This window comes from Lacerta agilis, chromosome 3 (assembly GCF_009819535.1).
Source record: "Lacerta agilis isolate rLacAgi1 chromosome 3, rLacAgi1.pri, whole genome shotgun sequence".
In the NCBI taxonomy this organism is placed as follows: Eukaryota; Metazoa; Chordata; class Lepidosauria; order Squamata; family Lacertidae; genus Lacerta; species Lacerta agilis.
The window spans coordinates 24880891-24952979 of record NC_046314.1 but is presented as its reverse complement, the minus strand read 5'-3'; positions in this window follow the sequence as shown (position 1 = coordinate 24952979).

Below are 72089 nucleotides of genomic sequence, written 5' to 3'. Positions count from 1 at the left end.
GCTCAGTCACAGAGCAAGGAATTTTCACTCAGCCAACTGAAACAGCAGTGAACACAGCTACTGTCACCCATTCGCCAGCTTTGTTTAGGTTTCTCTCTGAAGTGGCACACACTCTTTGTAATAGTGAACCTCTGCCTGTGGAAGACAGAAGTAATAGATTTAGCAGATTATCAAACAGGCCTAATCCCCTCCTCCCAAGACTTGCCATGTGCGCAGATAATTTTCTAGGCATGGGGAGGGACTACTGATCAAAGGACTAGTATAAAGTTTCACCAAGTGGATTCACGTTACAAGAAAGAAGAATCTGACTAAACATCGGGAAGAACTTTCTGAAAGCAAGAGCTGTTCGGTAGAACAGACTCCCTTGGCTGCTGGTGGACTCTCCTTCCTTGGAGGTTTCTAAGCAGAGGTTGGATGACCATCTGTGATGGATGCTTTAGTTTAGTTTCCTGCATTGCAGGCAGTTGGACTAGATGACCCTCAGGGTGGCTTCCAACACTACAATTCTGTTATTTATTCAGTGCAAACTTCCAAGTCCTTCTGTATGGAATGATCTCCCATCTAATGTGAGTAGCAGAGACAAAATGTTGCCACGTTTGTGTATGCATTTACCTAGACAAGGTTATGCACATTTAAATCTCTTTGGTTTCAGTGGGAGAGGTTTATGCCTGTGTTTCAATTTCTCATTCAAACCGAGGGATTTTAAAGTCTGGATGAATCAAACCCTACTTTCTGTGACATCTTGGTCTACCTCTCTTGCAGTTTCAATGAGATTGTGGGCTTGATTCTCCATGGTTTCTGCAACGTAAGGTAATACAGAGATCAATTCCCTGCAGTGATCTACCACTGATCCATTCCCTGATCCTCTGAATGGACCACTACACATGGCCATGGGGCTATTTTTGTTAGGGGCTCGCTGCAGCTGCCCCTAATGAACAGGTCTTCTGACTCAGAAGTTGCAGCTTGGTGTATCATGACTCAGCACATGCCTGGTCACCCAATGAGTCAGATGACCTGGTTTCTACGGTTCCAGAGAAGCTGCTACAAGAATGAAAGGGAAAACAGTATGGCAATCATACATATACACTCTGAAGCAACAAACTCATATTAAGGCAGATGGGCTGTCTCCAAAAGCAGGCCTCCCTCATCTCCTCGTCTCTTTCCTGCAATAACTAGTGATGCAAAATTTAGTTGTGGTTGATAAAGGCAGAAAGCACTCATTGTTACAATGTCACATCATGGAAGACAGGGGTGGCCCATCCCATTTCTCCTGAGCATTTAAACACCATACATTCACCAGAATACAGAGGGTCCCGAAAGGACACATCTCAGGTGCCTACAGTCAGTTTTTCTAATTTGCTGATGACACCCTCTGCTAGTTCTCTCTTTCTAAAACTCACCTTACTACCGGCAGAAAATTTGACTTCACATTACTTAAATGAGTCTGCAGGTTGTAAATGAGCAATGGCTTGATTTTCTCATCTCTGGAATAATGAGTAACCTGATGTATGTATGACTCTGTAATGCCAGGAAAACTGCTGACCCCAACCCTTCCCCAAGTTGCTCCAAATGGTATCATCATTTTTCTGCATAGCTCATCCAACTGCTGTCGTAAGCTATAGGTGAGATCTACAGATAGTATTATGTTATATCTGCAATATATCTCTTGACACTAAAAGTGATGGAGACTGATATTTATTTTTAATGGCAGAAAATATAATAATTCTATTGCTGTAATTTTTTATTTAAAAAAAACGGTGTACAGCAGCTCAGCAACTGATGGCAGGATCAGCATTGTATGCATGTATAATTATGCATATACGATTACGTATATGATATATAACGTATATTATGCATATACATTTTATGTTTTTATATGTGTTCCAAGCTGCCCAGAGTGGCTGAGGCAACCAACCAGATGGGCAGGGTATAAATAAACTTATTTATTATTATTATTATTATTATTATTATTATTATTATTATTATTAATGCTAATAAGGATTAAAGCATAGATGTTTAGTAGTGTTAGGTACGTAAAAAGGTATAAGTCTGTTTAGAAATGGAATCTGCTGTCTACCTACCACTGTGGCAAGTGCAGTAATATTTTCATAAATATCAGAATGTAATAAGTAGGTGCCTTTGTATCTCATTTCTAGCAAGGCACTATATGTTATCATTACAAAATGTGAACTTTCCAGATAGTGGATTGCCAGTACAAAGCCTGAGGATTACTGAGATATTGTATGTGAAGCATGTGGAATCTTCAAAAAGCACTATATAAATGCTAAGCATGATTATTAGATTTCCAGATATCTACAGGCCTACTTGGACTGTCTTGATCCAGCTGGTGATCAAAGCCTTTTAGCATCTAATAGGGTTTCAGGGTTGCCAGTTGAATATCGGTGCAAAACACACCACACATCATACCAACGGGGGGGGGGAGGGAGGGAGGGAGAGAGGGGGGAATTGTCTGTGCTCTGTATTCTTTACCAACTGGGGTTGGAACAAAATCCTACTACTGCTACAGAGGTATGGCCACAGTAAATAATATCCCCAAATGTCAGTCACTTAACAGTTTCCTCCCCCCCCCCCAAAAAAATGCATAGTACATAAAATATCCCACAAAATCTATCAGTTTTTGCTATTGGGTGCAATTTATTTATTTATTTTTTTATTTATTTTTGAAAATGCTTTATTGATTTTTTAAAAAAAACAACTACACAACACAATGTAACCAACAGAAAGAAAGAAAAATAAACAACATTTATTCCACAATTAGTGCTTGTTGTAGGTAACACTTTGTAGTAGGTTTCCACATGGCCTTTGGTCCCCCCATTGTGGTTCCCAAATTACATTCTTTGGGTGCAATTTATTACTTCTTCTTCTTCTTCTTCTTCTGCTTCTGCTTCTGCTTCTTCTTCTTCTTATTATTATTATTATCCCAGCCCATGTTAACTTTTGGGATAACAAAATGATCCATAAAACACATTGACTAAGACATATGCCAATAAATCTGTGGCATTGCTTTCTGTCTAAGGCTAGCCAATGAGAAGTACTGGGGTAGAGAGATGTCCCTATGGCAAACATAAGCACACACATGGGTTTATTATGGGCCATTTTCCTAACGTGAGGTACACTGGCACTTGACACGGGCGAGCAAAATGTTCCAAACATTGTTTTTATAGTTCCCACTTTATTCCTAGTGGTCCCTTCCTTCTCCTATACATAAAGCTCCTTTGCTTTTAATCAATCATCTTTGAGTGGGGATGTGCAAACAGGAGGCAAACAAAAATAAAGAATAAGTAAAAATGCAGGGGTGTGCAAACAGGATGCAAACGAAAAACAAACATTGCTCCTTTTCAGAGTCTCATTCTCATCTGGTTTGCCACAGGTAGCTGCAGCTGTAGCTTTCTGCTACGTGGGAGAAACCTCCTCTGAATTCAAAGCTCTGAGCTAGATGAGATTGTGGGAGATCTGTGATCAGATGTCCAAAAGGCTTTTCCCCCCAACTCTTAATAGTAGCTGCAGAATGTGTGCATGTGCAAATTGAACCTGCCCTACAGCATTGAGGGAAGAAGTTTCGATCACAGAAATCGTAGAGTTGGAAAGGATCCTTAGGATCATCTAGTCCAACCCCCTGCAAAAGGAATACACAGCTGTGTCGAACCTGCAACCTTGGCGTTATCCGCACCACGCTCTAACCAACTGAGCTATCCCTTCCCCTGAACTATTTCCCTGACTTAAATCAAAATCACAATTAACAATAAGACACAAAATAACTCAACAACATCATAAAATTAATAACAATCCCAATTAAAACCGGCAGCAGAAGCAGAAATAACATATGGCTATGTACTTCATCCCCCCTCCCCCCAATACTAAAAGAAATGAACTTCTTATGCCCGTTCCTAAGATTTGATGTGTGAGAAATTGTACTGGGGGAAGTTATGTCCCACTTATTTTAATGAGAGCTGCGGTATGTGCCTAACCTGTGCCACTAAAATTTTGGATGGGTGTGTGTGTACCAAAAAGTACAGTGCTATTGTTGGTTCTACCACTCAACACAATATCATCATAACTATAAGATGACTTGCAGAGATTTATTTTTAGAAGGAAAACAGGAAGTATACACTGCAAGTAATTGATATACCCCAGTGAGAAAGGGCAAACAATAATTTGTTTACTGGAAAAAACCAAAGTTTGTTTACGATTTATTTTCTCATGTTTATTTGTTATTTAAAATAGAGCTTATTTATTTTCTTGCAGAAAGATGCAGATGGATTGCCTTGCTTTCAAGCCACTACAGGTCCCAATGTGGTCCCCATATCTCTGCTGTATCTATGCTATGTGACTATATGATATCTCCAGATACAGCCCCACTCACATCCACAGGCACATCCAACCGAGCCGATAGTGCTTGGATGAGTTTAAAACTGGAGATATATTTGTTGTTGTTTAGTCATTTAGTCGTGTCTGACTCTTCGTGACCCCATGGACCAGAGCACGCAAGGCACTGCTGTCTTCCACTGCCTCCTGCAGTTTGGTCAGACTCATGTTGGTAGCTTCAAGAACACTGTCCAACCATCTCATCCTCTGTCATCCCCTTCTCCTCTGTCATCTCCTTTCCCAACATCAGGGTCTTTTCCAGGGAGTCTTCTCTTCTCATGAGGTGGCCAAAGTCTTGGAGCCTCAGCTTCAGGATCTGTCCTTCCAGTGAGCACTCAGGCCTGATTTCTTTCAGAATGGATAGGTTTGGTCTTCATGGGACTCTCAAGAGTATATCTCAAGGAGATATCTTAGCAGTAAACAAAATGGCTGTCCTTTAAAAGGGGGGAGGGAGTGCCGGTACTCACCATGGAGTTGTTACAGTAAGTGCCACACTTTTAACATTTTTTTTGGGGGGGGGGAGATTCCAGTACTGCGTGTGCTTGACTACCCCCAGGAAAAAGCACTGGAAGGGCTACCTATAAACACACATCAAATTTGCCAGATTGGAAAGACTGTCTTTAAGCAAACTTCTAATTATTTTTGAAACTGCCCTGCATTTATCATATTCCTGACGCTGCCAGCAAATGTCATGTTAGGATTTTCACAGTTTATTTCCCTCTTCTTCTATAATTGAATAAGATAAGCCCTCCATAGGAGAACAATATTGTTTCCCTCTTTGGTCTACACACACTTGGCAGACTGCTGGTTTTGCAAGAAATGATAATGTGGTAATATTAAAAAAAAATCAGCAATCAGTAGAGTTTTGAGGATACACCAACGGGTCTCTACATTTTACATAGATAGATAGATAGATCCACACACACACACACACACACAGAGAGAGAGAGAGAGAGAGAGAGAGAGAGAGAGGTCTGGGGTACAGCCTGTTAAAATCCCTCAGAAGTGACATTGAGTTAGCCTAGCCTTCTGCTTCACTAGGACGGCGGGTCTGAGAGGTCATTGCACACTGCAGTAGAATGCATTTAACTGCCAGCAGCAGCCAGCTTCACCGACTGGATGCTACATACATTTCCACAGATTTCATTAAGGAAGAGAGTCCTGTCTGTCCATCATCTGGATCACAGTGTTATTTTTAATTGGCACAGAGAGTTGTCCGCCTCGCCTTTTTACATTAAACCATCAATTCATTCCGACACTGTCCTTTTGTCAGTAACAAACAAGAAGCACAACGCTTGGTTTTATTGCATTAATAATTCAACGTTGCCCATGCTTTTCTTTTAAAAATTATTTTTTTAAAAAAAAATCCTCAGGTGACTATTGGGGCATTGAATCAGGCCACTAAAACGATCTCCAGTGAGTCAGCTCATCACGTTGCCTGGCAACCGTGGCCTGGATTGACAAAGGCAGGGCACCTTACCATTTTCCCCAACCCCTGCTCTCTCTGTCTCCCCCCCCCCCACCTCCCTGCAAGAAATCAATATGACAGACTTGATGTTGAGATGGGAGATTAGCTGAGGGAAGGCATCAAAATTGCCGGACGACTGCATTGCTGAAGAGAGTCTATTTAGAAGGCTCTTTCTAACTAGGTTACTTTTCTGCAGCTGTGTCATTATGCCCCCACACCCACCCAACCAGCAGCATTCATTAAAGTATTATTTACGAAGACATTATTTTGTATAGCATGTATGCCTCATTATAGAGCTGCTGCCTTTTTCTTCAATGATTTCATTTAGGGGCTGGGGCAGGGAATTTTTCCAGTCCCCATTTCACTAGCAACAGGATATCCTTCCCTCCCTCCCCTCTTTACTCAGCCACCTTCCCTTTTCACTCATTACTCGATTCCAGTTTTCAAATAAATCTCTGAGAGAATTTTAAATGAAGGTGTGCTTAGAACTGCCCATATTTCCTGCCATTGGTTTAGCATCCTCTCCAAAGTCTACCATGTTGGAATGCAAGGTAAAGCAATGACAGTCATCTAGGTCTCATGGAAAACATCAATGCATTTATTTTTCATGTGTGGTTGAGTGTCCTGAACCCCCTGGCCTACCTGGCAGCAAGTCAATATGTCAAGTTCCCAGTCCAGGGTCAATCTATGTGTCCAGTGTCCAAAGTCCTGCAGAGACCCTCATGCATCCAAGCTGAGGTCCATCAACATGGGCAGTTAAGCAGACACAGCCCTTCAGCTCTGCTTCCCTTTTATACTTTGCATGCTGACTGCAGCATCTGGGCTTGATGAAGCAGGTGACCCTCACCTGTCCTGAGCCTACACCAGCTGAGGAATCACATCCCTCCTCCCTGAGCTAGTGAGCCCCATCTGGCCAGCTAGGGAGCAGGGCTGATTCCCCACAACCCCACAGCCAAACAGCTACAAGGAAAAATGACATGGTTATTCTCCTATCTAGTGTGGCCCACAGAAAGTCTAGGCTGTATACACACTATAACTTCAAAGCACATTTGAAACACCTCAAATAATTTTGGGCGTCGTTCCAAGCAACCCAGGCCTATGCTGATTAAATAATCTATGGCCTGTGAAAGTGTGGGGAAGTGGACTTTTATTATGATGATTATTTTACTATTACGTTGCCCGTCGTTGTGTTTTTTATTATGTTTTTATCAATGGTGTTTTGTAATGTGTTTTTAATGTTGTGCACCACCCTGGGATCTTCTGATAAAGGGTGGTTTATAAATTGACATAATAATAATAATAATAATAATAATAATAATAATAATAATAATAATAGCAGCAGCAACAACAACAACAACAACAACAACAACAAAGTACAGTTGATTCTTTGATAGAAAGAATCCACTCTGAATGTGTGTTAAAGTTACGGTGTGTACATATAGCCTCAGACAGCAGAGTAGAGATGACCAGAGCCCTTCCCACTCCTGAAGAGGCAAGCTGCGGCACACTTTTTTTTTTTTTTTAAAGGTGGCTTTTCTCTTTGGCAGTAAGAACCGCTAAAGTTCTTTGCAATAAAAAATTAATTAATTAAAATAAAGTGAAAGCAAAGTTTGAAACAAACACACCTTTCCCCTCTCTGCATGAATTCCGAGACAAACCCTGGTCACACCAGCCCCTTCTCTTTCATTTCCTATAATGATAAATACACACACTCAAGAGTTTCCATGATGCTCTCGGGCAACAGTCCATTTAGACCTAGCATCTCATCATCTTCCAACGTCTGTGGATGGGGCTCTGAGCAATTCGAGTATAATCAACTCCATACCACCATTCGCTCTGGGAAGCCTTTTGCGCATGACTGTCTATTTTCAGGTGACTTAAGAGCCCATTTTCTTCTTTCCTCTCATGAGCAGTTGCCCCTTCATGTGAAGTTAGCAAGCATAAAGCAGAATGGATGAAAGCACAGCAAAGAGCCATTTAACATTCAAATACAAATCTCCGAACTCTGATATCACAGTATTTGTCCAGCTCAGCTGAAGCTGCACCTGAAAATTTCACATTTCCTTTCCAGAGATTTTTTTTTTTTTTTGCTGGGAAAGCATAATTTGTTTATGCTCAAAAAGCAGTTGCATTTACAGCCGGCTGTCATAAAACATTACATTTCATTGCACTTCAGAGGAATGTAGAGTATGGTTTTCGAAATACCTGCAGAATATTCCTTCCCATGCTGGGGAAAAAGGTTATGTTTGGTCTTCATATTTTGACAAAAGGAGCAGCAGGGAAAGTTGCTGTGATAAGGCCAAACCTGAGAACCAAGCACATGCTTATCTCTTCCAATGAAATTGGTTTATTTAAATGTCCTTAATGCTGGCTGCATCATTCGCAAACAGGTTAATGACTTACAAATTTAATGCAATTTGACACTTTAGGGGGTGATTGTGCCAACCATGCCAAATTCTGCCATGCTGCCACTGAACATGCCACCTGCTTATCCTGGAAGAACCTGCTCGTTCCAGAAGAAAGTTCACACTATGTATTTACAGTATATCAACATAAAGCAGACGACTCTGGGGTTGCGGCGCTCATCTCACTTTATTGGCTGAAGGAGCCGGCATACAGCTTCCGGGTCATGTGGCCAGCATGACTAAGCAGCTTCTGGTGAACCAGGGCAGCGCACGGAAACGCCATTTACCTTCCCGCTGGAGCAGTACCTATTTATCTACTTGCACTTTGACGTGCTTTTGAACCGCTAGGTTGGCATGAGCTGGGACCGAGCAATGGGAGCTCACCCCGTCACGGGGATTCGAACCGCCGACCTTCTGATCAGCAAGCCCTAGGCTCTGTGGTTTAACCCACAGCATAGTGCAACTCAAAAACAGGGAGAATGGTTTAACCCAGTGTTTTTCAACCTTTTTTGGGCAAAGGCACACTTGTTTCATGAAAAAAATCACGAGGCACACCACCATTAGAAAATGTTAAAAAAATTAACTCTGTGCCTATATTGACTATATATAAAGTAATTTTTCAATTTTTCCCATGGCACACCAGGCAACATCTCGCGGCACACTAGTGTGACGCGGAACAGTGGTTGAAAAACACTGGTTTAACCCACAGCGCCACCCACGTCCCTGTATATCAACATACCTAGGCCTTATCTTAGTAGGTTCAGCATTCTTCACAAGATTGCATTTCAATAGGATGAGCACTATCTGGCTTTGGCACTTTCAGTGCCTTTTCCCACCTCCAAGCTTCTTGAGCTTGTCCTTTGGAAAGTTTAGGAGCAGGATACGGAGGAACATAGGAATCTGGCTTATACCAAGATAGACCATAGGTCCATCTAGCTCAGTATTTTCTATTCTGAGTGACAGAAGATCTCTAGGGTTTCTGGCGGGAGCTCTTCCCAGCCCTACTGGGAGACACCATGGGTTGCATCCAAGATGTTGTGCATGAAAGGCAGATGCTGTGCTTTGGGCCTTCCCATACCCTGTCTCCATCAGTGCCTACCCATATACAAAAATTATGACGAGACTCTTCTCTAGATGTCCCACGGCAGGTGACTGCTGGGCAAAGAGCCTTTTCGGTGGTGGCAACCCTGTCTTTGGAAGAGGCTCACCTGGAGGGTTTTTTTGCAGGTTTTCTTTTCTTATACATCTTTCTATTATGGTAATTTGATTGAGGTGCATGATGCAAATTCTAACAACGTTAGAAGGACAGGCAGATAAACAGTAAATAAGTGTTGTGAAAAGGGGACTGAACTCATAGCATTAAGTATTATTATTGTTGTTGTTGATCATAGGATTAAGGGGCTAAACTAGGTTTCTTTTTTAAAAAAAATTCCCTCCAGAGGTTGTTAGATGCCAACTCCCAGACAATATGGTGAATGGTCAGAGATTATGGGTGTTGTAATATGGAAGACCATCAGTTCCCCACCCCTGTTGTAGGCATTGCAGATAGAGGCATTTGGGGTACATTTGCAAAATGAACTGCAATGTGAAAAGGCTGATCCCTGCTGAGAACGTAACTCACATTGCAGCAGAGGCGGGATAAAGGTAGCGTAGCTGCTCCAGTTGCACTAGGCACCGCCCTGCAGGGGGCACCCAAACACTGCTGTAGAATGGAGCACGAGAAGCGGGGGGGGGGGACGGACCTCATTTTAGCACTGCACAGGGTGCCGCTGAAATTTGAGAGCCCAAAGTCTGTCACTTATTCTAATGCACTTGCTTAGCAAAAGGTAAGTCCACTTAGCAAAAGGTAACGCAGCAGGACTTAGGGCTTATCCAGACTTCTACTTCTTCCGCTGCTATCCCCCTGGAAAACTCAATTTTTGCCGCTGAATCAGAGCAAACATCAATCGGGTTTTCCGTGGGTTGATGTTTCCTCTGATTCAGCACCAAAGAGCAGGTTTTCCCAGGGAATTTGGCAAGGCAAAAACCACTCTGCCCTAGGCTCTCTGGGCACAGGGCAATCAAAGTGTAGTCCATGAATAAACATATTTCAGAATGGGCTGCTGATCAGAAAATCTGAAATTCAAAATTAAACAAGACCTACATTAGCTCCCAGTACGTTTCCGAGTACAATTAAAAGTGTTGGTGCTGACCTTTAAAGCCCTAAACAGCCTCGGCCCAGTATACCTGAACGAGCATCTCCACCCCCATCGTTCAGCCCAGACACTGAGGTCCAGCTCCGAGGGCCTTCTGGCGGTTCCCTCAGTGCAAGAAGCGAAGTTACACGGAAACAGGAAGAGGGCCTTCTTGGCGGTGGCGCCCACCCTGTGGAACGCCCTCCCATCAGATGTCAAGGAAATAAACAACTATCTGACTTCTAGAAAACATCTGAAGGCAGCCCTGTTTAGGGAAGTTTTTCATTGTTGTTTTTGTTCAGTTGTTCAGTCTTGTCCGACTCTTCGTGACCCCATGGACCAGAGCACGCCAGGCACCCCTATCCTCCCCTTTTTAATGTTTGATTCTATTTTTAATATTCTGTTGGGAGCCACCCAGAGTGGCTGGGGAAACCCAGCCAGATGGGCGGGGTATACATTATTATTATTATTATTATTATTATTATTATTATTATTATTATTATTATTATTATTCCTAGCTAAACAAAACCTCATGCAGGTTGTGTGTGTTTTAATTTTATTTTTTACAAGTTATATTTGGTATCTAACAGCGAAGACATTTCTCCAACACTCCAGAGAAAATGAAGACTATCTGCAGTCATAGTTTTTTCCCCTTTGATCTTTAATCCAAATGAGAGTCTTGTGGTAAGTAAAAGAAGAGAAGACATTTGGTTTCCAGAAAGTGAAGAAAGACATTTGTGGGGACAGGAGAGTGCCGAAGAAACGGGGAGGAGGGGAGGAATGATGATACTTGCAAGCTATAATGGGTATGTGCATAGAGAATGGCTTGGCCTCCTTTGGGAGGTTCAATGAATTTTCCAGTAAACCTCCATTTGTGCAGAACATATTACTCTTTTAACCAGAAAATGCAAGGCTTTAGTTTAATCAGCTTTTCATTCCATCCACCACCACCCCTTCCCATGCTATTAATTCAGAAAGAAGGGATACCAGTATCACATCGTGGCAAATTAATAGGTATAGATAAAATCTTCTATAAATATTCATTACATCTCATTATTGTAAATTAATGAGTAAGATTTTTAGAATTAAGGGTAGTCTCATTTAAAGACACGCATCACTTTTTGCACATACTAAGCTTTCAGAATAAATGACTCCAGAGGAAAAGGACTAGTTCACCACAGAGCCAGCGCACGTGATCTCACACTTACTTATTCGTAAGATGAAGTAAAGGGCTCGTTCCTTTTCTGAAATGGAGAGTAATATATGGTATGTGCAGGAATATGATAGGCCCAATTGCTTGCTGCAACTGAAGCTTAGCTTATTCCACTCCACTGAATAAACTGAAACTGCTCCCGCAACATGTCACCACCAATGCTGGTACTTCGTCTGGCACTGCAACAACTGTAGAGGTCACTCCAAAGCCAAGCAGCTTTATGCTCAAAGTGTGTACCAGTTGTTCACCTAAAAAGCTGCTGTTGTTAAATTCATAGAATCATAGCATTGTAGAGTCGGAAGGGGACCCAAGGGTCATCTAGTCCAACCCACTGCAATGCAGGAATCTCAGCCGAAGCATCCATGACAGATGGCCATCCTACCTCTGCTTAAAAACCTCCGATAAAAGAGGGCCTACTGTCAAACAGCTTTTACCGTTAGACAGTTCTTCCTGATGTTTAGTCAGAATCTCCTTTCTTATAACTTGAAGCCAGTGGTTCAAGTCCTGCCCCCCAGAGCAGCAGAAAACAAGCTTGTTCTTTCTTCTATGTGGCAGCCCTTGGAATATTGGAAGATGTCTATCGTATCTCCTCTCAGTCTCCTCTTTTCCAGGCTAAATATACTCAGCTCCTTCAAGCGTTCCTCATAATGCCTGGTTTCCAGAACTTTAATCATCTTGGTTGCCCTCCTCTGCACACGTTCCAGCTTGTCAACATACTCCTTAAATTGTGGTGCCCATAATTTGACACAGTACTCCAGGTATGGTCTGACCAAGGCAGAATAGAGTGGGCCTATTACAGAATAGAGTGGGCCTAGAATAGCATTGACGCAGGTGGCGCTGTGGTCTAAATCCCTGAGCCTAAGGCTTTCCGATCAGAAGGTCGCCGGTTCGAATCCCCGTGACGGGGTGAGCTCCCGTTGTTCAGTCCCTGCTCCTGCCCACCTAGCAGTTTGAAAGCACCTCAAAGTGCAAGTAGATAGATAGGTACCGCTCCGGCAGGAAGGTAAACGGCATTTCCGTGCGCTGCTCTGGTTCGCCAGAAGCGGCTTAGTCATGCTGGCCACATAACCCGGAAGCTGTCTGCAGACAAACGCCGGCTCCCTCGGTCTACAGAGCAGAGATGAGTGCCACAACCCCAGAGTCGTCCGCGACTGGACCTAGTGGTCAGGGGTCCCTTTGCCTTTACCTAGAATAGCATTACCGGTAGCTTTTTTTTTGTTGCTGTATCACACTGCTGACTTATGTTATGCTTGTGGTCCACTAAGACCCCCAGGTCCTTTTCACATGTACTGCTAGTAAATCAGGTGCAGATAATCTAGAACAGTGTTTTTCAACCACTGTTCCGCGGCACACTAGTGTGCCCCGAGATGTTGCCTGGTGTGCCGTGGGAAAAATTGAAAAATTCAAGAGAATTACTTTATATATAGTCAATATAGGCACAGAGTTAATTTTTTTAACATTTTCTAATGGTGGTGTGCCTCGTGATTTTTTTCATGAAACAAGTGTGCCTTTGCTCAAAAAAGGTTGAAAAACACTGATCTAGAAAGTGGACTGTTGCTTTTGCCCGAACAATACAAAACGTGTGAAATTCAATATAAAAGCCCCATTTCATTTGTGAAGCTTCACTTTAAGGGTGATCGTACACATTTCTAAATAATTTTACAAAGGGTGGCCTTTCCTAACAAAAAAAAAAAGTAACTAGTTTCTACTTTCAAAGAGAAAAAAAAAACTACAAAAGAGGAGAGTTATAGCAGCATTTGTATTTACTTCACAATATAGCATGTCTCCCCACTACACTTCTAATACGAAACTCTGCAATCTAATATTTCTCTTGGAAACCTTCTAGATTATGAGAGGACATTTGTCTTGTGATTTCTTTTGTGGGAAACTAGAAATTACAGCCGAGCTCAAAGGGAATAGAAATCCTAGATACTCGTGACCTTCATCGAAACCTCTTTCGTCACTTGTCAGTTTTTTAAGGGGGAATTTAATTGTAACTCTTTGGCGGTGACAAGGTAAGTGCTGGCATTTTGGCACTGTCATTCATTAGCAGTGTGCAATGTCAGCAGCAATGCCTCAAACGTGTCACCGTCCTGCCTCCGCAATGGCAACCTGACTTTTGGGATGTATGTTATTCGGCTGTTACCTCCTAGAGACAAGTCTGCATGCCTTGCATTCCTGTCCACTGGGGCACCGTTTGTTTATGAGTCTCGAAAGGCTTCAAGACTCCGAGTGGAACCATATTGCCTGAGCAACACAACACAATAAAAGAAGGGGGGGGGAGAGAGAGTATCGCTTGCAGCTGGCTCCAGGGTCAAGAGGGCCCTCAGCTACCATGTCATTTGGCAGGCTCCCTTCCTACATCACTCCTCCCACCCTGGCTTCAGGCTTACCTGATGCCCAGTGGCAAGCAGATCAGAAGCCATCATTTTTAATTCCCCACAATGCCTCGGACTAAAGCTTGGGACTTAGCCACTATGTTGAAAACGATGACTAATCTGACTCCGGTAAGAAAGGGCAGATTATGATGGTTTTGTTGAAAAACAGTCCTTTTTCTTTATTTACTAGTCTAGTAGGGCAGTGTTTTTCAACCTTTTTTGGGCAAGGGCACACTTGTTTTATGAAAAAAAATCACGAGGCACACCACCATTAGAAAATGTTAAAAAAATTAACTCTGTGCCTATATTGACTATATATAAAGTAATTCTCTTGAATAGGAATCAAATAAACACAATTTTTCCCACGGCACACCAGGCAACATCTCGCGGCACACTAGTGTGCCACGGAACAGTGGTTGAAAAACACTGTAGTAGGGGATAGGGCACGGAAGTCCCATTGGACAAATGGAAGATGTTCTGCTAGTGCAACTATTTAGCTGAATAATAATAATAATAATAATAATAATAATAATAATAATAATAATAATTTATTATTTGTACCCCGCCCATCTGGCTGGGTTTCCCCAGCCACTCTGGGCGGCTTCCAACAAAGTTTAAAAATACATTAAAATATCACACATTAAAAACTTCCCTGAACAGGGCTGCCTTCAGATGTCTTCTGAATGTAAGATAGTTGTTTATCTCTTTGACATGAGATGGGAGGGCGTTCCACAGGGAGGGCGCCACTACCGAGAAGGCCCTCTGCCTGGTTCCCTGGAGCTTTGCTTCTCGCAAAAGGTCTGGGCAGAACGATGGGGGTGGAGACGCTCCTTCAGGTATACTACTCTGGTAATTTATATTTAGGGAAGTTTTTTAATGTTTGGTGTTTTATCATGTTTTTTATATTCTGTTGGGGAAACCCAGCTAAGTTGGGCGGGGTATTGTTAATAATAAATAATAATAATAATAATAATAATAATGCTTTCTAATTAAGCTATTCACCCCCCAGTTCTGTTTCATTATCTTAAGTTGTTTTTAGAGCAAGCCAGCAAAATAACAAATGGATTATATCAGGGCTTTGGTTCTCTAGATATAGTTGCTTAACTAAAATTCCAGTCTTCTCTGACCACTGGCAATGCTTGCTGGGTTTGATGGGAGCTGTGGTTCAGCAACATCTGGAAGGTCAAAGGTTCCCAACCCTAAGATTTCATGGAAATCCCACTATTCATTTTATTCTAAAAGCTATTTGAAATCATACTCGGAGCAGACTCATTGAAATAATTGGACAGGCCCATTGGTTTGAATGAGCCTGCTCTCAGTATGATAAATTCTAGATATCACCCCAACAGTATAACAATATTGAGTCAAGTCCATTGAATATTAAAATCATTAGCAGTGTAGCCAACAGCCATTTCAATCAGCCACTATGCTTGGCAATAATGTCATTAATATTGATTTACAAATACTGCTTCTGCTATGAACTTAGCTGATGAATTTAGAGTCTGCACACACACACACACACACACACACACACACACCGAAACCCATCTTATATTTTGCACATATTCTACTCTATTTTTAAAATGGGAGAATCTAAAAGCCATTTTCTCCCTCTGTATCTTTGTTTTTTACAGATTTATTACGTGAAAATGGAAAGGAACCCAAGAGCTCTGTTTAATGATAAAATGATAAAATGTATTTTAATTTGCTGGCTCAGAGTAAGTTCCATATGCAACCAGAATAACATATGCGGAATGTGCAGGAAATAACTGCTCTAAAAATAGCCCTACTCCTTTGTTATATCCTATATGGTAAAGTTGTATTGTAGACCCTGCCCTTCCGGACAGCTTGCACTATTTGCCACTGAACTACTTAATGCCAGAAGTTGAAGGCCTCTGAGAAGGGGAAAGGAAGGGGAAATATCCTTTTCTCAGACATTTGGAATTAATATATCAATTTTACTGTATATCTTCCACACTCAATGTGAATCTTACATTTCTCTCTCTCTCTTTTTTTAAAAGGGTACATATTCTGTTCAGGCCATTTTTCCCCCTCCCCTCTTCTCCCCTTTCCGTTTGTATTGCACAGTTCAGTCAGCAGTTCCTCCAATATAAGTGTGTATAGCGGGCATAGGCAAACTTGGCCCTCCAGATGTTTTGGGACTACAACTCCCATCATCCCTAGCTAACAGCACCAGTGGTCCTGATGGTAATTGTAGTCTCAAAACATCTGGAGGGCCAAGTTTGCCTATACCTGATACACTGCAGCCTTAACCTCTACTTTAAACCTATTTAAAAATGAGGCACTACAATGGACAGCATTTAATTTGTGTAGCAAACTCTGCTAATATAGACCTGGTTTCTGTTATGCCTGCCATAAAACAGCTGCTGTGGGGTGTTTCTCCACAATCTGGGCATAGTATACGGCTTGTTTCATGGATTCCCTGCATTGCATTGAGAGTCTTCACATTGCTACCAGCAACCACAATGCTTCTTACATCTAAAGTTGCCACCAAATTCTGGAAAATCCCAGAATTAAATGGTGGACTTTTAGATCTGTGGACAACTAACTTTTCACAGGCTCCACATTACATGGTACATGAACAAAAATCCAAATTTGGTGCTATAATTACAGGAGTCAACATAGCATTTCCCCCACAACATTTCCTTGGACTAGCAGACATGCCTCGATGATATTCGGACTACCCAAACCATTCCTAGCAGTGACCCTATTTAGGTTCCAGGACTGTCCCCCACCTTGCCAAGCCATAGAGGGCTTTGTGTCTGCTAGTTACATCATCTATTACATAATCATCCTGGAAGCCTCTTAGTCTGCCCTGATGGTATAGATCAGTTCATCTTCACAGCCTTACGGGACTCTGGCAAACACACCATTTGAGAATGGAAGGGGCATCTTCCCATTTTTGAGAGAAAAATCCACACCCCATTTCCAATAATGCTCAAAGCATAAAGAAGCCAGCACAAAAGAGCTTCATTATCTAGCTTTCATGTGCTTAGCCAACTTAATGTGTAGACCAACCCCATAACATTCTAGAAAATGGATTCGCAGTTCACATTTCTCCTCCATGGCTAGTGTTAAGTAGATGTAGGTGTGAATGTCTTTTTGACCTTTTTGTAAGTGCTTTGGAATGTACCCAAGATTCCAAGGTGAGTAGACTAGCCCTTGCAACAATAGAGTTACTATAACGTGGATGTTTCATTTTGTATGACCGTATCCTTGTGGTATGACAGGTGACATTTATGAAAGAGGAGTAAACAAGGATTTGCTTTGTGGAACTCTGTGGGTCTGGTGACATTAAATTGACATGTCATAAGTAGGGTTGGAGGATGTCAATTTCAGTTTCTCCTTTCTCCAGCCTTAAATTCTGCTCACCCCATTTCTGCATTAATTTGCACGCCATTTTGTGTGTGTGTTTGTGTGTGTGTGTGTGTGTGTGTGTGTGTGCATAATTTTGCCCAATATGTGCATTTCTGCAAGCAATTTCCTTTCATTTAATGTTGTTTTGTGTACATTATTTTTACCAATATAAATCTTTTATGGGCTTTTCTTTGGGTTGGAGAAATGCTTCACAGAACCCATAGAAGTTTGAATTTCAAAGGATAGCTGCATTTCAGATCACTTTATTGGTTCAGGAAGTGTGAATTACGTAGGTGTGTTCGCATGAAAATGTGAAATGAGCAAATTTATCTCCCGTCCCTTGGTATAAAGTAAGGCATTAAATCTACCTGATTCAGGATGTGCCAACACAGTCCTGCTGCTGAATCAGAATTTTTAGCCAAGGAAATGCACAAGCGGTCCCTGTTTCAGCATATGCTCACCCTCTGGTTATATCCAGGGGAAAACATGTTTTACATGTTCCTGTAAAAATATAATGTATGGAACAGAGAAAGGAATGCTTGCAAATCTGTGTATCATGTGGGCACAGAGGAAATCAGAATTGGCAGTAGCTTCCTGCTATGTATATACACCTGCTGGCAGACATGAGGTTGCTGTAGTGTAGCTTAATGCATTAAGCATCTCTGGACAGAATGGTAGATGGAAGGGTCCCCAAGGATGTGCTCTACAGCGAGCTGGCTTCAGGCTCCATGACTGTTGGCCGACCAACTCGGTGTTACAAAGATGTCTGTAAATATGACATGAAGGCTGGCAACCTCAACCCCACCGCATGGGAATCCCTTGCAGATGACCACAGTATCTAGAGCTACAAAGGCTTGCTCCTCCGTTGTCTCCCGAGACAGACTGATATCAACAACTCTGGACATCATGGGATCATTAAGGAGTTCTCAGGCCTATCTGAAATTGTTGCTATCTTCACTGTCCGGAGCATCTTAAAGAATAGTGAAATACAAAGGTGAAAATTATAAAAATTAAGAATGCAATCCCAAGCACACTTACTAGATAGTAAGTGTTGTCAAGCTTAATAAGGTTTTCTTCTCAGCAAACCTGCTTAGGATTGCACTGTGAAATGATCTTGCTATATTTATGAAAATCAATAGATTTATCCCAATATCTTGATGGGGGCAAGAATAGTGCTCCACACCCAATGCTCTGTAACCCACAACCCAATCCTACGTTTACAGTCCAATGGTGTGCATGTCTGCTCAGAGGCAAGTCCTTCTGAGTCAAACAGGAGGCACTCCTCCTCAGTAAGTGTGTATAGGATTGCAGCTTTAACTCCATTGATTTCGCTAGTTTTAGCCATGTATAAGCCTGGAGAGGGTTGTTATGCCTTTGTAAAATAATTGCTTAGATACCATGAGAAAAGACACATTCCTCCAGAGTTAATGGCCACTGGTGTTTCATATCCCCAAATGATGATGGCGATGTTTTACTGGTTTCCTATGAAAAGACGAGCAGTGGGGATCACATTTTTTTTAAATATAAAAAAGAACAACAAAAAACCCCAATGAAATGTCAACCAACCAAATTCCTTGGCTCTCCATTTCTTGCTGCAAGCTGCATACAGATTCTCCATTCTGTCAGGAAAATATAATGCTTGTTGAACAGATGTATTTCATTCTGCAGCTTTGCCAGAAAATGTATTGTCCTTATGTTCTATAAATTAGTTTATTTTCCCATATTGGAGACAGAATGAGCCCCTTTACAAGGTCTTTAAAGTTACTCTGTTTGGCATTATTTAGAACCTTAGGCAGCACACACCCCATACATTTAAGGCACATATACACAAGAATCCTGGGAATGATAGTTCACAGATTTCACAGTATCCTGAGAATCCTGGGAATGATAGTTCACAGAGCTCTCAGTATCCTTAACTATAGCCCCCAGGATTATTATTATTTGGGGGGGGGGGGAGAGAGATGTGCAACCAGGTTCCCAAGCAAGTTGCAACACCGAGCCTGGAGAAAGCGTTATTTCCAGGAAAAGCCCTTTCCCCGAATAATTTGTCTGTTACTCCATTTTTAAATTATTCATTTCTCTGATTAATGAAAATATGCTAATTAAGGATTAGATGTTTAAAAGGTATAAATATCCTTCATAGCCTAAAGTAATTATGATAAGTAATTACTTAAACATTATGATTCAGAAATAATTTCTCTGATAGAAAAATGGGTGGTGGGCGGGGGGGGGGGGAGAATGTTCAGGTGTGTTCAGGGTAGCTCAGGCTTCTCAGTCTAGGGAGGATATGCTGCTTAGCTTAAATTCCCCGAAGCCTTTCAAGGTTTTCTTGCCTCGTTTTGTTACTCACTTGCAAGCCTGCCTTCACCATTACCTGTTTGGGTACATTGCTGGTCACTCCAGAGGTGAATTACCAAAATAGTTGGGGCACCCAACCAGCCCTTAGGTGGGGTGAGGCTGCTGCCTCATGCGGCGATATCCCCCAAGGCATTGCCCCCATAGGCTGCCCCACTGCCTCTGCAGACGGCTGCAATTTCCAGCAAGATCATGCCGATTTTGGAAGCATGACATCTGGAAGCAGCCAGCTGTGCCTTTTTCACTCACTCCTTCCTTTCTGTTTGCACCTGGCCATTACAGCCACAAGTGAAGAGCATCGAAGTTAGGCCTGGTACCAGCATTTGACCAGGTTGGGCATCGACAGGCCCCCAGGGGCTCAGGAGGACTCGTCACTGTCCCGGCCATTCTGCCTTCTCTTTCCTGTCCTCCCTGCCAGAACCTTGAGATCGTTGTTTTAGCAGTGGGTGTGTGGGCAGCAGTGGGTGTGTTGGGATTGCTTTCCACTGGTACTTCACAGATTAAGGCAGCAGATATGGTCTTGCTCCTTGCCCCACCATCACATCTCCTGTGTATGTGGGGAGAATCTGTGGAAGGGGAGTTGTGGGTGTATACATGATTCTGTGCGGAAAATGTGTGGGATCCTCGCCATCCAGAGAATCTCTCTCTCTAACCCCCCACCCACCCACCCCATGAACGAGGAAAATTTGTTGGGAAATCTAGGGCAAAAGGTCAGTGATCAATAAATAAACCCACCAGGAGATTTTTCTGAGCTCCCTTCTGTGCCTTGAATAACACCCTGCCTCCTCCTACATGATGGGGGAAGAATAATAATTTATGCAAAACAAATAAACATATTGAAACGCACATACTTTGCAACGGCTGTAAGATGCAGCTTCTGTTGGTTCTGGGATTCTGGAACTTTTTTTTTTTTAAGCAAAGTGTACACACTGCCCCAAGTTTCTGCCTGTTTCTGCTTGCCTGCTGCAGCGCCAAACCAGGAGCACAGGAAGCTACCATGTTGACATGTTTTATTGCTGCTTGTTAGTCCATTTCTTCTCACTGCCAGAAGTATTTGCTGTTTGCAGAGTTTTTAGAGTCAGAAACAAGGACTGAGTCCACGGCTTTCCCTATGGATAAGTTACACAGGACCCTCAGAATTTGAGAAGGGGCTGGCAAATGAAGGAAGCGTAAAGAATTGCATCTCTTGTGACTTTTAAAATTCCAGTTAGCTTACAGAAAAAGAAAGAGATGCAGAAGGAACACAGGTTGCAGACGTAGGATAAGCTGCCTGGTGAAATAATGTAGTTATTTAGAAAGAAATAATGTCATGTGGGCAATCCTCTGTTGACTTGGCTCATTGCTGTGTGGGCTGCCATTATCTCATCAATGATCTGGCTGTGGAGGTGGAAGGCATTCAGCAAATCTCTCTCTCTCTCTCTCTCTCTCTCTCTCTCTCTCTCTCTCTCTGTGTGTGTGTGTGTGTGTGTGTTTTGGCAGGGGGACTTTCTTGTACCATGTTGGCTGGAGAGTTTATAATCAAGCAGAATAGTCTGGCATCAGAATCATTCCTCTGGCACAAGTTTCCTCCAGAGATTTACAGATCCCTTCAATACAGCCACAGTTTAAGAGAGAACTCCACTCTTGAAATGTTCTTCAGAGAGTGTAGTGGCAGTGGTGTCCAAACTTTTTTCAAAGAGAGCCAAATTTGATGAAGTGAAGAGCCGTGGGGGCCGACCGAAGGGCCGACCAAAGTTGTTGAGCTTTTATTAGGGTTGGAGTTGTTGTGCTTCTTTTAGGATTAAAGTTGTTAAGGTTGTTTTTAGGATTTTACCCCAGGAAATAAACTGCCACGGGGGCCAGATTAAACCGACCGGCGGGCTGGATTAAGCCACCAAAACGGACTTTGGACATGCCTGGTGTAGTGGCTGCAGAAGATGGACAGAAGAGTTGCATGAGGTTCTTTCTCCTTGCACAACCATTGGATACGGACTGGTTGCACATACTATCCTATGCAGCCGACCCATTTTACATTCCATCAACCACACAGACAGAACCCAATCTGGCACAAAATGAGATATGTTTATTCCCCTTGAAACTTGTGGCTGTAATGGCCTCTTCACATCGGAGGTCAGTAGGCTAGCCTAGGAGGTGCAGGGCACACCACATGGCAGAAACAACGCTGTCCTCCAACACTTTACTGCCACTTCCTGCCCCCAAGAATTTGCTGCCTGATGCGGGTGCCTCATTCTCCCCCCCCCCCCAATGATAGAGTCTGTTCTGTGCAGAAGCAAAACATCTGTAAAAATATATATATCCCACTTAAGCTGGTTTTTATTGGCCAAGGCTAAAGCAGGAATGAGTATTATATTTTTGTATTACTGTATCTTAGTAGGCATTAGTTACTAGTTTTAGGGGACTGCTGTTTTAGGTGTCACACCTTATGCTGAGCCACTGGGTTGGAACACCTGGGAAAAAAAAATGTGGGTGAACATAATCCATGCCAGCTAGTGGAGGCTATAGGGTACAGCACAGTTTACTCTCAGAGGATGTGCCCCTTTTTATTTTGAACACCATGGAAGGAAAAGCAGAATGTCCTTGAGCATGCACAGAGTATCTTTTCATCTGAAATGAATCTACCACGTGTGTGTTCCCCTCCCCCCCAAAGCATGGCCCTGATGACAGAGTGCCAACAACAGCTGTTTGCGAGAATAAAATTTCTAGCCAGGGTGTAGATTTGGGCCAGATAGTAACCCTACGCAAGGACTTGCATATCACTCTAAAATAGCCATGTGTTGATATCCTTTGAGAAAGAATGACCAGCATAATTAGACCTCTTGCAGACCACTCTGTAAATAATGGAGATTAGTTTAAACAGTTAAGAAGGAAAAAAATTCGGGACTGCCGTGGATTTTGTTACTGAAATAGTTTTCAAAACTAACATCTGTCAGACGGTTGTCGTTCTGTGACACTGAACAGGCACCCTCTCTCCGTTTCTACCAATGAGGTTTGACAATATGAGAGCAGTTTATAGAATTAGGGTCAGCAGATCCTTTTTTTTGGCACCACTGAAATCAGCGCAATGGGAGGCCAGCCTATTATATTACTCATTATCTCTCAAAATTTACTCACCAACCCGTTTTGTTAAATGGAAAGGATAAAGTGAGGAATGGGTAACATCCATTAAGGCCTTTACTCTTTCCCTTTCCAAAAGAAATAAAATAAACAGGCCCAAGACAAACAAAAGGCCAGGTTTCTGCCTGAATCAGCTAGGAAAGTTGCTTTTAAAGAAACACAACAAAGTAGTTTGCAGCCCAACATTGGATTCCTGGAATTTTTTTTCTTTTTCAAATATCTGTAACAGCTCAGCCGGTTTTAAACATTTAATTTTAAATCTGATATGGATTTATCAATGCCCAGCTTATCCACACAGCTTTCCCCTACTTCTAATTCCCACCTTGTTCCTTAGTCTAGACAAGAAGCGACACTACGTACCGTATTTTTCGCTCCATAGGGCACACCGGACCATAGGGCGCACCTCGTTTTTAGAGGAGGAAACAAGAAAAAATATTTTTCTGGTTTTCCTCCTCTAAAAGCCCTGTTTTTTGAGGATCAGCTAAAAGTTTTGCAGCTTTTTTGCAAAGGGAAAAGCCCTGGGTTTTTTGAGGATCAGCTAAAAGTTTTGCAGCTTTTTTTGCAAACGGAAAACCCCTTTTTGAGGATCAGCTAAAAGTTTTGCAGTTTGTTTGTTTTTTGTTTTTTTTTTTTGCAAAGGGGAAAAGCAAAGAGGAACAGCCCTGTTTTTATGGGGTTCAACTCACATTTCTGCAGCTTCTAAAGGAAAGGGAGCCTTTTCTACAGTTTCCAGACAGATAATCTAATCAGCCAGTCACATGTTGCTGGGGAAAACAAACAACCTCCCTCTGCAGCACATTCAACAATGGAGGCCTGGGCAAAAGGGCGGGGCTGAAAAGGAGCAGGGGACTCTTTGCCGATCTCTTGCTGAGCAGCTGCTGAGCGGGGTTCTTTCAACACCCCCTTTTCTCTTTGTAAAATAAAAAGTACGATCCTCTTTTGGCCCCTGGGCAATTTGGCTCCAGGGACCACCATTTGCTCCATAAGATGCACATATATTTCCCCTTACTTTTTAGGAGGAAAAAAGTGCATTTAAAATTTAAACAGTTTTTTGCATATTATATGCATTATATATTATTATAGTCACATTCCCTTCAGCATAGGCACTGAGTGTGGTGGGGGCCCTGGGAGCTCCAGCCCCCACAACATTCCTCATGAAGGGGCTAAGCACCAACAATTTTTTGCACCAGGGTTGTGCACGCTGATGGGGGAGGACACAGAAGGAGTTTGCCGTGCCCAGCCCGATGGGAGAATCCTTGCATGGCACTGCCAAGCCAAGGAGAGGGGTGGCAACGCTGCTATGACTCTCCTCCTGACCCAAGAGCGGAGCTGCTGCTGTGAGCGAGGAGCCAGGCTCCAATGAGGGAGCTTGTGTTGGGGGCACCTGGTTGCACCCCTCTCAAAAATGGGCCTGGGCATGTGATGCCTGATGACCGTGCGCCCACAGCGTCTGCGACCCCAGGCTCCCATGGTACCAGGTCCAAGCTAGCGGGCTTGCCCTCCAGGTTTAATATGCAGGTTGGTGACATGTTAAAGTTAAAAGTTTAATGTGCAAAACAGCAACAACAATTGCATGCACTGAAGTTGACATCTATGTTAGGCCTTGCATTTGCAAAGCAGAGAAGTTTGCAACTAAGCGAGAGGTTCCACACTAGGTAAAAGTGGAAGGCTGGTGCCCCCCCCCAATTTCAGAGGGTTTAGGTTACCAGATGTTATTGTCAGTGACAATACCAAGCTAGATGGACCCAGAGTTTGTCCATCTCTTCTGCTGTTGCCTTATGTATTGTCTTCAAATGCATGTTGTACCATTTTAAGGGGAAGCATGAGATTATACCAGATGACACCCAGAATGAGATCTGGTTTCCCTCAGGCTGCAAAGATCATATTGTAACTTTGCAAACAGCCTAAATGATGTAATGATCTGTTTATTTGTATTATAGTTCCAATAAATCTCTCTCTTCCTCTCCACTGTACTGTTGTTACTTTTTTTTTAACTGCTAAGCTGTTAAGCTATACAATGCTTTAATAATGATTATCAAAGCTGAATTTCAAAGGGAATAAAAAAAAGTAGATTTCCTCATAAAATGCCTTTTTGGGATGCTCAAAGCAATATAAATCACTAATCCCTGGGTGAAGTGTGCAAAGATGCTCTTTCCCCCTAGTGGTTAAAAAATCTTTCCTAAAACAGATTTTAATTAAAACATTATATAAACTTGCTAGTTTGGTAGGCTGAGGCATTTAGAAGTCAGGAGTGAATAAGCCTTACGCCAAATAATTTAGAAACCTCCTACCTTCTGCCTAAATATTTGACTTTCATATCTCTGAAAAAGCATTCGTTTGTTTTTAATAATGAAAGGATTGCTTGAAGGATTGTGACAATCTCTTTCTAATGTTTACTTCCTTGGAAACTTTCTGCTGCTGTTTCTTCGTTATGATACGAATGTATATGGTGTTTTATAAGAACCCTGTCTCTGATTAATTATACAGTCGAAAACACACACACACACACACACACACACACACACCATTGCATGATAACATAACGAGATGTGGGACTTCCACTGACCCTGAATGCACCTGCCCTGTGAAATATGCAGTCTCACCCATCCTGCCCAAATGCCAACTCACATTGCCAATCCAGAAAGCTGCCATGTCTCAGAGTCGTACCTATGAATACCCCAAGCTGCAAACCCAATCCTTAAGGAGAAGTACAGCTCCATACACAGGAGGTCAAATGCCACATCACAAGGCAGATGGCCTTAAGAGTTGCTGCAAATGGAATCCCTTGTGCAAGAGTGGAAATGCATGAGCTCTCGCCACAAGAATTACAGTAGTTTCAAAGCTCGACTGCAAACTGTCTTAAACTAGTTACAAAATAAACATTTGGGGAAAATACTGTTATGGAAAAAATCCCAGGTGTGGAACTGCCCAGCCACCTGGCCCTTAGGGATAGGCCCACTGGTTTCTGCGGAGTTAAATAAAAGAAGTCCAGCCACTGGAGCAAGGACAAGACAGGGTTTATTGCGCAATAGGTTACAGTCAAACTGCACACCCAGAACAGTGTTACAAGAACTTTTAAAACTCCTATCATCTCCCAGAATACAGTTTGGAAAACATCATCACTACATCATCACTACCTCACAAAAGGGAAGGGTTATACATGATTTGCATATAGGAAAAACAGGAAAGACAAGATTAGCATATGGGGGAAACAGAGCAATATCAGGGAGATAGCCCTGAGAAGTGTGAATGGGTGTTAAGTATTGGCAAGGATACCTTGAGCACTTATCTGGGAGAGAACAATGGGATTCTGGTTGAGGGATATTAGCCTGAAACACCCAGAGATTACCTCCTGAGGCATTTCCCTGTGTACGTGGTCTCTCGCCTACTGGATCATGGCAGAGATGGGTCCCCTTAAGGGCATCACTCCATACCCCAAATGAGTTTACTCAGGAGGAGACTTTGCTTAGGTGACCCCCCCCCCCCATAATTTCCGTATCATTCCCCCCTTCGGAGATAGATTTGCATCAGGTTCTGAAGGAAACGCAAATCCTTTCTCCGCACTGAACTACAGTTCAGAGATAGACATATTTCCCACCCCCCTTTCGTCCTGCATGTTATATACACTGAATATTATCATGGCATCCAACCTCCCAGGTGTGGGTGTATGTAACCTGAAAGGGACTTGCATGTCACGCCTCTTAAGGCTCTTTGGAAGTGTATCAGTGTACCTAGCGAGACATAGGATATTACGTAAAAATAACATATGCTACATTTTGTTACTAAATTACTATTCTAGCACTTTGGGAGAATCATTTCCAATAGTGGTTTATGCTTATTTACCAGAAAGGTCCGCCTGTGACTGAAAATGCAGTTTGTTTTGTTTTTTCTCTTTTTGTGTGTGTGTTGTGTTCCCAGGTGTCAAAGCTAGCTGTCCTCTGGTCTCTTGATGCCACAGCAACACCCATCAACATGCATCCCTGGTGTAAGGGCTTGCATTGACTTGACCTAAAGCCTTTTTACCCCATGTGGTTAGGTGTGACACTCCCTGGAGAGAAATGCCGCACCCTGACCAACTGTGGCTTTGGTCCTGCTCTCAAAGGGGTGGGCCTGCGCTCTTGCTATTTAAGGGGACAAAAGCCAATGGCACCTTGGATACACTTTGTCCAATTCAAACAAAGTCCAATTAGAATTTACATATGCCCCTGGTTCTCACTTTCCAAACCAAACTGTGAAAAACCATTCTAAAAAGGCAGTGGTCCAAATTAATAATTTAACCTATAGGGAACCATTCCTGCTAAATCAAAGCATAAACACCTTCATGTATCTGGGGTTCTGTTTTGATCTTGAAGTTTCTTCTTGATAAAATGACCTAAAACAATCTAAAATGTGTAGGGAAGGTTGGAATACCATGTGAGACAAGGAATGTGGTCATAAATTGGTCTAACCTAAATACATGACTATGCAATAGCCTGATCTATTGAAACATAAAATGCATGCAATATACTATACATTAAACATAAAAACAAAACAATTAAACACAAAAGGAACACACTATCAGACACATTTCAGCATTCCTACATAATAACACATTATACACAACATTCAATTATTAATTCCACAGCAGTTGGATGTCTTTGAGGAACTCATGTGATTTTGAGACAGAATCTTGAGGTCAAAAGAAAAATGTCCTTACAATTCAACTCCCCCCTTTGTTAATTCCCCCAAACCCCCCTCAGTCTTATGTCCTTTGGAAGGAGATTGCTGTGGCCACTCTGAAAACTCTGAAGTCTTGTTGCTGTTGTTGCTGCTGCTGTTGCAGGAGGTAGCTAGTCTTGTGGTCACATGGAATTGGGCTGAGGGTTTTCCATCATTGGGTCTGCATTAACGTCTGTAGAAGGGATATCCTGTAAGGGGTAGGGTTTGGGGGCTTAAGGACATAGTTATCAAGGGAATAAGTAAAAGCAAAAAAAAAATAAAAATAAAAAAATCTCCCGGAGTCCTCCTGGGAAACTGCAAACAAAAAAATCTTGATGCATTAAGCATTTTAATTATTTCAATATTATCATCATATTTCTATATAATTACTGTTAGTACCTACTTAGTTTGTTTGGATTCTTTTTTTTCAAAAGGTAAAAATATTAAAAGGAAACAAAATTAAAAATTAGATCCACATTAAACAATGTGCTATCTGATAAAAAAGAACTTTATGAAGGAAAAACAAACAAACTTATAGATGGTACCTGACCCCATCCAAGTTAGTCAAAAATAAATAAATAAATATCAACCATAAGTTTAGGAGATGCAACAAATGACATGTCCCCAAAATAAAAAATGACCTATGAGGAACCAAAAATAAATGATAAAAAACACAATTTCTAACAATGGTTCCCAAATGAAACAAAAAAAATGTTTGTTTATGTGACAACATCAGCTAGAATGTTAATAGCAAAAATAACACCAATAAAAGAATACTTGGTTGTGCTTAGATCAATTTCATAGACATAATGGAGAACTAATTTAATAAATGAAAAGCAGATTATTTGTAGCCTAAAAATATAGGGAAGTAAACTAACATAGCAGGGATTATTAGCAGGGATTCAAACTTGTTATGAAGAGAGGAAAGGGTTATAGCAGATTAACATAAGAGAGAATGCTTGGAGTCAAATGCAAAGAGTGAGTACCTACTGGGAAAGAACAATAGAACCTTCGTTTTGCATAGTCTTATCACCTGAGTGGATTTCAGAGGAAGCATTTGACCAAAGGTGCAAATCAGTGGTAGAATAAAAAGAAGACGGCAATTTACCTTTAGGTGCCCCTCCCCCATTCCTTAACATCCCCACTCAGAAATAGAATTTGCATTTAAGGTTCTGAAAGAACTGCAATTTTTTTTTTCTGCACCCTGGATCTCAGTATCCTGATGTAAAAGGAAAATTATTGCCTGTGAAAATCTGTCAGGATGTGCTGTGGATAAAATGCATAGGCATACATACATACAAAACAAAACAGAAGGGGAAAAACTACTAAAGAGATGAACTAGAGTGCTGGGATATTTACCTGTGGAAAGAATTTTGCATGTTAGATTTGGAATGGCAACCTCCTAACTTGCAATGGTTCAGTACTTAATCCCCCCCTTTTTCAAAAAAGAAAAGAAAAGAAAAGAAAGAATAGTGCTCCTGAGAGAGCACTCATTTTTACCTATTGAAAGAATTTGGCATGTTAGGATTTTAAAGCCCGAATACTTAATTCTGTTCTTGTTCTTCAGGTGGCTTCTGCAGCAATCTCCCTGCAGGGCTAAACTTTGTCAGTAGCCTCTGTGCATGTACAGAGTTCATGATTTAGAAACCTATTGTACCATTTGAAAGAATTGTATCCATTGGCTAAATTACCTTGAATAAAGGAAGGTAAGCGTGAAGAGTAGATTTTTAAAGAGCAGGGTGGGATTTTTAAACAGAAACCTAGCAATTCACACCCCTAACCAAACAGCAATGAAATTGGTCAAATTAAATTTCGGTTTGGTCAGTTTAAATCCATTTTTCTAGGGTTTCGTCCTAAGACATTTTCTGACACATTTCCTGTTTCTCACTGCTTAGGAAATGGGCTTATAAATCTTAAACTTTAAATAATTAGAACTTCAGCATTCAGACAAACCTAGCTAAGTTTGGTCAAATTAAATTCCTAATAATGAAGTCTCAGCACTAATTAATCATGTTTGCGGTATCAAATAAACATCTCATACCCCAGGCAAAATAAATTGGGAGCTATGCCTCCTTTATCTACAGGTTTCGGGGTACAGATCTCTATTAAATGTGGGCTATCATTATTTTGTGTGCACCCCCTCTGGTCATTTAGCAGAATACCTGCTCCCTTATATATGAGTAAAAATGGCCAGAGAGTCAGAATTCATAAAATTCAAATATTCTCAGTGATTTTAGCCAAGGCAGACTAAACTCTCTGCCCCCCTCATGTATGGGAAAATGGCTCTTATAGGGAAGGTCAATTTTGTATGTGTGTGCTTAAACTTTAAAACTTAAATAATAGGTGAAATGGTAAAACTTAGATAATCACTCCTTTAAAAAAAACAAAACACAACACTCTCCTCTTAACTCGGAAAGCTGGGCTGAATTTCAACCCACCACCACACCAGGATTTAAAAATTACCCTCCAATGCTTGCAGACACATGGCCTTCCACATAGCTATAAAGTGGGAGTTGAAAGAAGGACCCTGAGGTCATCCAGTCCAACCCCCTAAATTACAGGGTTCACAAGTTTTGTACTACCTCGTTGTTGTTGTTGTTGTTGTTGTTGTTGTTGTTGTTGTTTTAAGGCTTAAGGCTGATGAAAATCAGACACTGCAGTTTATCTTGTAAAACTTAAGACTTCTGCAGCAGGAAAATTGTGTATTGCACCCTCTTTTACTCTTTGGAGGGGGGGGGGGGAAATGGCCTTCTACAGTCTCTTTAAAACAACAAATCTTTACACACCACTTCCACCCATTCCAATATTTGCCATGTTTTTGGGTTGATCAAGCCCTCACACATTTTTTTTTTTAACTGTGCACCCTTAAGAAGCTATGGCCAATTTCTAAGGCTGACAAACTCAAAAGGAGAACCTGGGCAAACTCCGATTTGGGGACCAGAAAGAGACAGAAACTGAAGGGGCATTTTCCAAGAAAAGGGCTAGTTAATCCTGGCTGATCTTACAGACCGATATTGGGAGCCTTACAATAACCCTTCTGTCCAACCAAATCAAAGTTAAAACTGGACTCAGATAGACAATTGCTGGCTATGGAAGCTTCTACCCTTAATAACACTTTTCCTAGAAGGAACACCATATTTTCATAGGCATATAGTCATAACAATTCCTCAGAACAACAGCAACCACATTTCTCTCTCAAAGGGAGACCTACCTAAGGCTTAATGAAATTACAGGCGCTGCAGTTTAGCTTGCGAGAGCAGTTATACTCAACTTGGCTGTCTGCAGCAGAAACATTAGGCTAAATTCACAGCACATTCCAAAGTAGACTAGAACACAATAGTAGACTAGCTCTCATAAACTTACGTTGCAACTAAACATTTCTCATTAGGTACAGATTTCTTTCCTGTTTAGTTGCAAAAGGAAGGGGGGGAATCCCCCTCTCAGAACACAGTCAAACCCCTTCAGGGGATTTTCCTACCACTTGGAGAGACACTTTTGGAGCCTCTCTTGAATAATAAATATTTGCTCACACCTCAGTTTTATATTCAATAATAATAATAAGTTATTATTTACATCCCACCCATCTGGCTGAGTCTCCCCAGCCACTCTGGGTGGCTCCTAATCGAGGGTTAAAACATATCATGTTTAAGTTGATCAGGTCCAAATAGTTTCTTTAAACTAAAAATTTGAAGCAAGCTTGCAGTTTTAAATTATGCACACTTAAGAAGGGCAGTCTGATGGCCAGTTTTAAAACACAACTCTCTTAAGATCTCTAACATACATGCTCTCAGACTGGATTTTTGTAATTGTTTCTGGTTTTCTCTGGCCCTTTTAAGATCACTGAAATTACATAAGGAAAACAAAATGACAGAGACACAACAGACTCACATACACATAACAGACAACATGTAACATGTAAAAGAAAACTTAACAACTAAACCTATCAACTAAACTTCCGTGTACACCTCAACAACCGTCTGGTTCCCTCCCCAGACCTCTTCTTCCTTATTCCTTTTCCCAGGGGTGCAATCTACCACTCTGCCTTGTCCTGCCCCTCAGGCCAAGCTCTCCCTCCTGGCAACCTCCTACCTATTGTCACAAACTTGAGAAAAGGGGGGGACACCCTACTGAACGCCCACTCAATGTGGTGCCAGATCGGGTGGCCCCTGGATAGAAGACAGTCCTTCCAACCCCTTCTGTCGACAGGACACCCGTTTGCAGGGAGGTGGTTGTTTAGGCCGTCCTCCCCGACTTATTCTTCGGGCTCCACACCGATAAGGCAGGCAGAAGTATGAAAAAGAACTCTGACCCCTTGCTTTCGATAAGGTGCCCACAGCGGTGAGGTGGTTGTTTAGGCCGTCCTCCCCGTCTTACGTTCGGGCCCAGTCTCGGTGCGGCTGGCCAGAGAATTTGAGAGAAAGTAATAGAGCTCAGAACTCCCCTGTCGAGTTGAGCAAAGGTCCACAGGCTTTGTGGTCTGGACCAAGAGAAAGGCAAGAAGTAATAACAGGTAAGAGGGCAGAGAATTCGTTGCCAGGAGTCACCACCCCTCTCCCACCAGTGCACTGGGTTTTTCCCTTTAACCTATACTCACGCGTCCTGCGCTGGGATCCCGGGATCAATGAATAAGCCGGCTGGATCTTGTCTTTGCTCCCCGGCTGGCTCCTTAGAGACTTGCAAATTACCGCCCCTGAAGATGGCCGGGGGTCCAAAAGATCTTCCCAGGCAAATGGCCTGGTGCCGGCTGAAGATTTCAGGGCCCCCAGTCAGCAACATGGGAGAACCGCAAGTCCCGGCTTTCGGCACCAACTGTTATGGAAAAAATCCCAGGTGTGGAACTGCCCAGCCACCTGGCCCTTAGGGATAGGCCCACTGGTTTCTGCGGAGTTAAATAAAAGAAGTCCAGCCACTGGAGCAAGGACAAGACAGGGTTTATTGCGCAATAGGTTACAGTCAAACTGCACACCCAGAACAGTGTTACAAGAACTTTTAAAACTCCTATCATCTCCCAGAATACAGTTTGGAAAACATCATCACTACATCATCACTACCTCACAAAAGGGAAGGGTTATACATGATTTGCATATAGGAAAAACAGGAAAGACAAGATTAGCATATGGGGGAAACAGAGCAATATCAGGGAGATAGCCCTGAGAAGTGTGAATGGGTGTTAAGTATTGGCAAGGATACCTTGAGCACTTATCTGGGAGAGAACAATGGGATTCTGGTTGAGGGATATTAGCCTGAAACACCCAGAGATTACCTCCTGAGGCATTTCCCTGTGTACGTGGTCTCTCGCCTACTGGATCATGGCAGAGATGGGTCCCCTTAAGGGCATCACTCCATACCCCAAATGAGTTTACTCAGGAGGAGACTTTGCTTAGGTGACCCCCCCCCCATAATTTCCGTATCAATACAAAATAGCACATTGCTCTTAAACAAACTAGCAATGTGGTCCCATCTTCTTTTTAGTCCTTGATACAGTTCAATACACATTCCTCTCTCTAATCCGAGAGAGAGAGAGAGAGAGAGAGAGAGAGAGAGAGAGAGAGAGAGATCCTAAGTAACTTGCTTGTTCATCATCCCTGAGTTTAGCCACCACTGCTACTGTTGCTGGCTCTAACACCTGGCAAAGGCACTGAGGTCTCAGGTTACATCTTCCTGCTGTGAGATATCTGTTCAGGTTTCCAGGATGAGTAATCAATTAACCTGAAATAGAAACATCCACCCTTTCCTTTGCTGCATTAGATAGAGACAAACAGCTTGTGCCTAATGCAAACCTCTTTGCAAATTCAAACCCTCACATAAGGTCTTTTTTTCAAACTTCAATGCCTAAAACCATTACATCTTATTTATGTTATATATTTAACAGACAAAACACCCAGCAACATCATCTTCCCCTTGTCTGTACATAATTTTAGGAGGAGTCTGTTTTTTTGCCCCCATACTGTCCATTACTAGTGTAACAGTCCATTATTGGTGAGCTGTGAATAGGCCATTAAGATAGTGAACTGTGTATCAGGAAGTCTCTGGTTTAAATCTCACCTCTGCCATGAACTCACAAGGCCACAATCGACTACACTTTAACCTCAGAGTAAGTAAAAGGTTGCATTTTTAGTCTTTTTTCAGTTGAGGGCTCTTGTACACCGCTTAGAGATGACTGTGATTAAGCAGGATACAAATTGTTGAAATAAACAAATAAAGAAAAGCACTACATATGATATTGTATAGATGTATGTCCACACACAAAAAAAGCTCAAAGCAGTTTATAATAGAAATGAGAACAGCAATAAACCACAAAATCAATAATCACAATAACAGTTTCATAATAACTGCAATAATAAATGAACGTGAGTATTGCTTGATGCCAGACACTAATTTAGCACACTGACTGCCTCACCCGAATCAGAAGTAGTATTTTTGAATCAGAAGTAGCTCCGAAATTCCCTAATGGCCTCATGGGAAATTAACCCTTTATAACTACCAAGGGGCTAAACAGTAGTCTCTTAGCATCATTTTCTAGACTCATCCTGAAAGGCAGAAGTCAAACAGCTGAAACAGTTCCCCCCAATTTGTCCAGAAAGACTATTATGCTTGCTGGTATCAAAGGCTGTCAAGAGGTCCAGAAAAATTAAGAGGACTACAACTCGCTATCCTCCCAAAAAGGGCATTCTGGTGTAATTTCTGTGCCAAAATCAAATATTGATTGACTTGGACCCAGATAAACAGTCACTCCAATGGTACCTGGAACCGCACAGCAATCATTCACTTGAGCATCTGGTCCAGGCTTTTTGCTTAATTTATTTTTAACTACTTTTAACTATTACTAAAAGGTGCTATGGTATATAAAGATCCCAATGCAAACCTGGAAGCTGGATCCAGGTGTGAATCTCTGAGTACAAAACACAAGGTGTTGCATCGTGTGTGAATCAGGGGTATTTATGTTCCCATTTCCCCTTAAAATAAATACAAGCGAGCACCTGCTCATGTGTATTTTAAGAGCCACTTGTAGGGGGGGAGGGAGTTACACCCAAGCGTGCGACCTTTCATAAGGATTGCTGGCTACATTGCTGATCCGGAAAGGGAAGGGAGTGTGCTTCATTCATTCCCCTTTGGTCAAACTTTCCAGCTGCACAATGGAAAGCAGATGGGGAGGATTTCACATAGGCCTTTGCCGTAATAGCCTGCTGAGTTAGTACCAAATCTCTTCAGAGGCAGTGTTTCCTTAGAGCAGGAATGGCTAACCTGTGGTCCCATCCCAGATTGGTGTCCCCACCCTGCTTTAGAGTTTTTTTTAACTTCCCTGTGCAAATCTAAGGCTTAAAATCACTCTGGATTACAGAATACAATCAAACATCGGTTGACTATAACTCTTCAAGTAGTAAGGAATTGCTGGCTTTCTTGTGAGATGACAGAGCACATACTTGTAGTGGTGCTTTTTGTTTTTTTTCTGGAACATAATCCGTTCCAGAAGTCCGTTCGACTTCCAAAATGTTCGACTTCCAAAGCACGGCTTCTGATTGGCTGCAGGAAGTTCCTGCAGCCAATCAGAAGCCACGGAAGCCCTGTCGGATGTTTGACTCCCAAAAGAACATTTGAAAGCCGAAACAACCCCTTCCAGTTTTCGATCTTTCAGGAGCTGGAATGTTCGACTCCCAAAGTGTTTGGGAGCCGAGGTACAACTATACTATTTTTCTAGAAAAAGAAGTGCCAGAACTCATCAAGGATGGCTCTCTTGTTCTCTTATAATGGGAATGGCGCCCACTTGAGAGGTGCCAGAACTGAGTTCCGACAAGTTCTGACTGAAAAAAAGCACCTACACCTAGGGAATACTTGTCCTAAAGTAGTATCAGTCCAGCATCCCAATACCCAGAAATTGTTTCACCAAGCAGGAGATGAGAGCCAGTGTGGTGTAGTGGTTAAGAGCGGTAGACTTGTAATCTGGTGAACCGGGTTCGTGTCTCCACTCGTCCACATGCAGCTGCTGGGTGACCTTGGGCTAGTCACACTTCTCTGAAGTCTCTCAGCCCCACTCACCTCACAGAGTGTTTGTTGTGGGGGAGGAAGGGAAAGGAGAATGTTAGCTGCTTTGAGACTCCTTTGGGTAGTGATAAAGCGGGATATCAAATCCAAACTCCTCCTCCTCCTCCTCCTCCTCCATGCTTTCTGGCCAAATTCAATACTGGAAATGAGAGAGAGAGAGAGAGAGAGAGAGAGAGAGAGAGAAAGAGAAAGAGAGAGAGAGAGGCACCTTTCAGTCTTTCAACTCCCACCAAGCAGATGTAGGGGAACACAAATGCCAGTGTTTTGGGATATCAAACATCCAAAGCTCGCCAACAAATCATGGTTCGTATTGAAAATTCAAGAAAGAAGACTGTTTTGCTAACCAAAGAGCATGGTTAAAAGAATAACAAAGCCTGTGTGGAGCAGAAGAAGACAAGAACATGAACCCTCTTCATAATTTAATCCAAACATACAAATTTAATAAATTGTAATGTGTTGTGTGAGGGGGTGAGGTAAGGTTTTGTTTTTATTGTGTATTTTGAATTTTTTAAAATCTTGTATTATCTTGTATTTTTATGTCATGAACTGTTCTGAGATCTACAGAAGAAGGGTGGTATACACATTTAATAAATGAATAAAATAAAATAAAATAAAATAACTATTTTTAGGTGCATATCTCAGATTTTTTTTAAAAAAAAAATGTGGGCAAAGGGTCTTTGAAAACACATCAATTGCATGGGTACACTCGTTAGTCAACAAGGTACACTCATCCTGTTAAGTCACTTTAGTACATTTTCTGTATAAATCAACAAACAAATGTAAAATAATAATATCAATAATGTTTGTAGTAGTAGATGCAGAACTGGCTGTGGCTCATTGTTGAGTACCAAATCTGGCACTCAAACCTTGCTGAAAAACCTGGGTTTATTGCTGAGTAATTTGTGAAATTGCTCTTGGTCATTCTTGCATGACACTATAAATCAATTCGTCTAGGCGTATATTTGCAGATGTCATGTCAGGTAATGGACTCCAAGATTCTCCATCTTATATGTGACAATACAGAAAGTCCTATCCAGCCCGTTATATAAATTAATATAATTAAAAGAAGCAAGTTTGGCCCTTTCTGCAATGGATCTACAGCCATAGAAGTGGATGTTGTAATTAATAGGAAACCAAGGGTCAAAACTAAAAGTCATCAGAAGGCCACCTCATTATAAGTTACACCAAATAAAGAGATTGCAGGCCTGCATATTTTAGGATTAAATTTATGTCTACCCAAAAACTGTTATGAAGGGGGCATGACAAGGCTAATGGTATTCCTGTCTTCCTAAAGTACCGGTAATTTATATCATGCTTTTATCTTTCAGTTATTCTAAGGCAGCACTTACATCACAACTGGCTTAAGATGTCAGCAGACAAAGGATTTCCTCACTGAGAAGCCAAAGAATATTTTTGAGGTGCATTTTTGTGTACTGTTATAGAAAAACATCGACTTTTGGGGGCTACCCTGTGAAATTATTTTTCCAGACCAAGCAGAACTTTTTCACTAACCTTACATTTTGGAAGAAAATGTTAGAAATACATAAGGCCAACTGACCTAGTCTTTCAGTCCAGCTTTACTCTCTCAAGCTGGTAAGTATATACTTGGGATCCGGAGACTGAATTATACTGTCAGCCTCAAAACTGGCTGCCCCTTCAACATGAAATGTCCAGTGCTTCCCTCCCTGACATCTCTAATTTTCATCTGTGGTGCTTTGAACCCTGTGCTGACACTGTAGTCCGGGGGTAGGGAACCTGCGGCTCTGGAGCCGCATGCGGCTCTTTCGCGGCCCTGCCGCGGCTCCGGGGCGGCTGCCTGGGGCGCGGAGGTGGCGCGGAGTGGTGGGGGCACTGCGCCTGAGAACTCCTCGGCCGGAGGGAAGACGCGCCAGCCCTGCCCGCGATGGAGGGGCGGTTTGCAGGGGGCAGAGAGAGAGGGAGGGAGGGGGCAGCCGGGGGGAGGCGCGGGGGCGGGGCCTGGTGCGACGGCGGCAGCGCAGTTGGCGGAGCGGAGCGGGGCCGTCCCCGCCGTGGCCCGCCACTGTGAGCGCGCAACAGGCGCTCCTCCTTCGGCTCCGGGGCGGCTGCCTGGGGCGCGGAGGTGGCGCGGAGTGGTGGGGGCACTGCGCTGCGCTCCTGGCCCGCCTGGGCTGCGCCCGCCGCGCCATCCTCCTGACCCGCCGCGCCTGCCCGCTTCCCTCCTTGGAGTGTCGGGCCCGGCGGGCAGCTGGGGTGTCCTTGTGGGGCTTGGCTCCGTTGTGCCTTCCCCGCGCCCGGAGAGGCGGGCGGGCGGGGGACCTTCCCGGCGTCGGTCGCCGGATGGTGCTGCTGCCGCCTCCGCCTGGCTTTGCTGCTCCGCCTCGCCGTCCGACGCCTCTTTGGCAGCGGGATCCGGGGGGCGCCCGGGGGCCCGGCCGGGACTCGGAGCCTTCCTGCGCCGCCGTGCAACAGGAAGGCCGGGCGGCGGCGGCGAAAACGTCCGGGCTGCTTCTGAAACCTCCGCCAACCGGTGCTTCGCCAGCGCTCGCTGCGGGCGGTGTACATGCTCAACGATGGCCCCAAGGGCGGCTCGGGGGCCCGGAGCCCCGAGGCCGGCGCGCTGCAGAGCCTGGCGCGATTCCCCCCCCAAAAAAAACCTGTTTTTTGCTTTTTGGCTTTTTGCCTTGCTCTCCCACCCCCCTCTCTTTTTTTTCCTCCCCTCCTTTTTTAATCCAAGGGGAGAAATCCCATTTTTAAAACAAACAAACAAACGAAAAATAAACAAACACCCCCCACAGCTGCTGCAGCCACTCTATTTGAATTTTTATTATTACCCTTTTCTCCCTCTATCCCCCCTTTTTCTTTTCTCTTCCCCTTTTGTTTTTGTTTTCAAAAAAAGGAAAAAGAAGAAAAAGATTTCCCCCCTTTATTTTTATTTTTTAAACTACTACATATTTTTAATAGATATTCTCCCCACCCCACCCCACCCCCAATTTATATTTTCCACCCCACTTTTCCATTCCCACCCCCCTTTTTCTTTCTTTCTTAGTTCGCTTGCCAACCTATCTTAGAGGGGGAAGCCCTCTCTCCCACCCACCACACCCCCAATTTATATTTTTCCACCCCACTTTTCCATTCCCACCCCCCTTTTTCTTTCGTTATTAATTCGCTTGCCAACCTATCTTAGAGGGGGAAGCCCTCTCTCCCACCCACCACACCCCCAATTTATATTTTTCCACCCCACTTTTCCATTCCCACCCCCCTTTTTCTTTCTTTCTTAGTTCGCTTGCCAACCTATCTTAGAGGGGGAAGCCCTCTCTCCCACCCACCACACCCCCCAAAACAACTTTGAGCTGAACCCCAAAAAACGGGGGTAGATCACTGCTGAAAGTAGATCACAGTTTCTTGGGAGTTGGCCACCCCTGGTATAAGACATGTAACTAGAATAATTTTTTTTAAAAAAACAAGCAAATAATTGTAATAACTACTGTAATAAAGCACTGCTATAATTATATATAATTTCCCTAAAATTTTGGTTTCATTCGCCTTTCCGTGCTGAAATGTCACAACCTGAAGGACCATGGCTTGCCCCCCCCCCCAGTTTTGATCCTGGGTACGCCCCTGAGTCAATGCAAAAAAGTAAGAACTTATTCTTGTTGTTTTTACTAATTATACTTTGCATTGGCTCCTATACGTTATTTATTATTATTGCATTAAGGTAAGAAACAATATATGCAGCGTTATATTTGTCTTAAATGTCGCAATGGTTTTGCGGCTCCCAGGTTTTTTTTTTTCCTTTGGAAACGGGTCCAAGTGGCTCTTTGTGTCTTAAAGGTTGCAGACCCCTGCGTGTAGTCCCACAGCTGAGATAACAGGTGATGGTCGGGCGTGGAGGAAAGATCCACTTACTTAACACTCAATTCAGTTTGTGTTTTAGGCTGCTGTAATGGCCAACAGCCACAAAGGTGATATTCTGCTTTGACCACTGCCCTCTCATTGAGATACTTCCCTTTTAGAAACCCAACTCAAATCCTTAACTCCAAATGGACACGCACCATGGTGAAACTCTGAACTATGAAACAGTTCACATGCTGATGGTTTTCCTCCAGTATATTTCAGATCCTCCCAAGTGTCCTTATTTTTCAGGGACAGTCCCAGATTTACAGAAGCCGTCCCGGTTTCTGATTTGATCCCGGAATGTCCCACTTTTCCTTAGGACATTCCTATTTCCATTGGAGAAAGGTATGGAGGGTATGGAGTTATACAACCCCCGAGTCAAGGAGATAAGTGACTATACAACCTTCAGAAGATATCTGAAGGCAGCCCTGCATAGGAAAGGTTGTTTTTTATGGTTGTTGTTGTTGTTTTTTAAAAAAATATTTTATGTTTTTATATGTCCTGGAAACCACCCAAGGTGGTTGGAGCAACCCACTCAGGTGGACATGGTATAATTATTATAATTATAATTATTATCATGGAATACAGAAAACCACTGTTAAGTGAAGCAGATTTATGGACATTAAAGTATGGTATATTATTATTATTATTATTATTATTATTATTATTATTATTATTATATCTACTACCCCCAAAGCAGTTGTATCAGGATGGCAGAGTAAAAAGTAGTGCAATGGAGTCAATCTGTGGTCTCAACCAAAGGAGGAGCATGGGGCTTGTTTTCAAGACCATGATCATAGCATCTCTGTATTTCATCCGACTTTGCCTTGTTATACTGGTACCCTCTGGGCAATTGCCAGGTCACAGTATGAAGTGGTACATACAAAAGATTAAGCGTGCAGATCTATAGCATTGTGAACTGTAGCAGAAAGGAACAGCAGGCGCCTTTAAAAACATGCACACTCACACAATCTCTTTCTCCAGACTTTGTTCCCCTTGCACCATGTATAATTAAGCACACTGCAAGGATGGCTCTTCTGGCTTTCAGTCAAGATCAATAGCAGTGGTTAAATCCATTCTCTCCATTAGGATCAATTTATAGCTTTCCTGTTTGGATCCAGAAAGGCAAATCTCAATTTTGATCATTTGTTCACCACCCACAATTCTCTCCTCCCCCCCAATTGGTTGGATAATATGATGGATGGCTACATGGCTAGATGGGTTGCAGCATGAGTGTCTAACAGTTAGTGAATTCATTTGCATGCTATATACATTTCCCCCCCTTTTTTGCTCATAGGTTTCCAGTTCACTTGTTGTAAACACAAAGTCATTATTTCTCGATTGCAGTCATCAAAACTAGCATCTCTGAAAATGTTACTTACAGATACTGAACTCAAGAAGTAATCGTATTAAATCCAACAGAGTTCACAATGTGTAATTTATTTGCTGATGTTTGCATTTAATGATAAACCTTTAATAATAGTATGTTTCAACACCTGATGTGCACCTGATGACTTATCCATTGTGGCTAATGAAACAATGCAAGTAAGAGAATTTTGGGAGAAAGGGGTTCTAAGGGAAAGTAACAGAAAAGCAACCATTTCTAAAATGATACAAATACAAAAAGCTTAAAAAAATTAAAATTAAAAACTACACAGTGCTGCCACAGCTTGAAAGTGAAGGAAATGCGTAACAGAACAACCTTAAGTCCCAGAGCCCTCAGCTGGGGAAGATTCAGATGAGGCAAAAGTGCCTTTTCACAAGCAGACATCTCATGTGGTACATCTCCATCCCAGTGTCCAAATTTCTGCCAGTGGTATGCTCCCAAATGGGATGCTACTGGATGTTCCAGCAGGCAGCCTAGGATCAAGTTAATGCATACCATTTCCTTTTTGATCTACCATTAAGAGGGAGAGGGAGAGAGCGCATACACACATACATTCTCTTTCAAATGAAACAGAAGTTCTTAGCCAGGATAGCTCAGTAGGCGGAGCATGAGACTCTTAATCCTAGGGTTGTGGGTTCGAGCCCCACACTGGGTGAAAGATACCTGCATTGCAGGGGGTTGGACTAGATGGCCCTTGTAGTCCCTTCCAACCCTACAATTCTATGATTCTTCTATTTATATCGTGTAGGTTTAGAAGTGTAGGTGTAAATTGTCACTCTTTGTCATCAGACCCCCACCCCCATAAAAAACCCCTTCCATACGTTATTAGGAAATATGTTTAAAGGCTCTGAGGCAGAATGTTAACAAACATAGCAGCTTCTGTAAGATAAGGGAAAGGTCAGTGTGGATGGAAAATAACTGTCTTCAGAGTCAGTGTGGTGTAATGGTTAAGAGCGGTAGACTCGTAATCTGGTGAACCAGGTTCGTGTCTCCGCTCCTCCACATGCAGCTGCTGGGTGACCTTGGGCTAGTCACACTTCTTTGAAGTCTCTCAGCCCCACTCACCTCACAGAGTGCTTGTTGTGGGGGAGGAAGGGAAAGGAGAATGTCAGCTGCTTTGAGACTCCTTCTGGTAGTGATAAAGTGGGATATCAAATCCAAACACCTCCTCCTCCTCCTCCTTGCTTTCTGGCCAAATTCAAGACTGGAAATGAGAGAGAGAGAGAGAGAGAGAGAGAGAGAGAGAGAGAGAGAGAGAGAGATCAAATCCAAACTCTTCTCTTCTTCTTCATATTGCTTTCTATGTCAGTCATATATGAGCCTATAATGATGTGTTTCAGAGCAGTATGATCAGAATATCTAGCCTGGCTGGCAGCAGCTCTCCAAAGTCACAGAGCTTTCTCATCTTTGCTATATATATGAGATGCTAGGGATGAGACCTTCTGCAAATGAAGCCCTGTGGACCCACCTATGAGCTGTGACCCTCTTCCATAAGGAGCCGCAATGTTCTATGCATGACAGTAAGGGGCAGCTGACATGATTGTTGTCATCTTTCGCTATAGAACACATGCAAACCCTGTCGGAAACTGACCTTGTATTTATTTCTAACCCTTCTCTTCAAACATAGGGGTCACCAAGCCTTTAATTAAATGTCCTATCTAGCTAGTATTCGGGGTTTTTTTGTTTTTTGTTTTTTGCTATCTATCTTTTGACCCCATGGTTTTCCAAGCTTGCTGCCAGCAATTCTGGCAGAATCCCAGAGGTAAAAGAGGAGCGGATTTAGTATGGTTTTAGTATGCATTTTAGTTTCCTTCAGAAGCTTTTCAGGCTTTGGCCCCCATCCCCCGCCCTGCCCTGTCTTCCGAAAACAAAGCCTGATAATTATTTATTAGGATTTTACATGACAATAACCAATAATCCCTTTCAACGTATGATTTTGAAAGATGTGGCGATGCAATCAAACAGCCTTGGCTTTTCTGGTCATAGCTCAGTAGCTCCAGCTCATCTGATTAGCCCAGATGCAGAGTTTACGGATGCCTCCCAGATTACAGCTATCTCGGGCTTCCCAGCAGAGTCTGTGATCGGTGCGTGGCTCCATTAATCTATCCCTTCTTATTCCTTTCATGTGTCATATGATAATGATAATGAACCAGGAAGTGCCCATTTGTAGACTGCACCATTGACACAAACAATTCATCATTCTCTGTTTAATTAAGGAACAACAATAAGATGGAAATTGCCCCCAAGCAGCCTAACATCATATGAAGGATTCGTGATTAACACCGGGGCAAGTGACATCGTGGGCAACAGCAGTGCCCTCAGCAGATGAGCACCAGAGAACCAAGGCGGCTCCAGTGTATGAAAGGGGGCAGCAAATCCCACAGTGGCTTCTGTCTCCACTCCACCAGTCACGTAAATTGTGTGTCAGGTGTAAAACGAGCATGAGTAACACCCTGAGAGATGAAAGAGCACGGGGAGGAACAGAAAGGGAGAAGATTAAACAGCTGCTCTCCTCTTTGCAGGACATGCAAGGAAGAAAGGGGTTGTCACGGAAAGGCGCATGGGGTTTGCAATCAAAGTAGTTACAGCTTCTGGAGCCCTAAGATCTAGAGCTCAGGTGAGGAAGCGTCTCCACGCCGCTTTTTCGCCAGTATTGACACCATTCACCCCATGATTTATTTCCTGGTATTTCACGTGATGCGAATTCTCTGCGGCAATCATTTACATTTTACAACTGGAAGCCACACTTGAGAACTTAGGCCACACTCTTAGGCTCTCTCATGTGCAGGTTCTGCAGAGCCAGAGACAACGTTCTGTGTCTGCTGGACAGCATCAAATCGCACGATACCAATTTATTTCAGCATCTGTTGGCTGAAGAGGATTTTATTAGAGCCTTTTTGACTCTGAGATGAGAGAATATATCAGTGTGATGGATGAAAATGTAAGCACAGGAGCCATGCTTGGATTTCATGGGAAATACGATAGAAGCTTCATTTATTTAGGTTTCAAACTAGCTTTCCAACAGACTCCTTAATAGAGCGAAAAGCCTCTGAAGAAAGGGGGAAAGCCAACTGCAATAAAATGAAATGAAATAAAATAAAATAAAATACAAACCTATGTTGATCCTCCAGTTTCAACTGAATTTAAGACTAGAACAAATGAGAAACTGGTGGGGAGACACCAAAATTGGCAAATTCACCCATTTGTAGGCAAGACTGGTAGGCTTGAAAGGGGGCAGAAACAGAAGGGGCATGTTAAAGAGCCAACTGTTAAGGGCAATACTCTTTCAGTCTAGCACACCACAATCAGTCAAAGAATGTTGATCATAACTAAAGGTAAAGCATGAAGGTGAATGTTTTAAACCAGGTACGTCCAACAGGTAGATCGTGATCTACCAGTAGATCACTGGAAGTCTGTGGTAGATCACTGGTAGTTCACTGGGTACCCCCAAAGAAGCTCAACAAGTTTGGCTCCCCTAAAAAAAAAGCTCAACATTTTCGCCCGTCACCCCCCAAAACAGGGCTTTCCTTCCTAAAACTTTGACCCAAGCCCCCCCCCCCAAAAGGGGGTAGATCACTGCCAGTCTTTAACTCTGTGAGTAGATCAGAGTCTCTTGGGAGTTGACCACCCCTGTTTTAAACTTTTGCTTTTTGAGGATGCTTGGCTCTTTAGGAGAAGTTAGAGCTTGCATGTCTCCTCCTGAAGGACAGATTGGAATAAAGCCAAATTGCAATTATACTCAGGTATGTTAGCAGCAGCTCAGCAGCTGCACAGGTCATCAAGAGAATCTTTACCAGGGTGCTTGAAAATTTCGTTCTGTTGTTGCAGATCAAACCAATTCATACCTCCCTTGCCCGAACCACTGCATGAAATGTAATGCAAACAATCAGATGGCTATTCAGAACCTCTCCAGGTTTCACAATGCGGCTATCAGCTTAAACAACGACAACAACATATAATAATAAATATGTAAAATATGTTTAGAATGTGTAGAATATGGAAAAGTATGGACTTTTTATCTCATTTTTGTGCATTTTTTCACACAATTAAAAAAGTTCTTTTCAGTGTGGAAACAGGATGGAATAGAACAATGACAGGAAAATGTAAGAAATCTTTTCATGAGGCTCTGAAGACGTATTCATTTCAGGTAGTCTTTACATAAGCAACACCCTCTGTGACTGGAAACTTTTTTCTGTTCAACGATTCTGTATGAACTGATGCTTCTGCAGATGTATCATTTTGTTTATGATGTGTTATAAGTTTTATGGGGTGGGCGAATCTAAAAAAAATGTTATTGATATTGTATTTTTTAATTTTTAAACATGTAAGCTATTTTGGAAGAAAGGCTGTGCACATATGTTTTTAGATAAATAAATAGAAGAGGAGAGAAGATAGATAAATAGTGCTTACCATCCCTAATCTTTACAAGAACACTTCATGGGAGGCCAGTAATATTCTAACCATATTATGGATGGGAGAGAGCCACCCATGGTTGGCCCTAATGTAGGGTTGCCATATTTTGAAGAGCAAAAAAGAGGGCACATTTGCAGACTAATGCTTTTAACTATGGATTGCTATGACGACTCTACCCGTGAAAAAAGGGACCCCATGTTCTGGAAAAAGAGGACATATGACAACCCTACTTAATGTGAACCAGGACTTTCAAATCATAGTGGACATGGTTAACTACTACACTGCAACACCTTTCTACTGGCTCCCAAGGACATCACTGTACAGAGACCATCAGACAACCATTTTGAAACAGAAACGGCTATGCTTTGAAAATGCATTTGTTTCATAACAAAAAGAATAACCGAAACACACGTTCAATCCATCTGTTAAATTTGGTATTATTAAAGAAAACCACCATTATCTGGATATGGTTGTCCTTTACTGGGTTTCTGAAAGGTTACGTAGATAAAAGGTCTCTCTGTGTTTCTATCTACATCCAGCAATTTTCTGGGATTGCAAAGCATTAAGGGAAGTTGGCAGGTGTGGGGGTGGGGAGAACCACTACTAATGTATAATCCTGTTTCCTTGAGGTACCAAAAGCTGTTTCTTAGAATTTCATATAAGAATAAAAATCTGTTGTGTCAGTTTTCCCTCAGTTTTTCCTTAAAGCCACCAGCATTTTTTTAAATGAATGAATGAATGAATAAATAAATAAATAAATAAATGCTGGTATTGTATGAGAGACAATTATAAATTGTTTTTTTCCCCTTAAAGAATGCAGTGGGATTTCTCTCTCTCTCACACACACACATGGTAGCAGCAAACAAACATGTGCATAGAATGACATTCGCATGTGGTACAGTCAGTATGGTTCCTTCCTCTCGCTCCCCTCCACCCCCGCTTCATTTTCTATCTTGCCCAAATATTCCACAAGCTGAAGCAGTATCTTGCCTCAGCATACTGGGTCTCTCATATTACATAAACATTGCTTGGCTTCTTTCTTCTATAGGAGCATCTGCTCAGCTGACAGTCCCCAGTGAACCAGCTTTGTTTTGTCCTAAGCACCGATCATGAGTAATGGATCTGGCTAAGCCTGATAGTGCATGATGTAATTGTCAGAGGAGTTTAATTATCAGCACATTACATGTGGGATTTTTTTTTCTCTCTCTCTCTCTCTTTCTCCCTCCCCTCCCCCCTCTCTCAGTGTGGTTTTGGGTTCACTTTCAGGCAGTTTTGTATTTGCATAAAACTATGGCAAGTTCAGCTAGGCCTGAAAAAAGTAGGCACCCCACATGTATCCCCTTTCCCAGTATGGAAGAATGAGAGCGAAGCTCAACATGCCATTTTCAAAAAAGCAAATAATCTACACAGAACACCAGAAGGGTGTAGAACTAAAACCCAAGCTATATATATATATATATATATATATATATATATATATATATATATATATATATATATTCCTATAAGCCACTGGGCATTCGATACATGGAGTAGAAATGTCAACAGTAATTGAAAATGGTAATTGCTCAGCATCCCTTCCAGGCTGGTTGTTTTCAGACTCTAGGCTATTTCAATTACTGTGCCTAAATCAACTCTGCTTGGTCTAAGAGGGAGTTTTTGTGCAAGGGGGCAAACAGTTAAAGACTGCTAATTCAGGCTTTATACTAGATGCAAGGAGGGAAACCCCATACAAATGTAGCGTTAGATGCTCATAGGTGGAGAGCGGTTGCAGCTCAGTGACAGAGCACATGCCTTGCATGAGCAAGGTCTCAAATTCAAGCCCAGGCATCTCCAGTTATGGAATCTCAGTGTGAAGAATCTCTCTGAGATCATGGGAAGCTACTGCCAGTCAGAGTTAGTGTTGTTTGGCTACATGAACCAGTCATCTAGCCCAGCTTGAGACAGCTTCCGATGATACAAGTTCAGGAGAGGAAAAGATATGATAGCAGTAGCTCCAAGGAAACATTTGTGAACAGCTGGTGTGAGGCTTTCTGTGGTTGATCTGTGAAACAAATTGGGCAGTCCAATAAGAGTAAGGGATCTGAGGATTCCCGCAGCCTCCCTCGTGCATCGAAAGCACACACGAGGGGATTGTGAGGTTGTAAGAAGGCATCGTTTTCTGTTCTGCCTTATATTTGTTGCATACAGCGCTGTCTCTGTTCCATGGCAGTTCATCTTCCCCCCCAAAAAACTACATTATTCATCTCGCTGTGGTAGAATTATGTAACTTAGGCAATTTATATAACCAATTACGCAAATTTCATCGTCATTACACTATTCTACCACGTTCATTTCAGCACAAAAGAAATGTAATGCAAATGAGGGGGTGGGTAGTGTAATTAATTGTCTATCATTTGCAGGCTGAAAACAACAGCAAAACTGAATCCCAAACCTATTCACTGGATTGATTTCTGGTCTGGACTTGGGACAAATAAGCAAACATTGGCAATTTCCGCTCATATTTCTATGTTTGTCTGAAGTCCCCACAATCCCTTGTGCCAGCCACAGCTGCCACACACTTGTGCCATAGGCTTTTCATGTGAAGTGTAAGCCTGACTGGCCATGTTTTCTTTTTGTGTGGAGACACTTCGTGCACATATGTCAGTACTTGTGACGAACCCCTTCAAACAGCCCCTGAACATGCATGGGACAAAAAGCCCATGGTGTGACCCCATGGTTCCTTCATGCGTCTTCTCATGAGGATGGAGGTCATGTGAATATCTCTAGTGCAATGGCCTTATTACAGTAATTATATCCATTACGCCAGATCAAGAAGTAAGGCGCATTGGTGCAAGTTGTTGCTCTGGGGCACTGCAGTAGGACAGGGACTGCCTTGGAGGGTTAATTGCTTCATTGACCTGAAGCTATGGGGCTTCAGGGGATGAGAATTGCATCTTAGGCCTTCTTAGCCACCTTCATGGTGTGGCCTGGGAATGGGATGCAGGCTGAACAGCAGTGCCTCCACAGGCTGCAGATGGGCTTTTTGGTTGCCCTAGAGCAGTGATTCCCAATCTTTTTCTGGCCATGCCCCACCTAAGCATCTCTAAAATCCTGATGCCTCTCCCACCCCCCACCCCCAGGTGACATATAATTCTTATTATTCAAAAAGTGAACTCCTATTCACATGGAGGAAGCCTAAAAAGCCATTAACTGTTAATAACTCAGTCTCAAATTGCCCCCCTTAAAAATCAAATTGCCCCCCTGTGGGGTGTATGCCCCACTTTGGGAACAACGGCCCTAGAGACTGCAGTTTGTTCAGATTTGCTCCTGCCGCATTGATAGTGTTGTTCCTCTGTAGAGGTTTTTTTTAATGGGTTTTATTCTTAAATAAAGCACACCTAGTTCATCTCAGCTTCCGTGTCTGCCTCTTTATTCAGCCATCAGGTCTCAATGAACTTTATTGCATCAGATTGTAAAAGTAATTCAATCTGCTATTACAATTGTGTCTAACTGTCTAATGAAGTATCCATCGCTTCAAAAGCCCTGGTGAGATTTCTGCCTCTGTATTTTCTATATTCTAAATAAGCCCCGGTTCCTTAAATGCCAAAGTTCTCCATGAATTTTATATTTCCAAGATTGCTGTGCCGCATCTCTGTGGAGGCACCAGGCGGAGAATCTTTGAGTGAGTGCTACATGCTGCTGTAGTTATTTAGCCACATTTCAGGAGGCAGTTATCTGAGATGTCATATGGGACTCAGCCAAAGGCTCAAGAGAGAAGGGGAAAACAACCCTCTAAAACGTCGAACAAGAAAATGTCCCCAGAAAGCCAGTTAAGGTGAGTGGTCCTCAGCAAATAACCTTTACACATGGGACACCATTTCAACATCCATGGTTTCTTAGCACTGTTCGCAGAGATAACCAGGCAGTTAGCTTGACAAACCAGCATTTGTGACCAGAACCGGGATATACCAAGCGAGACACAGCAGTATGAGCTGAATTCAGGTCGAATTTTATTTAAACCAGCATCTTCAGGGGGAAATGAACAATGCAGGGAGCTAACCTACATCAAATGCCAACTTGGGTGAGTCAAACCATGCTTAACCCCCTTACCTGGACCACACCATTAAGGTGTGAAGGGAGGTCTCCCTTAACCCACCCAGGGTCCCACAACTCTGGGCAGGTGAGACAGGTTAGCCTCAAGGATGTTCTATATCAGGCTTCCTCAACCTCGGCTCTCCATATGTTTTTGGCCTACAACTCCCATGATCCCTAGCTAGCAGGACCAGTGGTTAGGGATGATGGGAATTGTAGTCTCAAAACATCTGGAGGGCTGAGGTTGAGGAAGCCTGTTCTATATCCATGCTAAGGGCCCCACAACACCAGTAATTGGCCTCCGGAGATGTCCATCACCTTGAAAGGTGTTAAGGATGCTCACTGATTAACCTGGATAGCATGCGCATTAAGTCACAAAGTGGCTGGCTGTTTTGCAAAGCATTTTTAAAAAATCTGAAAGATTCTGGGTGTTAATTTATATTACTTTCTAATCTGATAGATTATTGATTTAATATATTGCTTTATGCAAGTATGCACACACACACACACACACACACACACCCCTTTATATTTGTTATCTTCCAAGAAATCCTATCTTCATCATGAATGAATATTCCACAATGCCGTGCAACTTTGAATTCCAGTGCAAAATTATTCACAGGTATATAGTACAGAAGTCAGGATATTTGCATCACATTCTCTCTGCTCTGGTGCCTGCTTAAGGAGTACACTGAACCTCATTGCCACATTTTCTCTGCACAAAAATGTATTTCGTAATTAAGATGAAAAATAGCCAGCGCTGTCACCAGAAAACTTCAGGCGCATTATAGTTTATGGTCAAAGACCCCCTATATACCTCCAACCTTCTTAGAAACGAGGGAAATACAAGGGGATAAAACGCCATTTAAGCATTTTATGGTGCTAAAAGATTTTGCAAAAGCTTTGAAAGCCAACTTTATGGCTTCTCAGGATGACAAGCAGATGTGTCGCTTTCATCTGCTTCATCCTACTGAAGGTTCATACAGCTTATACGTATGCTGTTCAGTTGATTTCCTACCGCACATCATATTGTGAATTAAGGAACATCAACTGTTCCTGGGGAAAGGGTTGTGCATACAAATATTTCATCTGCTTCAGTTCAAATGAAGCAAGCCGGCATGTTTAGGATCTTCCAGGGTGAACCACATAAATGGCACTCCCCCTGCCAGGGAAGAAGGGGTGAGTGAAGATCTATACAGTGGTACCTCTGGTTATGAAATTAATTTGTTCCAGAGGTCCATTCTTAACCTGAAACTGTTCTTAACCAGAGGTACCACTTTAGCTAATGGGGCCTACCAGTGCCGCATGATTTCTGTTCTCATCCCGAGGTAAAGTTCTTAACCCAAGGTACTACTTCCGGGTTAGTGGAGTCAACCCAAAGTGTTCGCAACCCGAGGTGTTTGTAATCTGAGGTACCACTGTACCAGGAACCGGGGGGGGGGGGTTTCAAATCAATCTTACCCAATGGTTGAAGTGGGAATCAAAGGCCATTGTGGAGGGGGAAGGGTCCCATTCTGAATCATGCCAGGCGGGCGCAGACCTCAGAGGGCATACCCCACCATTTTCCTCTAGGAGACTGGCAGTGCCTCCTATTCGCTGAGAGGCTCCTGCAGATGCGGCATTGGGGGAGAGCTGCCGAAGATGTGGCAGATCTGGCCTCTGTATATTTCTCCAAAGAAAATAGGGACGTCCTAAGGAAAAGCGGGACCTTCCGGGATCAAATCAGAAACTGGGACGGCTTCTGTAAATCCGGGACTGTCCCTGAAAAATAGGGACACTTGGAGCATCTGAGAAGGGATTGGTTCAAATCCCAGGCCTGGTATGAATTCACTGGGGAGCCCCCAGATAGATCTATGAGAGAGATTTTATATAGTGGTATCTTTGATTTTTAGTAATTAGGTGCCCCATGCAAATGTTTGGGAGACTAGGAAAGTGAAGTTGTATTCTTAGAGAGAGAAAGAGTATTTAACCCTTCTTCCCTTTGTCTTCCCACCCTCCACCGCCTTTGCTATTATCTCTTTGTGGGGAAATATGACAGGTACTGCATCTCACCCCCTCTCCAAAGAGGTGATAGCAACTGGGGGAGAATAATTTTAGCCTGGAAAAGGGAAAGCAAGAAAGAGTTAAACACCTACTCCAAGAATGCAGATCCCCCAATTTCAAAGCAATCATGCACTGTGTTATTTAGCTTTTTTTAAAAATGCATGTCTCAGCCTTATTCCCCCTCACACCTGTGATGTGAGAACTGGACCTGCTGCCCTTTTGGATCCTGCCACCCGAAGCACTTGCCACACCTTGCCTCATGTGTGGGCCAGCCATGGCGATACATCTTCACATTGCTGTTCAGTGACAATTCACCTGTTTTGGTAAGGAAAGGGAGATGCTACAGATAGAACCTCATGGGCCTTATACTCCCTACCCCCAGGTTAAATGGATCAAACATCTTTCACATTACAAGGCCTATTTTGTGACACTGTTAGACATCCGACTTAATTGTGAAAACATTTTTAATACCATGTATAATTAACTTGTGGAATTGGCCGCTGCATGAGCTTACAAAGATTTTACTGGGGGTGGGGCGGGATTATATAATATTTATAGGGATCATAATGCATATTTAATTATAGAAGTAAAAACTGAATTACACTTGTAAACACATTATCGTAGTTATTAACCCTCGGCTTAAGGGCAGAATCCACATGCCCGTCCATGTCAATTAGAAACAGATCAAGGAAGGTTATGAATGGAAACTTATAAAGGTTCACAGGAAACTGGATTTGCTCCCCAGACTGATTTTTATTTCTAAGTATGGTCATATATACAATCTGAATTTGCTTATTTGGTATTTCTCTCCCTGCTGATCAATCTGTTGACTCTGATCTAAAAGGGGGGGGTGATGATGAGGGTTGTTGTTTTTTAAAAAGGTAGATTAAATCAAATAGATTCCATCTTTTTCAAAGTTTTGCCCAACCCAACCAGATGGGCGGGGTTATAAATAAAATAATACTAATAATAAAATTGTTAAGACTGTGAAAGCTAAAGGCCACACATTACCTTCATTGCAAAGCACTGGGTTTAGCATCTTGCTTCTAGTGAAGAGGAAATTATTCTGTCTAAGTAATGACAAAAAGAAATCGAGTTGATGTATCCTTTCCACTTCCCCAAGCTATTGTTTACAACAGAAGGAGAGAAAATGAAATGAAATTGCATTCTGTTTCTTTCCTTTTGATTCTGTAACAGGAAAAGGAAAGCGGAATCCCTATAACTAGCAAGCTGCCAAATGGCATCTCCCTAAAAGGGATTTTAGCCACCAGAAACTATTGGTACATTGGGGCGGGCGGGATTCGGACCTGCTCTGGAGAATTCCATACTAGTGATTGCTTAGCTCACACTCCTTCAGTGATCCAGCCTATTCTAAAATCCCCACGCAGAATTCAAGACATGACTGGCAGCTTCAGAAATAGCCAGTGAAGTATAGCACCGCAATCCCCTGTAGGAGCCATACATGTGCAGAAGCTGGCGTTGCTTTGCACATTATTTCCAGCAGCTGGATGAGAAACGGTGTGCATAAATAGGCACTGTGGTTGCTGTTTACAACCTGCGACCAGGGTTGCATCCATAGACCCATATATTAGCTCTGCTTCTTTGCTTTTACTTGCTTCGACCGGTGTAGCAGCTGCAGGTGTTCCTAGCATTTGTTGTTGTTGTTCAGTCGTTCAGTCGTGTCCGACTCTTCGTGACCCCATGGACCAGAGCACGCCAGGCACGCCTATCCTTCACGTTCCTAGCATAGCTGTCAACTTTTCCCTTTTCTTGCGAGGAATCCTATTCGGAATAAGGGAATTCCCTTTAAAAAAGGGAAAAGTTGACAGCTATGGTTCCTAGACAAGTCTACAAGCATTGGTAACTTTAAGACTGGATTACTGCAATGCATGCTATGTGGGACTTCCCTTGCATTCGGTCCATAAACTGCAGTTAGTGCACCCCTGCACTAGCTGACAATTTGTTACCAGCTTTATTTCAAGGTGTTACAATGAGTGCACAAAGCACTCAATAGGCTGGAACCAGTGTAATTGAAGGACCACCTTATGCCCAGGGATGGCCCACCCATGAGGCAAGGTGAGGCAACCACCTCAGGCAACAGGGACTTTGGGGCAGCAGCCCCTTATATTTTTCTCCCCCCCCACCCTTGTTCCTGATGCAAATCTCCCCTGACCCCTTCTTCCCTGGCAGCAGGGGCAGAGGAAGGGGGTGCGGTGTGGGCAGGCCGCCCCGGGTGCCACCACTGAGGGGGTGACAAAATTCTGGGCGGCACTCACCGCCAGGGCCTGCAGTGCGCCCGAACCACGCGTCTCTCCTAGGGGAGATGTGGTGGCTTGGGCGCCCGCAGGCTCTGCGCTGCCCCAAATGATCCGCCCGCCACCTCCCCCTCAGCTGTAGGGCGGATGAGTGGGAGGAGGCAGGCAGACTCCTCAGAGGCCCCGTGGAGCATCCTGCCCCGGCTCACCCCCCATGGGCAACTGGCCCCACCCCTGGGTGCAGGGCATGCGTGCTGCCCCAGACGCCCAATCGGCTTGCTCTGCCACTGCCTGGCAGGGGTGGGGGGATGTCATTTGGGGGTCCATCTCAGGTGCCCACTCAACTGCTTCAATGTGGACTTGCACGTTTACCAGTGACACATAATGTTTGTTCCTCACTTGCCAGAAATCAATCGTTCCGTGTGGCAACACATATTCCTTGAACTCCCTGCCCATTAATATTAGGCAGCCACCTTTGTTCTCCTGCTTTTGATGCCTACTAAAAATCTTTTTGTTTAAGGCAAGCTTACTCAGAAATGTCAATTTATTAGGTGCAGTTGTGGATTTTATCTACTGTTTTTAAAGTCTGCTTTCATTGCTAATTTTAAGGAATGCTTTATAACACTTTACGTAACCTACTTAAAGATTTCGAGGGGATATGCCTTGCCAAATTATTAAATAAATACCATTTAAAAAACGGGGATCACATTATTCGGAGGCCGTGTATGCAAACAACGGAGGGTGGCTATCCTGGCCGTGCCTGGCTTCTGAGCTCCCCAAGGGCATGTGTCTGGGAAGGTCACAGACAGGGCATGAGGGAGACAGATTGCTAGAAGACAGATGACTCAGGGCAGGAAATGATAGAGGCTTAGAATGAACACTATAGAGGGAGTGGCTGGGAGTGATTTTAGGGTGGGGGTGTCTTTCATAGTACTAGGATTTAGGGTCGACCCAATGAGATTGATTGGCAATAAATTCAGGCCAGATGAAATAAAGTACTTCTTCATAATTAGTTTATGGAACTCAAGCCCACAATATGTTGTGAGCTGATGGCCAGTGGCTCTAGAAGGGGATTTGACCAGTACAACAGAGCGTATGGTGACCTTCCAAAGTCCAACTCCCAACATCTGCAGCCAACATGGCCAGTGGTCAGGATAGTGGGAGATGGACACCAACAACATCAGAAGGTGGAGCAGGAAGGTTTTCCTGTTCACCTGAAAGGATGGAGCTTAAAAGAGGCAGGTAAACGATGGGCTGGCATTTTTGGCTCACCCAGAGCCTGGTTCTTGGCCAGGTCCTGCACGTTGTTCCTTCGGCGCAGATCAGGGTGGGGTTGAAATATTTAAATCAGGCTTCCTTAAATTTGGCCCTCCAGATGTTTTTGGCCTACAACTCCCATGATCCCTAGCTAGCAGGACCAGTGGTCGGGCATGATGGGAATTGTAGTCTCAAAACATCTGGAGGGCCAAGTTTGAGGAAGCCTGATTTAAATAAATGTGCCCCAGTTCACCCAATCTTACGTGTCTTGCCTCTTTTATTCCACTGTGTTGTGACCTAAGCCAAACACAAAGGGAAAAGTTTGCAAATACAAATGCAGAAATAAATAGGATGGCCTTGATTTCTAATTATTCAGTGGGACTTCTTTCTTTTTTTAGGTGATGGTTTTACTTAGCAATACTGCTGCAATGCGTATAATTTTCCAGTGTATGCTCCCTATTTCTCTGATTATTATTACTACTATTATTGCTTTTTAATGTGATCCATTTCTCGTCTCACTTCACACTTATCAAAGGCAGCATAATATCAAAACAGCAATATATCAGCCTAAATGTGGGCCTTTGAGCTTGCTATCAAGGCAGCATCACAGAATTACATGCATCAGAAACATCTGCCACCTACATGCTTCTCCAAAGGGGGAAGTTCAAAGAACATCTTCTCTCAGTGCCATTTCAACAGAATTGCTAATTCACACTCAAATTATATAAGACTTATTAATTTTGAGCTCTGCTTATTGAACCAATATCGGTTTGAAAATCTAAGATGTGTTCTCTTTTCTCTCTCTTTTAGCTTCCCGTAGCTTTTTCTTTTGAGGGGTTTTGGGAGTAGATGAATAACCCCCCCCCCCCCGATCATCATCAGTACCCATTTTGGAAATGTAATATCACAAAGTTTCAAAACCCAGTCACATGATTAAATTTGGCAAATACCCATCATTCCAGAGGGGGGGAAATCTCCTCTGCCCCTGCTCCCCAGCATAAGTGTATGTATCCATTTAAAAGGTAAGGACACCTTTGAATAAAATCTGGGCACGTCTGTCATCTTGACTTAAGAACATTTCTGCAAGTGAGGCTTAAGGCTGCAATCCTCACCACACTTACTAGGGTGTAAGCCACATGGAATGCAGTGAGACTTACTTCCATGTAAGCATGTGTAAGTTGGTGTTGTAAATACGGATGAAATATTCAATTCAATTTTCCTAAAACAACGTACAAGCTGAAATACACCCAAATAATATTTATAAAAAGGCATATAAAATGGCAACGTTTGCATACAAATACACATTTTGTGTGTGTGGAAATAACAACAAAAATGCATTATCTTGGGGGAAATTGTGTTCAAAATATGTGTATTCGGCAATATTTCCACACAATATGTGTATGGTAAGAGCAATTCACACAGTATTGCTGGTTGATTTTTTTTTAAAGCAAACAGATGTAGAAAGGTGAAAAACTGAATTAAAGATTACAAAAATGAGGGGGGAGTTTTGGGGCTGTACATTGTTTTACTGTATTGGTTTGAATCTGCTAAACTGCTGCATTTAAAAACTATGTTTAAGTTTTGTTGTTAACTACCTTAATCTTAATTTTATTTCATTTGTTGCTTTGAGGGAAGGCTGGCACAAATGTTCTAAATAAAAAAAAAATGGGGCAAACAACAGTTTTGGAAGACATTTTTCAGTGGGGATACGATGGGGGGTGGTGGTGGTAAGGCTTACATACCTTCCCAGACACCACAGCCCCAAATCCAGATCCCGCCTCCTCCGATAACTGCTGTTGGGAAAATTGGATATGGCCAGACGTAAGCACACTTTTTACAGATGTTCTTAAAGTCACAGCTAGTCTGACCTTTATGCTTTAGAGCTGTATACACAATGTTAGCCCTACACAGAGGAGGCCCATTGGAAATAAGTGACATGACTAACTTGGGGCCATTCATTTCAGTGTGGCCGCTCTGAGTATAACTTAGTCAAATACAAACCATAGCCTACCTGATTCCCCCCCCCCCATTAGACACGACTGCCTGCAGATCTTTCATAAGATTTCACCCCTTTGAATACTCTCGTGACAATGGAAGGAAAGCCATCTGTGTCCTCCCCCCCCCGCCTTGTGCCTCTTCCAAACCCTCCCCTCCCCCCAAAAAAATTCAAGGGAGCTTGATTCTCTAGTGCCTTCGCTTTTGAATGTGAACAGTCTACGTAAAGGTGATCTACAACGCCACTGTAAATCAGAGAACAGATGGGCCCCCTATGTCACACGAGGGATTTCAAGATATCAAATGCAGCTACAACGTTGCACAGCGTGCGGGTGCCGCACATACAAGAGGATAATTAAGACATTGCCGTAGATTTAAATATGGATGAGCCATCATTTTTAATTGCTCGAGGTTATAAATACTTAAAAGTTGTTAAATAAGAAGCTCAAGGCAAAATATTCCTAATGTGTGTGTGTGTGTGTGTGTGTGTGTGTGTAAAGATTTTGCATATCACATATTTGCATGTGTGTTTGTGGCCAGCGGACATGGGCAATTAATATAGTTTGTCTCTTGGTAGTATCCCTGCCTAATGCAGTTTAGTAGAGAAGGAGGGATTACCACCCTCTGACTGAACTAGGGTTAGTCAGAGGTCAGGCAGAGTACCGGTAAGCTGGTAAGAAGCTGGCGACTGAGACTATTTGCTTCCAATCATTTGTTTACATCCATGCACTTTCAGATCCTCCAAGTGTCCCTATTTCTCAGGGATAGTCCCAGTTTTACAGAAGCCATTCCCGTTTCTTATTTGATCCAAGAATGTCCCGCTTTTCCTTAGGACATCCCTATTTTCATGGGAGAAATGTTGGTAGGTATAGTGTTATCCGACCGCCGAGACATCTGAAGGCAGTCCTGTATAGGGAAGTTTGTTTATGGTACACACACACACACACACACACACACACACACACACACAGTGGTACCTTGGCAGTCAAACGGCTTGGCTGCCGAACAAATTGGCTCCCAAACGCCACAAACCCGGAAGTAAGTGTTTTTTTGGAAGTCCGTCGCAGCTTCCACTGCTTCCAGTTGAGTACAGGAAGCTCCTGCAGCCAATCAGAAGCCACGCCTTGGTTTTCGAACCATTTCAGGATATGTTGGAAGCCACCTAGAGTGGCTGGGGAAACCCAGTCAGATGGGCAGCGTATTATTATTATTATTATTATTATTATTATTATTATTATTAAATAATACATCCCTATTTTCATCAGAGAAATGCTAGAGGGTGTGCACTTTTTTAAAAAATTCCACAAAGGCAAGTAGCCCTAGATCAGGATCAAAGCCTGCTGCCTGGCTAATTTAAAGTTCACATGTACCTTATAAAGAACAGAAGTGTGGTTCAGAGACCAGGCACAGGAACATAGAAAGATGCCTTACACTAAGTCAGAAGATTGATCCAACGAGCTCAGCATAGGTGCCAATTCCCTGGGGCCCTGGGTGCCCAAGCACACACAAAATTCCCCATGAAGGGGTCAGGCATCCACAAATTTTGGTGCTAGGGTCATGCACATTGCATTGCACCCATGGCCCCGGGCACCCACATTCATGGGGCCAAGTAGGCATTCCTGTAGCTCAGTAATTGGCTACTGGCAACAGCTCTCAGGGGTTTCAGAGAGTGAAGGAGTGTCTCCGCCCCCACCATTCAGCCCAGACACTAAGTTCCAGCTCCAAGGGCCTTCTGGCAGTTCCCTCCCTGCGAGAAGTGAGGTTACAGGGAACCAGACAGAGGGCCTACTGGGTAGTGGTGCCCGCCCTGTTGAATGCCCTCCCATCAAATGTGTAGGAGGTACAGAACTATACAACTTTTAGAAGACATCTGCATGTTTGATGCTTTATTATGTTTTTATATGTGCAGGAAACCACCCAGAGTGACTGGGGCAACTCAGTCAGGTGGGTGGGATACAATTATTATTATTATTATTATTATTATTATTATTATTATTATTATTATTATTATTATTATTTTGGAGATGTTGGGGATTGAACTTGGGACCTTCTGCATGTAAAAATCATGCCCCCAGCCATGCAAAATATGGTTGGAAACAAGAGGCCTTGAAAGAACAACTGCTATGTCTTGCTCTATATATATCCTTGTTTGTTCATTTTTAATCTTCTTAGGGTATTGGGAAGCAGGAGATATGTGAACTATACTTCTTTTGTTTTATATATAATGTTTATATATAACCAACATAGCATCCCATAGTAAACAAATGCACACTGAAATGTAATAAATATTGTTTTGTACATGTTGTTTATATGAAGAAGAAAAAAAGATAAAGAACACTAGACTTGCTGCATCAGGCCAAATGCCCATCTAGTCCAGCCTTCTGCTGTTTCAGTGGCCCATAAGGTGCCACTGGCAAACCCACAAGAATATTTTGTTTTGTCTTTTAAAGAACTACAGCAACCATCATATTTTCATCAGCAACCAGCAACACATTTAGGTGAGTTTATTCAACACAGCAAGGTAAATAGAGCGGGGATGTAGGCCTTAAATCTTGGAGGGACAGACAGGTCCTTCTTGCTGATATACAGTAAGCACTGTTGTTTCATACGTGATGGAGGGAGGCATGTAAAGTAAAAGATCTGAGATTGTGCTGCTGCTGCTGCTGCTGCTGCTGCTGCTCAAAACAGAATTTCTGCCACACGTGAGAAGTTCTGACATTTCAATATTTGCATAAAGCCTGATTTAGAAGGGAGAGTTGACATATCAGAAGTATTGGCAAGTATTTTTTTAAAATAATAATAATAATAATAATAATAATAATAATAATGAAACGCTAAAATGTCATGCTATTTTAAACAACAAAATTGTTTTGCATTTGCACCAGAATGAAATATAATTCACGCTCCTTATAAAAGCAAATCAGGGCTATGTTGGGATGCAGTGTAGGAAGGTGACAGCAGGTGAGGGTGCTTATATACTTTGTCTTTAGATGTAGATGTGACTGAATGTAAATTCACCAGCAGGCTAATTAAATCGAGACATTCCCCCCAATCTACAGAGCCCCTCCCAGCAGTGTTCATGCTGCTGTGATTGTATAACAACCACCGAGTATGCCAACTTGACATTTAATAGATTAAGGAAATCAGTGGTATGATTAACTACTATGACCACATAACTGGCGTGATGGGGCAGGGAAGAGAAGGAAGAGACTCCAAGGTTCCAGCCATGGACTCCTTGTTCTTAGGCAATTGTCCAATACGGCAATTGTGCACTGCTGGGCCAGCAGTGACACTTCTCCAAGCCTCTGAAAGCATGGTAAAGAACTCATACCATGTGTTCCCATTAGCATCAGTACCATAGTCCCAAGTTATTGTTTGAAGATAAAGAAGCAGAAGTTAAGCCCATGGGAATAAAGACCTCCATGGACAAACCCCCACCTCCAATCCTTCTTCCCATCACAAACAGGAGGAAGAGAAGAGAGGAGGGAACATGCAAGTCCAAGACTTTGCTCATTCCACTTCATTCCCTTAGAGATAAACCATGGATCCACATTATATGGAAATGCAGCCACTGATATACTAATGCTTGATGTTTTACTATGTTTTATATATGCTGTAAGCCGCCCAGAGTGGGTGGGGAAACCCAGCCAGATGGACGGGGTATAAAAATGTATTACTACTACTACTACTACTACTACTACTACTACTACTACTACATTACTTTAAATGGGATGTGCATATAATCATATGTCCCACCAATTCTCACCCATGACTAGTAGACCATACATAATGATACCAGGGTAAAGAACCATTAGTCTGGTTGACATTGAAACAAAAACATGCCCAATATTCCATCATCACCCCTCCAAGCAGAAACAAAAAACTTGTCTCTTTGCCAACAGAGTTGTTGCAAAGTTTTAAAAACAGGGTGTGTGGGTGTGGGTGCTACTAATTGTGACTCAGCACTAAAAAAAATCAAAAATTAAAAAAACCACATTTTTCATTCAATAAATAAAATGACTTGGCACTAATAAAAACTGCAAGTAGCAGGTGCCATCCTAGGAGAAGACTTCTTGCCTTCTCTCATGTCTCTTCTGTGTCTGCTGCTGCATACCAACCCACCCATCATCTAAACAGCTGGAAAACATGCTTTTTTCTTTAAAACAAGATTTTATCAGCAAATGCAAGCAAATTTAATCAATGAACTGATTAAAACCCATGGCATTAATTGACCAAGATTTATTTATTTCCCTTAAAATACCCAATATCCTTATGTTTCCCCATGTACATATGGAAAGGGGTGTGTGATTGCTTATTAGCAAATATTTGAACCTCCCATTGACCCTTACTACTTAGTGATTTTTTAAAATACTACGACAGATTTTGCCGGTCCTATTATAGTCTCTGTGAAATTAAAAGACTGCCTAACAGCTCCATACTCAATATGCTAGTAAACCACTGAATAACAGATTGCATCTTGCATTAACTGCATAGCAGTATTCATCACACCCCTGTTTCACTGAGAATTTAGTAAGCAAAGCTAGATAGAGGCAGCTCAGCTACCATCCCTTGCAGCCACAAGGGCCACACAGAAAAGAAGGGGAGAAGTGCAGCTGGGAGGAATATTACAAAGGAGAGAGAGAGAGAGAGAGAGAGAGCGCTCCAAGCTGCCACTCAGTAGGCAAAGACAGCTGCAGAAGCAGCCAGCTGGACCAAGCCAAGCTGTGCTGTGCTGTGCTTATGTTCAAGCAGTGGGAAGCTCTTCAGAAGGTCACTTGAAAGAAACGTGCTGGTAGTGTATCCTGGGCTTATTCTAACCTCTGAGCAGAGATGGCCAAAGGTTTAAGTTCGGAGGGGCAGCAGACAGCTCAATAATCAAATGTGCATTAAAGCGTAAGTGAGCAACCTTTGGCACAAGGAGGAAAATAAATTATCAGTACTGCACATTTTTTCAGTTTTAGTGTTTTGATTTATTTTCTCTTTATTTGCTTTGGGTATTTAACTTGTTATCTATTATTATTGGTAGGCATGCAAAGGGCCAGATTCAGCTAAATAGCTGCACTAGTGAGTGTCAGCACAATGAGTCCTACTCAGACAATGTTGGAAGGTTCAGGACAGACAGTTCTTGCAGTACATTGTTAAACCGTGGAACTCACGCCTACAAGAAGCAGTGGTGGCCACCAACTTAAAAGCTTTTAAGAAGAGTTTGGATTTGATATCCCTCTTTATCACTACCCGAACGAGTCTCAAAGCGGCTAACATTCTCCTTTCCCTTCCTCCCCCACAACAGACACTCTGTGAGGTGAGTGGGGCTGAGAGACTTCAGATAAGTGTGACTAGCCCAAGGTCACCCAGCAGCTGCATGTGGAGGAGCGGGGATGCGAACGCGGTTCCCCAGATTACGAGTCCACCGCTCTTAACCACTACGCCACACTGGCTCCTCAATTAAAAGAGGATTGGACAAATTCAGGGAGGGGAAAAGCTAGCCATGGCTGCTAGCCATGATGGCTACGTTCTCCCTCCATAGATAGAGGCAATAATGCTTCCAAACAGCAGGTTGGCAACTGTGAGGGATGCTGGATTAGATGGGCTGTTGGCCTGAACCAGCAGGCCTTTCTTATGTAATGTTCTAATTCCCCTGAACTGAATTTGTGATGTTATTGTTTTAACTTTTTAATAAACTGTTTAAATTTTAAATTTTAAATTTATGCTTTTTAATTGTTTGTTTTATTGTGTTTTTTTTTAATCAAGGGTGTTTTTAATGCCCTAATGGATTTGTTATTGTGTATTTTAACTATGCATTGATTTTATAGCTGTAATCTGCAATTTAGAAACCATTTTGGCATATGAGCGATATATAAATATATAACCAACCGTCTAATTATTCTAAATGTGCTTCTATCACCACAGGGAAAGGTTTCTAGGAATTCAGATTCAGCAAGCCCCATTTATTTTATTTTGTTTTTGTTTTTGTTTTTAAGTCTAGTGGTATTTTACAAGAGGGTTTCAATTAAGTAATTCAACTTAAGCCATTTGGCAAAAATGCAAGGTAAATTTAGAGGAGCAGAGGGGAAAAAATGACTACAAATGTGGCTGCCTGGGCAAGGATCGATCCAGTAAAGGAGACTTGATTCCAGATAGTAATAGATTGACCTGTTCGCTGACCTGACTTCCAAAAGAAACACCACAAGAGTGTCAGGTGCCTATGAAGCAGGCAGCACTTGGTTGTTCCCATACTAAACAGGAAACAGAAGAATAATCTGAAGGGCTCAGAACATTAAACTAGGGAAGCAACAATTGATGAAAGTTATTGGCGAGAACTCAAAAGGAAGACAGAGCATCATAACCTCTTAAGGAAAGGTGGTGATACTGTGGAAGATTACCTGGCAGCACATTAGGGAAACTCACAGCAAGAAACTCAGAGGTCTTGTAAATGAGTAAAATGGAAGATAGCATTAGGTTGGGTGGGGAATCTCTGGATTGGGAGTCCTGATGGACAGAAATAGAGAGAGGAAATTATTGTTGCCTGTAGAGAAGAAGTGAATTCAGGAATTAGGTGCCACAAACCAATAACCATTATGCCTTAGGAAAACTCAAGGGGTTCTACAAGCCAATCATAGTGCCATTACTGGGCAGTAGAGGGGAAGGCAGCTTTTCAGGTGACCTGGTCCAGAATTATTTGATGTTCTGTATGTGAGGAGCCAGACCCTCCAAGTATCCCTATTTTCTAGGGACATCACTGATTTAGAGAAGCTGTTCTGATTTGATCCTGGAATGTCCCACTTTTCATTAGGGTGTCCCTATTTTCATTGGAGAAATGTTGGAGGGTATGGAGTTATCCAACTCCTGAGCTGTTGGAAGGCAATCCTGTATAGTGAAGGTTTTTTTAAAAAAAAGTTTAATGTTTTATTACGTTTTTATATACGTGAGAAGCCAGCTAGAGTGCTGGGATAACCTAATAAGATGTGGTGGGTATAAATAGTAAAATTATCATTATGGAATGGGAGGCCCCTATTTTCTTCAGAGAAATGTTGGAGGGTATGGAGGAGCAGAACCTTAAAACTGTCTTGGTGGCTAATAGGCAGCCAGTACAGATTCTGTAACCCTGGCACAATATGTGCCTGACAAGGAGCACCACTGTGGCATTCTGCACTGGCTACAGCCTCCCGACTAGTTGCAAGGGAACCCCCACAAACAGCACATAACAAAAGTCCAGACATATATTCCTCCTGTTGCCAGCTGTGATTCAATTCTCTCATCCACCCTGCCTCAGGCTCAAAAGACTGAGCCAACTTTAAGCCTGAAGGATTTGAGTCAACAGCAAATGTGTCATCTCCTGGCTCGCCTTTGGGCTACAGGTACAACTTTAATAGCTGGACTTGAATCATTTCAGTCTCCATAAAGAGTACACACAGGATTAATGAAACTCATTGCGATTGTTAGCATAAGAGGAAATGAAATTTCAGAAAGCCAGAGCACCACAGCTGTGAATTACAGAAAAGGCGCCTTAGTCAAACTGTGGTAAATATTCGTCAAATAATTGTTGCTGAAACAAGGTTTGCTTGAGCTCTTGTGAATTGTGGGAGAGGTTTCAGCCTCAAGCATAGGAAAGCTACGCAGAAAGTGCTGTTTTAATCATTTTCCAGCTAATCACACCAAAGGAGGAGACCACTGAAATGTGGTCTTATTTAAAGCCTTCCAGAAAATCCAGGGGTTATTAGACATAAGTATTTTGATTTCAATGTTAGCTTCATCTTCTCATATACACTTCATAATACAGTCGTACCTTGGAAGTCGAACAGAATCCGTTCCGGAAGTCCATTCGACTTCCAAAACGTTCGAAAACCAAAGCGCGGCTTCTGATTGGCTGCAGGTCAGGTCAGACTATGGAGAGTTTAGAACTAAACAGAAGCATCTCTTTGCTTGCCTTCCACTCCTGGACCTGCCTGTGGGTGGGGGGCATTCCAAGGGCAGGGTGAGTCTGAGCTAGTCCAAAATCTACTGGATCCCATCTGCTCTCATAGCCAACAGGTCAGCTATAAGAATTCTAGTCCAATTCTATGACAGTAAAGAATGTACTGTACATTTCAAAGGGGCACAAAAATCACATTTAAAAAAATAATAATAATCAAACATCCACAAAGGCAGAAATATAAAACAAATTACGCAGAAATAATCAGCAACAGCCAAGAAAGCATGATCTAAATCACAGACAAGTTATCAAATCGTCTGAAATGAGCAAGGTTTCAATTTAAAACAATGCAGTTTAATGACCTATCATTATGCGCAGCATTATGTAAATTAAGAGAAAATCACAGCTGTTCTATTGGTTTTCATCGCATATTTGAAAGAATTCTCTCTCTCTCTCTCTCTCTCTCTCACACACACACACACACACACTGCTCATTAATTCAATAGTGAGACAAACACAAATGAGAATCAGAGCTGAGCTGAAACTTCTCCAACTTCTCCATTTAAATGAGGGGCTTGCTAAAGGAAAAACACTCCACCTGGTACTTGAAAGCTAGATAACAAGCTACACTATGGCTTATGTATTTTTTTTAAAAAAAACCCACTTGCACAGAACATTCAGGCAGATCAATTCTCACTTCCTCCACGCTGTCATCATTACAGAACCATATCAAGCAGCCAATGAGATTTAGCTCAGCACTGGGCTGAAGTATTCAGGGGTGAGGCAAAACCAGCCCCCAAAGATCATCATAATCTTGCTGAAGATCTTGCTGAATTATCATACTCCCCCCAAAGGTGGGGAAGTTTACATCTATCAATGATGCAGTCCCTACTCAAAGGCTGTTGGTTTAATAAACATGGTACAAAAGGAAAAAGGGATGTGGAGGGAAGAAGAAAGAAAGCATTGGGTCAGTTGCTACTTCACTGGCCAATATGAATGGGTCCAAGTTGGTCTCTCCCTGGTTATGATGATCTTCCTGGACTGCATAGGATGCAGCCTAGCAGTGACATTAAAAAGTAATCAAAACAAGCATTGCTAAAATGCACTCAGGTCATACCTTCCAACACCTTTAAGCCTAAATGTTGTTGTTGTTGTTCAGTCGTTCAGTCGTGTCCGACTCTTCGTGACCCCATGGACCAGAGCACGCCAGGCACGCCTATCCTTCACTGCCTCCCGCAGTTTGGCCAAACTCATGTTAGTAGCTTCGAGAACACTGTCCAACCATCTCATCCTCTGTCGTCCCCTTCTCCTTGTGCCCTCCATCTTTCCCAACATCAGGGTCTTTTCTAGGGAGTCTTCTCTTCTCATGAAGCCTAAATACAGAGCGCTATTTTCCCTGACACCATCTTCTCATTATTTATCCCAAGAGCATGGCGGCCATTTTGACTGCTGTGATCTTGCACGTTTTCATATTGTGATTCCCCCCATCACCCCCAAAAAGTGCTTTTTCAGGCACAGCGGCCAAAACATGCGTTTTGGGGCACCATGTGAGATCACAGACCTGGAAAAAGCACTATTTCCAGGGGAGGAATCACGAGAAATTACAGCACCCAAAATGGCTGCCATTTTCTTGCAATAAAAATGGGATATCCCGGTTTTTCTGGGACACTTGTGGGGTATGTGAGGTGAGTTTTGAAAGCAAACAAGCAAACAAAACAAATCTTGAATATGTCCTAGTCTAGGACTTTGAACTGTTACGCCTGTATGCCTTGACCCAATAAGACCAGACGAAAATATTTCAGGCAGCAAAGTTTTCAGAAAAAAAGTCTCTTTATTGCAATAAGGTGCATTCAGTAAGCAAAAGGCAAATGCACACCCCACCTCCTGTGGGGCAAGCTTAAGTACTCTCTATGACATAGTAAAGCTCCTCCTAAATCCCTCCTCCTGGCCTATCAGAACTAATATTATAATACTGCGTTAGCAAATCAGAACATTTCCTTTGTCCGGCTGCCTTTGTCTGTTTCAAGCTGCTTTAGCCGCCAGGAGGTGCTATATGCTATTATTACAGTGCCTAAATGCCTAGCCGTTGACCTCCAACTGCACCTGGGACCTTATTTTGGCTTCTGCTGATGTTCACAGGAAATGGCTCGGTCAGGGGGTGAGTTGTGGTTAGCTACCCAGACAGAGTGTGGAAAAAGAGGAAGTCTGTGGTCGGCCGTTTACTGGCATTCTGCTGAACTGCTGAACTGCTGAAACTGCTGATATGTCTAAGTTTATCTAAGAAGCTGCAATGTAAGGATTTTAGCTGGCAAAGTTGAAGCAAAGTTCAAGCAAAGTTGAATCTCTAAAATGGAGTGGGGGCATCTCCGAAATGGGGTTCAGGGGCTCGTATCTTGGTGCCTCATTTCCCCCCTTTCAATCGAGAGGAGCAGCTTGTTCTGCTTCCTCTTCAGATTGACCTACTGAGATTTCCTCTATAACTTGATCCATCCAGTGTTCAAACACCCCTATAGGGTCTTCAAAATGTTCATCAGGTTCCCATGTATCATCATCTGGTGAATAACCTTTCCATCGTACTTTGTATAGTATTTTACTATCTGTGGTTTTCATGTCCAGGATCTTCTCCACTTCAAAGACATCCGTATCATATTCATTGATACCTCTGCCGCTTTCCACTATCCCTTCTCCTCCTGCAGCCACCTTCTCCTCAGCCCCACTCACAACCGCTGCCATGTATGAGGCGAACGTTGTAATGGTGTCCTTCTCCAGTCAGTCCCTTGGACTGTAAGCAGTTGCGTGGCAACCACAGGTATATTTGGTAAGCCTGCGGTTCCTGTACATAAAAGGACTTCCCACCCCCCTTTGGTGACTCTGGGTGGCGTGTCCCCTGGTGTGAAAGCTTCAAATTTCCTTGTGACTACACTGGAGAAAGTCGAATAAGAGCCAGTGCCTCACCCCAAGTTCATTCCTCGAGGACTAAATTCTGGTTTACTGTTACAGCTGAATATGGCCCATATTTCTTATGGAGGGTGATGACATTTACTGGAGGACTGGAAGGGACTAATGAAATTAGTGTGAGAAGAATAGGATCAGTGAATATTTTACCTATTCTGACTTCTTGAGAGCAGTTGCAATGTAGCAAATAGTCAGGAATAACTTTCTAACAGTAAGAACTGTTTGGCTGTAGAATGGACTCCCTATTCTCTTTTCCAGTGAAAATACACCCATAGGTATAAAAGACTAGGCCCTCCCCCTCTGGTTCCCAACTATATACACGCAAGGGAATAGAAAGGGATATTGTTACTTTGACAAAGTCAATTTCAAGGGGTCAACAGGATTTTCCCTTCCAATTTCCCGTCCAATCCCAACAGCCTAGACCAACATTGTTCAAACCTCTAACACTCCCAATCTATAGAGTTATGCCCTGTCTAACAACTGGTCGACAAACCACTAATAACAATGTCCTTCTGACCAATTTTTCTGATGTGGTTCTGCTGGAGATGGTCTCTGTTGCATAAAATGGAGGTTTCCGGTGGCCCGTGCGTCGAGTGACAGCGTCCTGTGTGTCACAGCAGGGGCTACTTCAATTCGGTCTCCCGTGCGCTGGGCGTCCTTGCCGGTCAGACGCAGCAGGGGAGACTGGTGCACCGTGCGTTGAGTACCTACTCCTGGCTAGGCACAGCAGGGTGTCGACTCCAGGGGGTCACCTCCGCCTTTCACCGCCGTTGGGGTGGATAGGAGAACCGTGTATGGACCGTGTAAGAAGGTTGCGCTTCCACTCCTTTACCCACAAGCTATAGCCAGGCTGGAACTGATGGACTGGCTCAGCAAAGCTGCACGGTGTTTGCTCGAGGGCCCACCTGCTGAGGGAACGACAACACACAGACACAGAGAGACAGACAGACAGATAGAGAGATTATTTGTTTGTGGAAGGTGATATGCTCTTCCACCTGTCCAGTCCAGCTGGTTTTTCACGAACAAATGGAGGTGGCCTCCCATACAGGAGCTCGAATGGTGACAGTTTAAGTCTCTTGGTGGGGGCGCTTCGAATTCGGAACAGAGCTATAGGGAGGACATCTGTCCACTTCAGTCCGGTCTCTTGGGTTAATTTGGCCAATTGGATTTTCAAAGTCCGGTTCATCCTTTCAGTTTTTTCCCGAACTCTGTGGCCTATAGGCAGAGTGCAGTCTCCACTTTATCTGAAGTTTCTTGCACACTTCCTGCACTACCTGATCGATAAAGGCTGGTCCATTATCACTCCCTATACTCCTGGGCAGTCCGAACCTGGGTATTAGTTCGGTTAGAAGTTTCTTAGTTACTTCCCTGGCTTTTTCAGTCCGTGTTGGGAACGCCTCTACCCATCCGGTCAGCGTACAAACAAACACTAGCAGATATTTGCAAGTCCTTGCAGGTGGCAACTCAGTAAAATCCACAATCAGATTCTCCATAGGGCTGTATCCCACATGTTGTACACCCGGTGGGGGTTGCATTCCTTGCTTGGGGTTGTTTTTGGCACAAAGGATACACCTCTGGGAGATAGCAGCAGTTAATTGTGAGAGGTTAGGCACATACAATTTTCTCCCGAGATGTTCCCTAGCAGCAGTGCCACCCAAGTGTGTGGACTCATGATAGTTTCTCACAATTTTGCTGGCCAAGTGTTGGGGCACGAACACTCGGTTGTCTGGGAGGAGTAGCCATCCATCTTGCAGTCGGGCTCCCTCCTGTTGTGCCCATTCTTGCTCTTCAGGAGAATATTGAGGTTCCAAGTCTTCAGTGGTTATTTCTGGGATGAGTGCAGCCATGGTTGGAGGTGGTGATTGCATAGCTGCTTCTCGGGCAGCCTTGTCTGCCTTATGGTTGCCTCTGGTGACCAAATCCTTGCCTCGCCCATGTCCTTTGCAATGCATTACAGCAATCCTCTCAGGGGCCCACACCGCCTCTAATAGACTTTCCACTTCTTGTCCATACTTCAAGGCTTTTCCATGGGCTCCTATCAGACCTCTTTCCTTCCATAGAGCTCCATGCGCATGCAGGGTTAAGAAGGCATACTTTGAATCCGTATATATATTCGCCTTACATCCAGCTGCCAATTGCAGGGCTCTAGTGAGTGCAATTATTTCGGCCTTCTGGGCAGAGGTTCCCGGTTGCAGAGCTTCTGCCTCTACAATCTCATCGTTGGTCACCACAGCATACCCAGCCCTCCTAACGCCATTGGATACAAAGCTGCTCCCATCTGTGTAATATACAACATCAGGCTCTTTCAGGGGTTCATCTTTCAAGTCTGGTCTGCTAGAATAGACTTCGTCCATCACCTGGAGACAATCATGGTGTTCTATTTCCTCGTCGTCTGGTAGGGGCATCAGGGTGGCGGGGTTAAGGGTATTCACCACTCTTAGGTGCACTCTTGGGTTTTCACACAGCAGGCCCTGGTATTGGGCCATTCGGGGGTTTGTCAGCCAGTAGCTCCCTTTGTACTCCATGAGGGTGAGAACAGCATAGGGTACATTTACATTCATTTCTTGGCCAAAGGTGAATTTATCTGCTTCTGTCACCAAGACTGCAGTGGCTGCCACTGATCTCAGACAGGGTGGCCATCCTTTAGCCGTTGGGTCCAGTTGCTTTGAAAGATAAGCTACAGGCCGATTCCAGCTTCCTAGCTTCTGAGTCAAAACTCCAGCTGCCACGCCATTCTGCTCATGCGCATACAGTTGGAAGGGCTTCTCTGGGTTTGGCAGCCTCAAGGCCGGAACCTCCATTAGGCATTTCTTAATAGTCTCAAAAGCCTCTTGCTGCTCTGGTCCCCACACAAAGGGTCTTCCTTCACTCCTCCTGTACTATCATTCAGGGATTCTGGTAAAACACTGAAGCCAGGTATTTAGCACCACCCTGCATTTCCCTAGGAAGTCCCACAACTGCTTCCTAGTGGTGGGCTCTCTTATGAGACATATGGCTTCTTTCCTCTGTGATGTGATATATTGAAGCCTAAATACTTGATTTCCTTCAGATACAATTTATGCCTTTCTCTGAGAGGCTTTGTATCCTGTCTCCCATAACAAGTATAACAGTTCTTCTGTAACTTCTTTTCCTTTTCTTCCAAGTTTTGGCCATCTTTACCAAAAAATTTTTAAAATCCTTGTGGCCAGAATCAAAGGGGTTTGAGTAAGCCAAGATTCAATAATCAGTTCAAGTGTTTCTGGGCTCCTTCTGCCGCCCATCGTGGCAGGAAAGTGAGAGTAGTGTTTTACTGAGACTGGCATAGCCTAGGACCTTACATTAAGAATTATATGCAGGATATTTTTGGCCAACTCTGGGGATTATCTTCAGCCCACACCCCTGGTGGAGCTTGGAGATTTTCAGGTATTTATTCTGTCACTTTTCCCAAGAGTAAATGGATGGGATTTTGTGATCAAGGCTGCCAAAAGTTCCTAAGAGTATTCTCTAGGCGCCATTAGTGACAATATGCTGGTCACTCGTGGAAATAGCTGCATTTCTGGTCCTTTGGGGACAAAATAATTTGTGCCTGTACCTTGAGGGGACGTCTCTTTCCAGTGAGGGCACTGGGTATTTGGGCATATACAGGAACTGATGGGTGAGGTGGCATCCTTCAATTTGACATTCCAAATGCCTCCCTGAACAAATCACTTGTGGCTCCCACAATGTTCACTGATTCTAGGCTTTTGGATTGTACAGGCGTGGTTATAACAGAATACTGGGCTCCCAGCGAAATATCTCTGGTTGGTCCCTCTGGGGTATCTTCCTCCAAGCCCTCTTCTTCTTTGTCCTCTTCCTCTTCCTTCTCCTCTATTCTGGGGCCATTCTCACTTCCAGTGTGTCTCCCTTTTCTACATATGACACACTGCTTCCTTCCTAGCAACTGACCTTTTCACCGGCCTCTTCCTCGGGTCAGACCCCTCTGGCCTCACCCGGGTCACCAGTCCTAGGACGCTTGTTGCTTGGCCTTTCATCCTTACATACTCCTTCAATGCCTCTTCTACTGCTTTCTTCCAAGCGGCTGACCTCTTCACCGGCCTCTATCCCGGGCCTCTGGGCCCCTCTGGCCCTCCCGAGTCGCCGGTTCCCCTTAGGCCAAAGCTGCCGCCATAACTGCCGCCTTCTCCTTCATCCACTTCCTCTTTTCCTTCTTCTCCTCCTCCCCTCTATAGTCATACACTCGCTGGGCAATTGCCATCAATTCACTCCGGGACTTTCCTTGAAACCCATCCTGCTTTTGTATCTTTGTCCTTATATCTTTAGTGGATTGTGCG